The sequence below is a fragment of the Cryptomeria japonica genome, chromosome 7, assembly GCF_030272615.1.
Source record: "Cryptomeria japonica chromosome 7, Sugi_1.0, whole genome shotgun sequence".
In the NCBI taxonomy this organism is placed as follows: Eukaryota; Viridiplantae; Streptophyta; class Pinopsida; order Cupressales; family Cupressaceae; genus Cryptomeria; species Cryptomeria japonica.
The window spans coordinates 738,956,466-739,028,554 of NC_081411.1; the positions used below are offsets into that span (position 1 = coordinate 738,956,466).

The window sequence follows — 72,089 nt, forward strand, 5'->3', positions numbered from 1 at the left end:
CAAGGAAAGAAAGTTGAATCCCATGGCACCATGGAAAGGTCAAAAAAGGTCAAATTCCTTCGCCATATGATTTCCACGCCTAAGTCCAAGCCAGAGCGCTGAATGGAAGGCAGGAAGGGAAAGCAAGAGAAGAAAATTCCTCCATATGGTCATTCCAACACCCAAGATTGGAATTCCAAACAAGGAAGAAATTGAGAGAAGGAAAATTCCCTCAGGGAAGAATTCAAAATTCCCTTCCCAGGCATGGAAATTCACCAAAGAATAAAGAAATTTCAAGACAAGAAGAAAAATTGGCCAAGTGAGAAGTTTTCTCTAACCTGAATCCCGAAACTAAAAATGGAAAAATTCCTAAAAAATAGGAAAGGTGAAAAATTGACTGAGTGTTGGAAATTCCTTCCTTCAGAACAAAATTCTAGGAAAGGTGAAAATTTGGCCGTGATGGAAATTCCTTCCTTCATGACAGAATTCTTGGAAAAGGTGAAAATTTGGCTAAGCGTTGAAAATTCCTTCCTTCAAGGCGGAATTCCAAGCAAGGAAGGAATCAAGGATGAACTGAACAAGACAAACCCCCCCAGGAAAATTTTTGAAAAAAATCCCACTTCGAGCATCCAAATCCATCCGAATTTCAATTTTTTTTTCAGATTTTGCTTAGTGAGAGAATTTTCTCTCTCCTAGACCCAGGAACTCAAATTTCAAAAAATCCCTAAAAAAATTGGAGTTGTGGAAAGTCGATGAAAAAGCTTCCTCGGAACAAGATGAAATCAAAACACACAAGAAATTCTTCCCGGGTAAAGTTTTCTCTCCAGGGGTCTCTCACCAAGTGGCAGCCAGGTCAACGCATGTTGAGTCAATGGTCCATCTTCTTGCATGCAGCCATCACATTTAAGACATTATGGCAGATTCTTTTTGCATGCAGTCATCACATGTGGAGATGATGGTGCATTTATAACATGATGGGGTGATTTTTACATGGAGAAATATTCAATGCACGTTGGGCAAATTTAGTGGAGAGTGGTGCATTTAATGCATTTTGGATACTAATTGTAAGGGGATGGACTTAATTGTATATGGCATAATGGGCATTTATTGTTGATTCCCACCTTGTTGCATCAAGTGTGGGGAATCTTTTAGGGAGAATCCCTAATTAGGGTTTTGCATGTAGCCAAGGCTTGAAGTCTATATAAAGGGGCGACCCCCTCATTTGTAAGGGAGGGAGATATGTATGAAATTGTTGCAATAAGTTTTAGAGATAATAACAATGAAACATTGTTATTTGATGGTGTCCACTTAAGTTATTTTTCAAGACTTGCATGGTTTCACCTTCCTCACTTAGAGTAGAAGTCATATAGTGCTTTGATTTCAATGGAGAATGTAATGGTGTTTGATGAATTTCCATGGTTCATACTTTTTGCATCTTGTTGATTATAAGTTGCAGTGTAAAGTTAACCCGAGCCACCAAATTTGTGCTAAGTTCGATTGTGAATAGTCATTTGGATTGCACTATGTTGGGTATTCAAATGCACTTTCTCAATGTGAAAATCCTTCAACATCCTCAGAAGATTGCACCGGTTCTTGCAGAGTTGTAGTTAAACTTGGCGAAGCAGAGCTTGTTTTATTTGGAATTTGTCCACTAAAGCATTATCTATTGATATCACTGCCCTTAGGAGTAGATTTAGATCCTTCTAACCCTTTCCCCTTTATTTCCAGTTCATCCGAAGGAGAACATCACATTATTGCTATATCCGATGATGAAGTTCCAGCCACAACAAAGAAGTGAAAGAATGATCCAAACATAAGTCCCCTTGGATTACCGGCATATCACATCAAGCCAACTGAGTCACATCCATTGCGGATAGGAACCTTGGAGTTGATCGTTTGAGCTTATTGCAATCTTAGCATACAATCGTACTTTGATCAAGAGAGAGTAAAGTGACCGATGGGCAACTTTATTTGACACTGTCAACAAAAACACGTCAACACTACTTAAGTGCATTTCCATGCTGCAGGATTGTTTTTTGCGAGAAGCACTAAAAAGTGCACAAGGGTGTATTTCCATGGAGTAATATAAAGACTAGAGAATATATATCTTGAGTGTGAGTTGTTATTGTGCTTTGTAAAAAAGCATATCCAATGCTCAGTAGAGGTACATTTTCGATTTTCCCATTATAATGTCAAATTTTATCCTACACTATCTATGAGAGAACTTCCCTGGATTTATTTTAGATTAATACAAAAGAAGCAATTCTAGAAGCAAACCAAGCTAGTATAATTAAACGATTTGTATTGCATATGCAACTCAGCACTCTGATTTGTCAAAGGAGACAACCTATGTCAAATTAGCTTAATCAGCGATATTAGGAGTTTTAGAGATGACTTCTTGGTTTCAGTGCCCTGTACAAGGGGTAGAATCGTACAGTCATTCTGAAAACTCATAACTCCCTGTAATGCTCTTTCTATGTTTCCAGCTCTAAAGGTTCTATGTTTTCACAAAATATTTGAGATAAAGAACACAAACCATAACAGTTGTATAATTTTGAAAGGAGATGCTAACCCACATATAATTCTAAATTTCTAGATGCTGCCCCTAGAGTCCTTTTAGTTTTTACATGGTATGAAACAACTTCAAAGATTCCTAGAGACAGCTATCAAAACCATGAGAATGCAATTGATAAATTAACCATATCAAAACTGGAAATTTTAACCTACAATGTTAATCATAATGAAAAGAAAAAATCAATACAATGTTAAGGACTATACATTTAAAGTCCACTGTGATGACAGGTAATTTTTATAGCGTACAAAAATTATAGGCATGATATAATAATGCCATACTTACACTATTACATTTATATAATTCCAATCTACATTATGTTATTCAAAGAATTATTTCCACACAAATAGGCATCGCTAGAATAAGATATCTTAAAGTTAAAACAGACCTCCATTGGCTTTCTTTTCAGTGGTGGCAGAGGAGACGATGGTGTATTGTTCAGCTCAGTTAAAGGCAAGATCTTCTTGGCGAGAGGCCTATTTGGAGAGAGGCTTATCGTTAGCTTTGAGGAAGACAGTCTTTCATTTGTCTGCTTTAAGACAGTCTTTGGTTTTCCATTTGCTACCTGGGGCCTGCATTAAGCCAAGATTTAAGCTTTACTGAACTATTAAGGCAAGTGTTCTGGTTTAGAGATAACTGCAATGAAAATTAAGATTTTTGGGTGGCACCTGGAAACCTGCAAGGTAGGAAGATTTTTTGAGGGTTTCAAGGGGATCACAACAGATGCCAATTTTGTTGCACTAATTATAGCTTTAGAATTCTCCCCAAGTAAATCCTTTCCAGCTCTAATTTTAGTTTCATTAGTCTTGGCAACTTCAGAAAGGTCTTTCTGAGGAGTATGTTGGGTCTTTGACTGTGCAGCAGAAGAATTTCTTTCTGTTGCCACCTTATCTACATCTTTAGCCAAAGATGTGTTTTGGCATTGTTTTCTCAATCCCTGCAAAAAGTTCTCTCGAGGTCTGTGTACCACAACAGGAGTCAATATTATTCTAAAATTCAAAGAAAACATCAATACATGTTATAAGCTGTCTTTTATCCAACTACCAACACTATAACTAATATTGTTGAAATTCCACTTGCAAAGAAGGAAATTAAGTTGAAAATGACCATGTCCTTTTGTTCAACAATTTAAATCTTGAAATTACTTCAAAGTCTAATAACATAGATTACAACATAATGTGTATTGCTTGTAGTAAAGAAGGTAAACTGCAGCATCAATGCTGTTTTACTACATGCGTCTGACACTCAGTTAAACCAAAATGCTTCACTACATTGTAATACATAAGAAACCACTACCCAATAACAGTTTGGACCAGCAAGTAATTAAATAAACAGTTCATGTGTTGTCTTTTGGTTCCAATTTAGAATTCAACTTGATTGGGTTCAGCAGGAAGCTATGGGATTTTAAAAAACAAAATATTTTATGCAGGAAGCCCAAATGGTCTGAAGATGCAACGTTTTACATGGATTTCTAATCCAAATTACCATAACTGGATGTATTTTTTGACGACTGTTGAAAGCAATCAAGGATGGAATAAAAGCAGCTATGAAGGTATCTCCAAGTCCATTGCCAAGGAAGAAAAAGCTAGATTCTCAATTTATTGCTAAATATAGGGCATAGAATGGATTGCCTTAAATATCCAGCAAACAAAAAATATCCATAAGAGTTGATGCACTCTAAACCACATGAAAAAAGGAAAGTTACCAATAATAGTCATGATACAATTCCCTGCATTAGAAATAATTATATTTGGGTATCCCTTTTGGGTTTGGAATCTCTTCAGCTGACCAATAGAGGTGGGTTCTGGAAAGGTTTAATAAGGAGATACAAAACTAGAATCATAATGGCATTTCTCTACCAAGTAAAATAACAATGTTTGGCAGGATCAAAATAGAAGGGCACAATTGTACTCAACTTGTGTTTACTTCTTCAAGCAAGATTTGTCAAATTTGGAATCATGCTTAGCCTTAGAACCTTCCATTGAGAAAATAAATAGGAACATAAGCGATACGCTTGGATTCATAGAATATGTGTACTTTGCGGCCCAAATCAAAGATAAAGTGAAAGTTGGTATTACTGATATTATAGCTCAAGAGGAAGCCCCATAGCAGATTATTGCCAACATAGACATATAAGGTATAGAAGGCTATGCCAGTGCATGTGTTGTTCTTGGAGGTTCCATTCAAGCTCACTGGATAACTGTACAAAAATATAAGGAAGTTGTGGCACGTGGAACTTAGCTGCAAGAACGATCTATACATCCCCTCACCAAGGCATTAATTGACGTGGATCTCAATCTTGAAAGCAAAGAGAGCATTATGGAAAATGGCCTTCTAATGCAAAGCCCTATAGGACAATATTAAGGAAAAATGTAGGGTTTCAGAAGAAATGCACACAACGTTAATCAGAGAATGATGTAGGGTTTATGTTGCAAACAAGAAGCAAATGATCAAAGAAGGTAGGGCTAATAGTATGAGGAATCAACTTGGAATGACAATAATGACAAAAAGAAATGATGCAAATGAATATAGACGTCCTTTGTGCATGCCAAGGTAAAAGCTCGTTAAATGCAATTTTTGGTAAATTGCAAAACTGTTTTAGGTTTCTACCACATTAACATGTAATTTATAAAGATTGCTCACTTGCAGGATGGTTCCAAGGTTCCCCAGTAAAGTAATGATGGAGAATGGAATGTGGTATGCATTTTGCAAAAATTACTTGGTTGCCAAAGATTTCCAAATCTCCACAGCTATAATATTGCAGAAACAAGCAAGAGAAATTCGAAAAAATTGTTCAGCAGCATAAAATCTTCACGGTTAAAATACACAGAAAGCAGAAGTAAAGAAGCAATTGGCAAAAAAATCTTGATTGCATAGAAACTATGGAGTTCCGCTTTGGACTAGAACACACATTTTTGTACTTAAAGGCTTAATTTTTAGAAAAATTTGACCCATTCCTAACATAACCAAGATGACAACACATATTCCAATTCACAAGAAAGGACAAACATTTGAATGACTTCATACTTGACAAACAATTGAGTCAAAAAAAAAAAAATGAGGCTTCTTGTCAAAAAGTGAGGAGAACACAGCCATCTCTTCAAGGAACTAGTCAAAAACAAATTCAGATGCACAAAATGTCAAAATGTGAATCCCTGTTCTTATTGTGCTTGAGAACCCAATCCGCCCATAGAGTATGAAAATTAGGAGCTATCTATTATGAAACCGGCTTTTGATGTAGAACTAGTTTTAAACAAGAATCAAAGAAGCCCAATTAGCTGCCTTTGAATTAAGCAAACTGAAAACAAAAATAAAGTTTCTATAGACATGTCAACCTAGCTAGATAATTTAGTTATTTTCCAGGATATTTTCTTAAACTAAATCCCCAAAAAATTCAAATCATTTTTACTGGTTGAAGACTAAGCAGTAAATGAAGCATAAATTTTCTTTTCCTGATATCATGCAATTAAAATAAGGTTTTGAATATCTGACCTTGAAGTTGTATAATTATTGTCAATTGTATCCTTTTTCCCTCCAGGAGAAACATCTTTGGATTTCACGGAAATAGAATTTATTACCAATTTATCTATCTCCTGTAAATCTGTACGCAGTTCTATTCCAGGATCCTGACTGCAAAACAGTTACACATGCAGAACAACCCTTAAGAAAAAAAAATATGAACTAGATGGTATGCGTCTTTTAAATTAAATATTACCATTTTATTATGCTATCATGTTGTTCATTTTGTTGAAGTGATAGATTGATATCACTATGCCTCAAAAGCTGCTGAGTGGAAACTGGAGAAGGCTCAGTACAATGGAATAAACAGTTTTTTATAGGAACAGAAGAGCTATTGATCTTTGCATCTCCAGGTAGACAATGCCTTTCTTCTGAATGTTTCCTGTATATGTTAAAAAGATACTACAATCATAATTTTATATGGAATTAAAATAAGCCATATTACAATCTCTTCTACTGTCTTTAAAAAGTTAAACACATAACAAAGAGAGCATCTGTATCTTAAACTAGTAAGTGATGAAATTAAGTGTCTCTCTCTGTGTCTGTTTTGAAGTTAGTGGCACAAATATTCCTTTATATTATAGAAGGATAAAAATGAAAGGAGATTTCTCATAGAATCCGAAAAACATTGCCACATTAGGGTCAAAGAAAAATATATTACTCTGAAAATTAGTAGCAACATAATTTATTCTAATTTTATACTTTTTAGAATGTACATTTTAAATTTCATGCTAAATTGTCATAAAATTTTGTTTTCTGTACTTCAGGTTTTACGTAGGACACAGATGCACTGAGATAGTTTCTTCTCTGGAAACTAATTTAAGGTACCTTTGGGGTTTTGTCTTTTTCTAATCTTTACTTCAGTGTTTCCAAGATGTCAACCTCAAGGAGTTGAGGTTTCCAAGACATCCCCTTCATTTGGAGACGGCTTAGGAACTCCTATGTTTCCTAACCATCCCAAGGACTTCTAAACTTCCCTCACAAAAGAATAAAGGAAAACTTCTTTTTTTTAAAATCAAAAAGTGTTTCAGAATTGTGTGCCCAAACCCTGGCCTTGATGACCCAACCTAAACTCTAAACACTCATAAAAAAAACAATAAATAGGCATCTAAACCTCATTCCAAATCACTTCCAAAGTTCAACAATAAAGTTTAAAGTTGCAACAGCAAGCTGCAAAGGTGAGAAAAAATTCAATTTTATATTTCCTTCATGACTGTTTCTTAAATTCATTGTTAAATTTAGCAACTAATTAGTAAATTACTAATTTTGGTTGACAAATTTGATAGTTAGTTTAGGTGTTTACAGTTTGAATTTACATCGTTACAAATCTCCACTTAAATTTATTATTTTAGTATCACAAATGAATCACTAAATAATTAATTATTTATAATCTTTCTTTTGCAAATTTGCATAATCTTTTTAAGAAAAATTTAACAATTAAAATTTCTTCTTTTGTGTATCATTTGCTTTTGTGCTTTGTATGTCCTAAAGTGAAGACACCCACACTAGAATTAACCTAAATGAAGACAACCACACCTGTGAGATTGAGTGAAAGATGCCAACTGCTGATTGGCACAATCTAACAGATTTGTTTAAATAATATTCTTTGACCAGCGTGTAGATGTTTTAGGTTTTGAAGAGTTTTGAGGTTTGCTTGCGTGTTATTGACTTTTGAATGTTGCACAATAAAAGAAATATGCAAAATACAACTAATCTAATACTGAAAGTTGAATTCAGGCTTCTGATTTCTACAACAACAATGTAATAAATCTAAGTTGCCGGATTCTTCTAGTTTAGCTCGGGTCCTGGTATTGGTACTGTTCGGGTACCGGTATAGTTCGGGTTCTTCCTAGGTACGTCTTGGATTCTTCCTGGGTACTTGGGTTCTCTATGGGTCCTTCTGTGAAGAACCCACAGAGAACCCAGGCATCCAGGAAGTACCAAGGGCTGTACCCAAGCATAGCTTCATAAACTAAAACCCCAGTTTCACTCCCACAACTTTGTGACAGCATTTTTTATCAGAATATGCCAACAGGCAAGCAATTAAATATCATTTCCGTTACTTTTGCGAGCTATACATATGAACACAGGGTTAGTAAACTTTTTCTCAGTAATACTGAGATTGATTTCAATTGATTTACATTATGGATATGTAGCAGCTGTTTGCTTATGTTTTGTTAAATCACTTTCCTTGCGTTGTTAATGATTTGGCGTTCTGTCAAATATTTGAAAAATGAAATTAAACCAGCTTCTACACTTGACACAGCTAGTGTTAGTGGCAATCCAATTGATTGTGGTTCAAATGAAATTGAACCAAATGTTGATATTGACCTTGACTCTTCTGATGAAGAACATGAATATTAAAATCAATTATAATTTAATTTTTCATTGTGTAATGACATTTTGAAACTTGAGTATTTTCATTTTTGCAAATTATGAATGAGATATCAAAATATTCTATTTTTTTATATTTATTGGCAATTATGGATTTATGAGTATCACTCTTCGTGCAGTTATACAATGATATAGTCTATAATGTTTGAACACACACACACACACACACACACACATATATATATATATGTATGCATGTATGTATGTACAGACGTACCCATACCCAAGGGAAAAAAATCGCCGTACCCATGAATCCGTACCTATATCCGTATCCGTACGCGTACCCGAATCGGCAACTTAGTAATAAATCAAGAATAACTTTTATTTCCACTTAATGAGCAAATTTGCATTCCAGGTATTCTGAGCCTGCCTGGTTGAGCCTCCTTATTTGACTGAAATTCAATATATGATGAAATAGAAGCTTCCTAAATGTGCTGACAGCTCCAATTGACTTTATTGACCTTAGAATGAATTACTAAAAAACAATTGGTGAAGAAATATGCAGACCCAAATGGAATTCTAACTCCTTGCCAGGCGAGGCCCTCCAGGAATGAAGAATTTCCCTGTATTATTGAATATGCTGATCACATATGACCTTATTTCTCCAAAATAACTACTTATTTGCTGATCCTAATTGCCAACAATGAATTTTAGTGCAATTGGCTGAGTTAAAACCCTTGTAATTATTTTCTACAAACTCCAGGCAAGAATTCGATGTATGGCTCATCTAGGAATGGTATGATCTGCTGGAATAAAGTCTGAATTGCTGGTAAGATCATCCAAATATGCTCAAACCTGATGTAAAAGCCCTATAATTGCTGTCTAAGCCTGCAAACATCTGATTTTTGGCCCCCAATAGCCTGAAATGAAGTTCTTTGTGTGTCCAAATGCTGAATTAGTGAAAGGGCTACGTCTTGTCACCAAAGCTGAAGGTTTTCATCTCCAATATGCTCTCAGATCTCTATCGACCATGTTGCAGACCTGCTGATGAAAAGTATTCTCCAAAAAATGAATAACAATAATGCCAAAAATCTTCCTATGAAGCCTCTTTTCTTCCCAAATTCCCACACCCAACTTAGGGTTAAAAGATGCTAAGATTCCACAAGGAATATTCCTCCACTTAGGCGTCCACCTTATGGGTCCAATTTGTCATGAGTGGGGCCAATTATATATTAAAGTTTATTTCCCATGTTATCTAGAAAAGGGCGCTCAAGGGGTCAACTTATAATTCTCCATTAACTTTTATTAATCCCCTTTTAATAAAGTTACTTTATAAACATCTTTATAAAGTCACTTTAATGTATTATTACCACTTAAGGTAAAAGTAACTTTACAATATAATATTAGCATTAATTCACCCTCCTCATAAAGTCACTTTATAAAATATTTTCCAATTTTAGGAAAAGTGATTTATAATGTAATATTAAAAAGTTTACAACTTATAAACTTGCCAAGGCCAAATAAATGACAAAGTATAAACCATTCTTGGTTAGCCAGTCATCTCCAAACACTAAACTTCACCTGTGGAGATGGGTGACAAGTGAATCTTTGAGCCTAAGAGTCTAGTGGAAAAATGGGGACATTACATTGAGGTATTGGGTGGAATAATTACTTGTTATTTGTGTAGAAGAGGAGGACATATTAGGATTGTCCTCTAATAAGTAATTGAAGGAACCAAACGATGCTCAAAAACAACATTGAGCCCTCAGCTGATAAAAAAAGCAGTGAGCCATAAAGAACAATCATGTTGGGGATGAAACTCATAATAATACCCAGACTGTTTTGTCAAATAACCGTAGACAAAACAGAACGACTGATGCAAACAAGAATATGAATGATAAATCCCAGTCTGATGCTCATTAAAATACTCTTTACTCTAATAAAGATCCTCTGCATTCTAGAGGAAATGCTCATAATAACAACAACATTATTCACACTAAGATGACCATTGATATAACCTAAAATAAAAGCTCCCTTTTTGAGGAGAAAACTATCTCTAAAGGACCAAACGAGAGTCGAAATACTCTAGAGGATAATACTCCTATCAGCTTTGTGCTTAAAAACAGATTTAATATCTTAAGTGAGGAGTCCAATGAACCTAATAATAAACAGGCTCCTGAGGCCCCTGAGGTTACAATTCCCCATGGGACCATTGTGAATGAACATATTACCCACCCCCTTAATGGTTCTCAGTTCAAGAGAAACACCCAACAAATTGTCTTAGACCAAATCAAAGGAAACATTGCTAATAATAAAAACCAAACTCATGCTAGTGACTTTGGTACTTCTGAAGGAGATGTGTCCAATTTCATTATAAAGGGCTTTAATGATAAATACAGCAATAAAAAAATGAAGGATGGAGAAAAATCTGATAATAACCAAGATAACATCAATATAGGAAATGAGTCAACACTTGACCTGAACAATAAATCTAAGGACAAGCTAAATGGGAACCTACAAATGGAAGTCAGCAATGGCAACAAAAACAGAATCAAGTCTCTTATCTTATCAAGGAGATGGTTTCAGAGATTGAAGTCAAACATCAAATTGTTAGCAATCTTATTGGCAGTATTAGGAATTGTGATCCTCCTCCCCCCAACTTAGAAGATGAAACAAGTGAAGACAACCCAAACTCTAAACAATCATAAAAACTCACTTCCAAAGTTCAACAATAAAGTTAAAAGTCGCAACAGCAAGCTGCAAAGGTGAGAAGAAATTCAATTGAGAGCATTAGGATTGAAAACTAATGAGAGGAAGAGAAAATGTGAAGAGAGACGTCAATCCACCATTGAATCAAAGGATTCAAAATTTCAAAGCATCATTCAAGCTTCAAGGTATATTTCCTTCATGACTGTTTCTTAAATTCATTGTTCAATTTAGCAGCTAATTAGTAAATTACTAATTATAGTTGACAAATTTGATAGTTCATTTAGGTGTTTACAATTTGAATTTACATCGTTATGAATCTACATTTACATTTATTATTTTAGTATCACAAATGAATCACTAAATAATTAATTATTTATAATGTTTATTTTGCAAATTTGCATAATCTTTTTAAGAAAAATTTAACAATTAAAATTTATTCTTATGTGTATCCTTTGCTTCTGTGCTTTGTATGTCCTAAAGTGAGGAGCACAAAAGTGGAAACCTTGTTTGATGAAGGTTGAAGAACAAAGATTCATATTTTTGTGTATCCTCTACTTCTTCACTCATGCAAACTAAAGTAAGAAAACTAAAAAGAAAATCCTTGTATGTTGAGCCTATGCATAATTTATTATTTATTAATTTAATGACATTGTGACATGTATGATAACCATACATTTTGTTTTCTCCACTAGCTTTTCTTCGTTTTGATTACAATCATAGAGTATGATCCGAAACATGCTTTTAACTATCCTTGATGCTAAAAACTACTAAGGTAAACCCAAAAGTGTTCTTGCTACACTATCATGGAATGTGGAAAAACTATTGACTCTCAAGATCGTCTATACCCATTATTTCACAATTCAGAATGATAATGATTCTTTCCCTGATGAATGATTTCTCCCAGAGCAAAATGTAGTTTCTCTAATGCAAGAGTTTCATTGGGTAGAATAAAGAAATTCTTTAAAAATAAGAGTAAAACACAAAGGTACATAGCAGATGTAAAGAAATTGAGCTTCTGAAAGTTTAATCCCTGTTCACTTCAGAGTTGGTTCCTCAGTATGGGCCTTAAGTCCCTGTTTTGGGATTTGACCACCAGTTGTGTCATTATGTTAGAGTCATGTTTTGAAGATGTAACAGGTCTCTGAATTGTAATTTTGCTATGACGCACATACGGTTAAATTGAGCTAAATTTCTGGTATCCTTGACTAGCTTGGAATTCACACAATAGGGGCTATTGCCTCAAAAACTTTTGGTGCTTTGGTTTTATTATAGTTAAACAGACACACAATTGGTGATTTGACCACCAATTGTGTCATTATGTTAGAGTCATGTTTTGAAGATGTAACAGATCTCTGAATTGTAATTTTGCTATGACGCACATACGGTTAAATTGAGCTAAATTTCTGGTATCCTTGACTAGCTTGGAATTCACACAATATGGGCTATTGCCTCAAAAACTTTTGGTGCTTTGGTTTTATTAAAGTTAAACAGACACACAAGCAAATAATTAAACCAAGTAGTCTCACATGCACAACAAATTGTGTACAGATTGCACAATTTTGGAAAAGAAAATTAGAAATAGATAACAAGTAGAAATAAATTAATATTTTCAGAGCATATGCAAATTCTACTTACAGTGAATCTGATTCCTCGGTGGTCATTGCATTAAATTCTTGTTTTCTATTTTGATCGGTAATGCTCTTTGATGTGATAGATCTTTGGCTTGTAATTTCTCTGCTTCATGCAAAATGGGTTAGTACATGGCAACTCCATATGAAAAAACTAACTGAATATATCATAAGAAAATTTACAAAAAAAGGTATGTTCTAGCTTCTTGTTTAATAGTATATGCTAGTTTATGTTATATGTTTCATGTTATCATTATCCTGTCCATTCCTGCTATGCCTAGTATCTGGGTTTTTGATGCAGTTGCCTAATATAACGCCGGTGTTTGTTCCTGTTTGCTAGTGGGGTGGGATCCCATTAATAGAACCCTCATATTACATATAGAAAAGACAATATTGACAAGAAACTATAACTTGATTCCTTAGTCTAACTTGCCTTTGAATTACTGAAAGAGTTCTAGGCAGTCTACTTTTATATTCACCAAAATCTTCTTGATTCTGGCATTGGTTCACTTGTCTTTTAGTGATATCATCAATATCTTTCTGGGGCACAGTTGCTAGCTTTCCTGTGGTTTGCTTCATATCCTTGCTGTCAACAGTGCAAATGCTGGTTGATGTGGAATTGTCAGAAGTGCATTTTGAGTGTTCAATCTTCCTGGGGCTTGAATTCTTGGAGGCTAAATCATAAGCTGCCATCCTTTTGCAGAAACCACCATTTTGAGCTAAGGACTGATCTTGATATCCTTTAAGATCCTTTGAAGGTATGCCCTTAGGCGGTGAGATGATGTGTGACGATAATTTGTGTCCAGAACCCGAGCAAGAAGTTGAACTTGGTGATGAACCCACCTTATCAGAGTGCTGGAATTCAGTACAATGAGATGTCTGTTTCAGTGCATTGGAATCTCCTGCTTTAAGTGCATTTTCAAAGCAGGTGCCCATCGCATCATCTTGTTTTTCTGTAGTAATTTGCTTGCATTGCAAAGCAACATCTTCAATGCTGAACTCGGACAGCTTTAAATTGGAGGGTGGTGCTGTTGTCTGTTTGGGCATTGTTCCATCATTATGGCATTCAGAATTATTATCAATATTTTGATGGGTTACTGTATTTTCACTTCTAGAGAACGTAACCTTATCAGAGTATTTGGATTCAGTCAGGTTAGATGTCTGTTTTGCATTAATTGCGTTAGCTGTTTGAAATTTGTTCCCAAAACAAGTATCTTCTATAACACCCTGCTTGTCTCCATTAGGTTGCTTGCACTGATTGATTTGAACATCCTTAGGGCCACTTGTATGAAGTGATTTTGCCAAGGATTTAGGTGGAGTCTCATATTGAAAATCTACATCTTCCATGCTCGACTCAGATAGCTTTATCGTTGATTGTGCCACTGTTGGTTGCTTTGGTACTACCCTACTATCATGTCTTTCAGACTCATTATCAACATTTTGGGAGACTGCCTTGCTTTTACTTTTAGGAACTGCAACCTTTGCAAAGTACTTGGACTCTGTTAGAATAGATCTTTGTTTCACAGTATTAGAATCTCCTGTTTGTAGTAAGTTTCTAAAGCAACTGTCATCCATAATATTTTGTTCATCTGGATTAGTTTGCATGTGTTGCTTACTACCAAGATCCTGAGAGCCACTTGTGCAAGGTGACTGTGCTGAATATTTAGAAGGAACCCCATGCTTAGAATCCACCTCCTCCGTGCTGAGCTTGGATGGCTTAAAATTTAAGTGTGCCTCTGGCAATTGTCGCCGTACTTTTCCACTATCATGGCTTTCAGAATTGTCATCACAATTTTGGGAAATTGCCTTAATAGTACTTTTAGAGACACTTTCACTCTTTTCACTAGAGCGCATTGATGCATTGTCGTGTACAGCATTTTCCTTTTCTTCCTTCCCCGCAACTGTATTACTCTTGCTTTTGGAGATAGCTTCACTCACTTCACTAGAGGGTCTCAAAGCTTGTTCTTGTACAGGAGTTTTCTTTTCTTCCCTTCCCTTGGGCAGCATACAATCAAGATTGAATCCATCCAACCTGAACAAATCAGTACGGTTTCAAATAACATAAGCTGAAAATGTTTCAAAATTATATTGTTTATACATTCAAGTACATGAGAGTGCCAATTTCTCTAGCAAACATTATTCTAGACAGGTTAAATTGGATTGGAAAAACAATTGTATGTTCTACAAAATTGCACATAAAATGAAACAGCTTTTTGTTACGAGTATTCAATGACTCACTCATTAAAGTTGAAGTCAAATTCAAAACCATCTTTCTTTTCTTGGGAAACTTCTTGAATCTTCGCTTTTGATTTTTGTGTCTTACTTGGGGGAGTTTTAAAATCAAGATCTGGCATGTCAACATCAAATGATAGCTTTCCAAATCCTCCATCAAAGTCAAAATCTACATCACTGCATAAAAAGCAAATGAATTGAAAACAATGTCAGTAGAAAGCTCAGTGAAATGTTCTAAAGGAGATTTCCTTCTGGTAAAAGAAAAAAGAAATCTTTGTAGGATACTCTAATACAACCAGAACCTTTTCTTTCTCTTTTTTACCTTCTATCAAGTTGAAATTATGAGCCAATCAAGGAACCCATAAAAAGCATCCCATTCTAGAACAAACTACTCCAAAGTACAATAAATAAAATTATCTAATGCTTTAAAGTAACTTACAACTTATCCAAGGAGAAACTGGTTCTTTTAGCTTTCGATGGGGCCTCACTGCCAAAATCTAATGCAGCATCTTTTTTCGGTGCACTTGGCTTCCAAGAGCTTAAAAAATCTTCTCCAAAATCATCTTCTGTTTTATATACAGCAGAAAATCATTCATTTCACCCTTTCCTATGGAAACTATATGATATCTTCTGATCCATACATCAACTAGATATATATCATTTTTCTTCATAAGTTACATTCATGATTCATGTGGCAATTTTAACTGTTTTCTCTTCGAATATTTTTATTCTATTAATTCAATCATTTATTTCATAGGACTACACATCAAAATTAATTCACACTATGAAGCTACTGCTAAATCCTCAAAATTTTGAAAAGAAAAGATTCTATCAACAATGGAAAGGTCTGAGTTCTTACAGTTTTGTAAGTACAAATTACAGTTTTGTGGTACCCTTTATATCAAGATATAAGATAAAGGCTGTATATACCATGCCCTTGAAACAGAGACAAAAAAAGGATATTTATCAAAGTTCTTAACTCCAAATGAAAGATTACGGAATATGCGTGACTGAACAACAGTTGGCATCTACACAGAAGCATCGAGACTCGGGAATCAAGGGGGAACCAAAAGTAGAAGCACAAAAGTTTCTAAGCATATAAGAGAATTTTCAAGGGACACAACCTTTCTAATTTTGTAATCTGTGTCAGTGTTTTAATTTGTTCCTTTCAGAACAACATAAAATGGAACAGTGTGTAAGGATATATCTTTCTCCAAATTGTTAGGGGCAGCTCCCTTGAAACAAAAATTAAAATCCTAAATTCAAAACAACAGAACAATCTATCTTTTGGTTCTTGAGTATGTGCACAAGGATTATCAGCACTTATACACAAAACAGGAGAGTTTTTATTCTTCTATCATAAACAACAACCTAAATAACTAGCACTCACTCACTCTTTATAACTAAAGCAGAGAGAGTAGAAAGAAAAATTACAAACAAGAACCTAGATTGAATTTCATACAAACAAAAAATATTATCAGTTGAATGAGAAGCCTTGCACACAAAGCTGAAAAACCAAGTCAATAACTACTACAATACAAAACCTGCAACAACTATCAAGCAATATTCAACACACGCTTCAATAGCAATTCAGCAACAAATAAGCATATATAACTATTAGCTACCATCTAAGTGCACGAAGCACTAATTGATAAGTCTTTACAATCCTTTGCATGCTTACTCAATGCAATTTATTTAAGATAAATAAAAAAATGAATAACTAAACTTCAATGCTCAATATAGCTAGCTTGCAAACCAAGCAAGCCATAAATATTAAAATTTATTAAATAAGTCACAAATAAAACAAAGAAATCTTCTCATATAGACTATGGCTAAATATATCATGTCCCAAAATAAACTTGCTAGAAGACCCTATGAGAATAGCTATCCAATAATAGCAACAGCTAAAAATAGCCAGTCTGATGTCATCAACTCCTCTCAGTGACTCTGATACGCAAGAGTAGCTTCCTGATTAACCTTAGATCATTGCTAATAGCAACAGCTAAAAATAGCCAGTCTGATGTCATCAACTCTTCTCAGTGACTCTGATACGCAAGAGTAGCTTCCTGATTAACCTTAGATCATTGATAAATCATCAAACAATCTTGGTGGTTTGAATCTAATTTCCTACCGAGAGATCACTTACAAACCATTGCCACCTTTGAAAACTTCCAAAACTCAATGTTTTGAGACCTTAGATGTCGTCAAATATGACTATGGAAATCCATCCTTAGCACAACTGTTTACCAAAAACATGATTACTAAACCTTAGGCATCATCAAATCTGCAAATTTATATTGCAGAAGTCTTCAAATATGGACACCTTTACACAATCCCCTTCAATGCAAATCAAACCATCAAACCTTAGGCACTTTCAACAAATAGTGGGAAGATGGTATGAAATGCTATGTGCTTATTGTTTCAAATGATGGAAAACTTGCTGGAACTCCTGTAGATGCTAGCAGTTATGTAAAATTATGGGAAAACTTTTGCAAACCTACAACATTACTTCTAGAACCTGCTGAAGGTGTTTGTATTGGTGGTATGTTGATGTTTATTGCCATTTGACAATTGTGTTGGCCTCTAAATACCTGCCTACTCAGTATTAACCATCATTAATTGTAGAGGCTCCTTAACCTCAAGCATCCTCTCTAAAAAAATGAAATAACTTGCATACCTAGTCTCCACAAGTTTGAAATATTCCGTGTTTGAAAAGTCTTGAAGAGAGCAAATGAAGTGTAATGCTCAGAAGTAAATAATAAATATTTATGTCTCTAGCTTCCGCCACCACTGTCTTTCCTCTATCTATATTCCCAGTGTCTTCCAATGCATTGTTCAATGTGTAAACACAACATGGGGTCTTAAAAAATGTGTTTGTAAGCACTCTCTACCATTATGTCAACTAGTCTACAAACACGTGTTGAGTTTATAAAAGCCTATACAGCATTTGAGGCTCGAACCTCCTCTATGGCCTCCCTCAAAATCTAAAATTGGAAGTCCACATCTTTGTGCTTCTATGAACAATCAATAGCTCCAAGAAAATAAGTCCACATCCTTGAATTATATTTTGAATAAAGTGTTGAAAACACATATTTAAACATTGCATAGGACCTATAATAATATTTAAGTTGCCTCTTTGAAAATAAAATGATTAAGCCCAACTAAAACTATTGTTAACTCTTTTAGTTTTGAAAAGGGGACATGACAGTCACTTCTACAATTGTGTGTGCCAGTCATTATAATATGAACTCTTACAATTCTTAACCTTATGGTTTGAATCCTAAGTAGTTCTTCATAATCTGATTGACCTTCTCTACGAAGGATGTTTGCTGCAAAATTCTTCTTACCCAGAGTTTTGTACATCAAAGTCAAAAGTGTCAAGAAATGCAGACCATCTTGCTAACATTCCCTACTTAACTTTGTTCTTCTGCTTTGAGTTTAGAAAACTTCAAAGATGCTATTAATCTGATCTTAGAACAAATTTATTTCCTTGCAGAAACATCTAAAGTCTCCTAATGGAATTGTATAATGCTAATAACTCATGAGTAAAATGGTAATTTAACTCATGCGTATTAAACTTACCAAATACATACCTAACAATTTCTTCTTTTCCATTAATACACCTACCCACGATTCATTACTTGCATCACTTTCAAGAATCGTAGGGCCACTTCCTAAAAGTCTTAATGGTGGTAAATTAATGTGTTTCTCCTTTATACAAGCAATTTGTTAATTGTGCATCAATCTCCAATTCTAAGCTTTCTTTGTCAATAGCTTATTCAAATCTTTTACATTGTACCAACATTGATTTGAATGCCAATATTAGCAACTGACTCCTTACAAATCATCATCTTCTTTGAGCTGAGAACCAAACCATTCTCCTTATAGAGCATATAGAATAAGCATAGATGATCAATATGGGTCTTAACACGTTTGGAAAATACAAGTATATCATCAATATATGAAATAATACATGAATTATACCCCTTGGAGTTTTTGTTCCACAAATATCTAGGTCTCAAGTAATTTCACCTTGCAATTTGAACTACAATATACATTGTTCTATTTTGTGTTGTCTCACAAAAGCTGCGAGACAAACTAAAACACTAATAATTTAAAGTGTGTCATTGCTTAAAATCAAATCTGCTTTATATTGTGGCCTTGAATAAACTTCAATTGCATAATTCTTCAATTACAGTTACAATTATTTTGAAGAGGAGGTTTTTATCTTCCCATTGCAATATCTATATTGCTTCCTTCTTATCTAAAATTGCAACAATTGCTTTATGATGTGCAAAACTATTCCTATAATCAAAAGCAACTCACCCTAAGCTATAATATTGCTATCAGAATTCTCATGAGATGGGTTCTTGTGAACCACTACTCATGAAACATGAGTCAATGAGTTTGACTCAACAAAAACTACACAGTTGAATCCTTATAGCAATATCATAATTTGACTTGTTGTGGAAAATATCTCCTACTTGTCAATAGATGAGTTAAAGGGACTCTATGATGAATGGTTCATAAGGCACAAAACTTGAAAAAGGTTTTCCAAATGGGGTTGCAAGCTAAGTGGGTCTAACCTTGGAGGAAACTCTGTGGTTAAGCATGCTTGAGTTGGAGTAGTATTGGGATGGGTAACCTCCACAGAAGGCCCAATGCTTCACCTCTATGAGCATCACCTGGATGTAATGAGTGCTAAGTGGACCATTCATTCTCATGAGAGATGGGTTCTTGTGAACCACTCATGAAACATGAGTCAATGAGTTTGACTCAAAAAAAACTACACAGTTGAATCTTGATAACAATATCATAATTTGACTTCTTGTGGAAAATATCTACTACTTATCACCTTAAGCTACCAAAATATCTTCTTGATCTTGTTCAATCAAATTCAAGTTAGATTGAAGTACAGACTGTTTCCACCAAGAGAAGTCATTTGCTTCTATAGATAAACAATTGATTTTCATGTGCCCCATAGTGGGCACAAAGAATTGTTAGCATTTAAATGTCACTTTAGAGACAAAACAAAATAGAAATGCACATAAGGATATAACTTTCTTCAAATTGGAAGGGAAAGCTCCTTTGTAACAAAAATTAAAACCCTAGAACTCTAAACAAAGAAACAACCTATCTTTTTGGTTCTTGGGTATGGTCACAAGCCTTATCTATACTTCTACATAAGACAAAATTTTAAAGTCTTTATCTTAAAGCAAACAAGCTAAAAAATAGTAAATTCTCACTCTTTCTAGCTAAAGCAAAGACTACTAAAAATTAAGTAATCACAAAACTTGGATTGACTTTCACACAAACACAAGATATTATCAATTGAATAAAGGAGAGTTGCATACAAAGTTATAAAAATCAAATGCATAACTACAACAATACAACCAAGAAATTGAACAATAAAAAAGCATAAATTAGTAATTACGCTTAGCCTCCATCTAAGTGCATAAAGCACTTATTTACAAGTGTTTACAATGCTTTGCATCCTCAACCAATACAATCTATTCATGATAAGTATAACAATAAATAACTAAATTTCTACATTCAAAATAGCTTGCTTTTTGTATGCCTATATACCAAAATGCCTTAAATAGGTGAACTAAAACTAGGAAATCTTGAAATAGATTTTGGCTAAATGTATTTCGACCTAGTATAAACCTTCTAAAAAGTCATCTAAAGAATAGATATCCTCCAAAAATAACAATGCCTAAAAATGCTAGTCTAATATCAATTGGCTTCTCTCAATGACTCCAACGCAACAAGAGTGGCTTCTTAGAAACTTGCAAACCCTAGCCATCTCTAAAAACTTGCAAATCTCAATTTTTTGAAACCTTAGACTTTGTCAAAGATAACTATGGAAACTCATATGTAGCCCAACCAGTTACCAAAAACTAGATTACCAGACTTTAGGTGTTGTTATGTAAGACAAATCTACAACTCAATATGTCGAATGTCTTAAAACATTTACAACTTTTACACAACCTCTTATTAAAATCATACCAAACCTTAGGCACTTTGAATAAAGTAGGGAAAGATGATGTGAATTAGTGTCTCAAAGTCAAGGGGAGATAATGAGTCAATCCTTATCCCCATATAAGTATAGAAATGTGATAAATGTATTTGCCTTTGCAAATGATATTGGCAAATACATTTTCAATTATTAGAATATCATTTCCAATGTCAATACTGTTGAAGTGTCTTTGATGTCAATTTCTAGTTTAGCAATATGCACTTTGTGGCAAAGTTCGTATGTTGTTTCTCGATTCTTCCATAAGTGTTATCTGTTGCTTATGCCAGCTGAAAGTGTCATTTTGTCATTGATGCAGATGATTTGTGGCCAAGTGTCCACACAAGACTTTTTCTGCTCATGAGTTCTTTGTTCAACAAGTTTTCATGGTTGTTGTTAGTATTTGGCAGAGCAGTTCTGAATGGTTAGAAGTTTTTTGACAGCGCCACTCTTGAGCTAGTTTGTTCTGAATGTTTCAGGCTGAGAGATGTTTTTGTTTCTGCATAATCTAATGAAGTTTTGGTTGGTACCCTGCATCTGGGTAATGTCCATTTTCTTAACTGTGTCTGTTTGCTGAGAATGCCATGTGCAGATTCTAATTTTTGCCAAGTATCGTTTTCTTTTAAAAAACGATTTTGTATTTTCTTGTCCTTATCATGATTATCTCTGCGATCTTTGGTGAAGGGGAGATTTGGTTTATATAGGCAAAATATTTGGTTTCTTCAATCCGTTAAAAATTTCTTCATGATTATCACCTAGTTGATGGAACTCGAGCTTGCAAGATTATTCTCCTTATCGTAAGTCATTTCAATGTGAAATGTGCCGTTTTTTTTGTGTGTGGCATCATCTAAGATTCTAGCAGCTGTAGCAATCTGTACTCTCTTACAAATTGCAAGTAAAAGAATATGAAAAAAGATGCATCATTTTTTTTTGGTGAATGATTTTTAATATCGCTACGAACGGTCTCAGATGGATCGAAGGAGTAAAATCGCAATTCCTTGGGATCAATTCTGACAACTTGCTTTTTTAAGGAAATTTTGCTTTCTGCTTTTTTCTAAATTTAGAAAGTTTTGTTTTTGGCATTTTGGGGTGATTCTGGGAGACTGCTTTTTCGGCCTGCTTTTTTCTAAAAATAGAAAGTTACTTTTTTCTTTTTTGGGTTTTGGTGGTTCTAGGCTTGAAATTTGTTCTAGAAGATCAATTCCAGAGGTTACATTGAAAATCATGGAGAAAGATGGCTAAGTGTTGGCACAAAATAAAGAAAGAGATTGAAATTTGGTTAAGTATGGAAAAAGCCAAGCATTGGGAATAATTCGCCTAACTTGGAGAAATTCATTTATTTTTGTGAACTTGGCAAGGTTAATAAAGCAAGGTAATTTGCCTAAGAGAAAAATATTATGGAAATTTAAAAAAAATAAAAATTAAAAAAATTAAAACTTAAAAAATAAAAATTTAAAATTAAAAAAAAAGAGGGCACATGTTCAAATTCGCCCAAGGAGGAGGAAGTGAATTAAAACAATTAAAAAAAACAAAAAAGAGATTTGCCTAAGAGAAAAACCTTCTAGAAGAATTGAAAAATATAGGGATTGTGAAATTCAAAAAAAACAAAAAAATTCTTCCAATTCCTATAAGTATAAGCTTTGGCTTTCACTTCTCACACTTCTTTCTTCATCTCTTTGGGAATTCGAACTTTCCTAGCCATCTTTCTATGAGTTTCTAGGCGATTTGGAGAGTTTTATTGCAGATTCTAAAGAAGATTCAAGGGCATCCAAAAGTTAATCATCAATATCTTCTGCGAATTTCTTCTATTTCTTGCATTTCAAGCTGAGTTACCGGGTTCGGCCCCCTAGACCCCTGGTACTGGTCCGGTACGGTCCGGATTCGGGGTTCGGGTCCGATTCGCCTGTGGTTCAGACAGGGTTCGTGGTTCACAGGCCTAGTTTGAACCAGGGCGAACCCAAGAGGACCCAAGTCGAACCTAGGGGTCTGACAACCCAAAAATGGATTTTTTCTTTGCAAAATTTATTTATTTTTGAATTCCACCACATAAAAAATTAAAATGACCCTATGTCTCAAGCCACACACCTATGCATCGTACAACCAAGAGAGAAGCACAAGTCTGTACGAAAGAACAAGTCAGAAAACACAATTCCCGTACGGGAGAATGCACCTTGATCAGAATTTTGACTTCTTTGGCCTTGTTCCTGACGTCTTAAAAAAGCAGAAAATTGATGCACGCCATGGAGTTCTGTGTGGGTTTGAAGGTTGTAATTTGGTGTTGGTGGTGGGGGCGCTGCCCCTCGACCCCGCAAGGGGCTCTGCCCCTTGACCCCGCTAGGGGCGCTGCCCTCAAACCCTGTTGGGGGCGTTGACCCAAACCCCCATTAGAGAATCCATTTGATGATCAAACTTTAAATTGTTGAAAGTTGAAACAATGATACTTGAATATTTTATCAATTTGATATTAAACTTGATGTGTATGCTGTTGTTATGGTATGATCATGATGCTATGATTACAAGTTTATGTTGGTTTTGTTGTTTATATGATGCTATGTGACATGCTAATCTTAATTCATGCTTATAGGCTGCATATATATATAATTTACATGTTTTTGTACTAACGATCCCAAACGAACCCAAACCCATTCTCAAAATTTTGCCGTACTGGCGTACCGGGTTCTTCGAACCCGAACCGGTGCCCGAACCTGAACCGGTAACTTAGATTTCAAGGGCCAAATCTTCAAAAAATTGCTTTCCAAATTCTTTCTCCTGTTTTAATTCTCATAATTCGATCACTGCATTGCTGTAGAATGCTAAATTTTCAAAGTTTATTAGTGTGACAGGTGTTTCAGAGATTTTAATTCAAGGATGGCATAAAATCAAGCTCAATTGTTTCAAGGATGTGATTTATAGGACTAAATTTACTTGCTTAATTTGAATTTCATCTCAGAAAGGGCCCAGATTCAGGCTCTGTGCTTCAAATATCAAAATTTCTGAGTCCGAAAATTCAAGTTCCAGAGTATTCTCAGTCTGATTTTGTGAATTCTGGGGTTTGTATTTGGTCTGATTTTGATTTTCAGACTCCATTTTAGTTGAATTTGCACATTAAAGGCTTCAATCTGACCTTATTCCATGAATTTCAATCATTTTCTGGGTCTGGTTTTAGGTTTCCGGAATATGTATTGAATCTGATTTCAAATTCTGAGAAATTCTGAGATTCTAGTCATGTTTCCAAGATAATGCTGGGGTCTGATTTTGATGACTATGGCCCTCTGTTTATCTGATTTACATTTCCGAAAAGTTCAAATAAGGCTAAAATCAGTGATGTTTGAAATATTTTTTGAGTCTGATTTTAATTTTTCAGAATATTTCCAGGCCTGATTCCTTATTCCAAGTTCAAAATTAAACATAAATCAGACATATTCTCAATCAACACTGGCTCTGATTTTGATATCTCAGACCATAGTCAGACAGATTTTAGCTCTAATTTCAAGAGGATTGATCAAAAATCAGAGTCACAGTTCGAAATTTGTCAAGGCAACATCATGTTGAAGACCTCAAGAAAAGAATGTACAGGATGGATAGAGTTGCAGAAAGAGCTACTACACTTGCTGAAGAGTTGGCACATGTCCACGGACAAGTCTCTTCCTTTCTACTCAGAACCTAGTGCATAGTCGAATTATGGGGAGAATTCCAAACCATTCAAAGGAAAATAATTCCATGTTTGAGGGCATTGAAGGGAGTTCCTAGGCAGAGCCTGCTCTAAGAAAAGTGATGCCGGCACATTTTATGATTTTAGCACATGGTATCATGCCTTGGTAACCAAGGGCAAAGTCTTGCAGAAAATGAAGGAGGATAGCGCCAAGATTGAAGAAATAATGAAGTCAATCCAAATCAAAATCTTCACTATTGTTGCTGATATTTGGAACAGGAAGAAGTCCAATGCAAGGACCTGGAGGTGGAAAATTTGAGTCAAAGTCCAAAAAAACTTTTCCATTTCCTCAAGTTTGATTGAAGAGCAACATTTCAGCAGGGCAGCCTCTTTCTTAGCCATTGAAGGTGGTTTCCGGAAGCTAGAAGCTGATTGGTAACGACCTTTGCCACATGTGATCATGACATGGACTTGATGGAGTATAAACTTGACGTCTTGCCACATGTCCTAATGGAGGAGCTGGGCCCCATCTTGACCAGATTCGTTGAATTTGCTGCTTGAGAAAAGGATAAGGGCAACCCGCTTCTAGAAGAAAGCAGCTTTAATTAAGTGCTCATTTCTTATTGGTCCGAGTTGGATAACTACAACAGCTAGCCCTAATTAAGTTTTCAATTTAATCTTGGCCATTGATCTTAAATCAATCCAGGCCATTGCTTTGTACTAAGGGTGCCTATATAAACCCCCTCCCCATTTCATTTATTTTGATATGAGAGATTTCAAAGATTGTTGTAGTGATGCTCCATAAGTATAAAGACTTGTTTATTGTTCAATTGTTGGTGAATCTAGTCTACTTTGCGAGTTAGCATGGTTTCTTGCTCTCATTTGAATAGGATTTTATTTTCAAGTTATTAGAATGAATGACAGATCTGATAGAAATTGCGTGTTCATACTTTTGATAGTTGGATGATTTTCAATTATCATGCAAAGTCAATCTGAACCAGAATTTAGAAACTTAACTTCTATTATTTCGTTCATTGTTCAGAATGTTGGTGAATGGAAGTAATATGAAAATATTTTGAAATACCACAGAAGATTGCACCGTTCTTGTTTAGTTGTTGAATTTGGTGAAGCTAGAATTCGTTTTAATTTTGCATTTGCAATCTCCGTCTCTTGAGTTCATAGGAATTGTTTAGAATTAGAATTATCTTTCTCAAACCCTCATCTTTTTACCTTTTTTTTTTTCAAAAATCACTTTAGAAGTAGAATTTATTCGAAAATCGTTCCAAAAAAAAAGAAGAGAAAGTTAAGAATCAGCAAAATCTTTAAACTAATCATCTCCCTGGACAATTGTGTAAGTCCCCTTGCAGTTACGAGCATTTTCACAACGAACTAACTGAGACTATCCGCATTGAATCTGGAGCCTTGGAGTCGTCTGTAATATCCCTTGTCCTATAATGACTGAAACAAGGAATATTTTCTACCCAAACTGCATGTTAAGCTGTTCTGAGAACTTACGTGTTATGCTGTTTGCTGTCTCAGAAGTTTTCAGATTGATATAGAGTTCAACAAACAGACATTTATCATGAAAGAACAACTACAAATGACTACCATTGATAGTATGATATCCAAGAATACATATACAATTGATTGATAGTGCTCTTTACCAAATTTGACACACAAATCATGCACCTACAGCAATCTGACATCTAATCAAACAGTTGGCATACATCCTCAGAAAAAATATAGAAATTAGAATGCAGTCTAACTCCTCCTTCATTACCATATATAATGATCTAGTATCTCATCAAATACCTTCACCAATGATTGGACACTTGTTATCTAATACTCAGAATTTTTTGAGGACAAAGGACAACAATGGAGGATCACAACTATTGAAAGAATGTATAGAATGTTGCCGAAAAGGAACCTGGAATAAATCGCCTATCTTGATGTGTGAAGAAGCAAGCAATACCCTGCCATTTTGAAGCCTTTAATCTGCTAAATTAACCTGATCCAAAAATCGCCCCTGCTGCCATTTAGAAGGTCTGATATATTAACTAATGACAGCTGCAAGTCCATCATTCATCTACCAAAATGATCGCCCTTCTTTTACAAGTGCAGCGCTGTCTATATTGTTGAATTTGGATGCCAAAAATGTGAGAGATGAGCAAATTTGAAGGGATAGGTTCCCTGCCACAATTTTTAGTTTTCAGACTGATATGGCATCACTAATCACCTTCAAAATGTCTTAAACAGAATCACCTAACTCCTCCAAGAACATTGCTGGCCTTAGTGTGAATGTTGGATGAGTAAATGATGAAATCTGACTCAAGTCAAGGATTTGGAGACAAAATACGAACTTGACTTCAGACCTGCTACACACCTCAGCAATTCACAAAATCTTTCTTCAAATTACTCTCCAATAGGATCGCCTTTGTCTCCTACATCCAGCGTTGTCCTCCTAACTGAGATACAATGCTGCAGTGATGGAATACGTAGAAAATCGTGGGCTTGTAGCTGAAGGTTCGATTTGATCTCAGATCTGAAAACTTACCAACCTTCACTCAACTCCACCTTCAATCATCTACTAATGGATTTGCCTTCTTGCTTCAAATAAAAAATCAATGCAAATGGGCACTCAGTCTGTAAATCTGAGGATACCATTAATACTTATTCACCATGACAAATGAAGTAACTAAATTAAGTTCAAGTGAAAGGACTGATTTGTCCCTCCCAACCACCATAAACTTGTTATGCACAATGTGGAAAACTGAGTATCTCCCACTCTCAAGAAGAAGAACTAGGGTTTTGTCCAACCCTCCTATCAATCTGCTGAAGGTTTGCGTCCTAAGAGATTCAACTAATGCAAAGCATTAGACAGTTCATCAAATCCAAAATCCATATCTCCTTTGAATCTTCATCTTGATCCCCTTAAATACTATTTAACCCCAACATCCAAAAGCTTCTAGAAGTGACTATATGAAATAATATTTAAATTGTCACTTTATTAAATTAATTAACTATAAAGTCATCTTTAATTTTTAAATTATTAATTAACTTTATAAATAATTAACTTAATATTATTAATTGAAAATAATTAATCAAGCTATCCATAAAATATATCAATAATTTGGACAACCTAATTAATTAAATTAATTAATTAATTTCTCTCCAAAAAATGGGGACATTACATCGTCTTCGTGATCACATAGGCCATCTGTTCAGTACTTAGAGGATTTTGATCAAGAGAGAGTAGGATATCTTAGGGTATTTTATTTTGAGTTGTGTGTGCATAAAAAACACACCAACAGGATGTTAAAGGAGAAGAGATTTGGTAGTGAAATATGACCTCACTTGAAAACGGAACTATATGCACTATCTACCAAAAGTAGCATAGTGGTAATCAATGGTATGCAATGGCATGCACCAGAGATGTACTAAAAATTAGGTTGTGCAATTGAAAGCAAAAAAAAAGAAATCAAGGAGAGGCTTTTTTTGATTGGTCAAGAAGCAATTACTTTCCTCTGGTCTAGGGGTTCACTATAAGGGCATAAAGGAGTAGTTCCTTGAGCCTTGAAATTGATACAAGAACTTCAATGACCCATTAGTTACATTTCGCTACTATAGCCACAAATCCCACCAAAGGCATCTTTATATTTTAATATTTTATGTACCAAAATATACAAGTTTAGTTTTTTATTAGAGTAAAACAAGGTTTACAAGGACCTACAACCTAGACCAAAAAAAAAATCATAATGACAAACCAGACGCCAAGCCACAGTGGGCCAGTAGCAACATAAAAACATAAAATAGGGTCAAGTGACCCAAAAATTACATGATATTGTTCAGCATTTGAACTAACTTAACATTCTTATCAATAACATTCCTATTAATTTCAGCTAAATCCTCCATAATGTTGGCATTCACATGCTTACCTTTGTCCCTACTGCGCGTGCGAGCCAACAATCCCAGAGTAGCCAGAGTATCACCCTCCAAATTAGGCATTTTCTCCTTTCCTTTTCCATAGACCGAAATGGAAGGGGAAGCATGAGTAGCCGAGGGGGAAACATTGAGGGATTGAGCCTTTTCATTGAGTCTCCAAAGACCCTCCGTGTTGTTTGTCATCGTTGTCCTGCTAACAACAATAACCGCTCTTAGCTTTTCATTTATCTTATCCATCGCCATCTCTAGGTTCATGATTTTGTCTATATGGTCAATCTTCATCACTTTCACATCCATAACCAGCTTCTTATTGTGGTCCAGCAAGTTGTTTGTATTTTTCAAGGAGGGGGTGTTCATTGTGCTCTGTCCAGAGGTTAGATCATTGATTCTGCATTTCAACCCTAAAATCTCCACAACCACCCATTTGAAGAATTTTTTTTGTCCATCCATTGCTTCCTTCACCACTTTTTCCCCTTCCCTTGCATCCACCACTGAGGATCCCATGTCCTTACCCACCAGGGTGCTCTTTTCAAATTCAATTGGGATTTCAATTCGGAAATCCATATCTTGTTGTTCATCATCGAAACTTGGTGGGAGAAAATTGTCTTCGTTTCTTCTTCTTGGCAGCCTTGTTTCCTTGAGTGGGCGCTGGAAGGGGGGAGCAAGATTTTCTTTTCCCACCCAAAATAGATTCCTTCTCAATTTTGTTGCTTTGACGTAAGGGGCATGGGGGCACAAGTTCCTTGCCTTTCTTGGCAAAGCTAGGGCTTAAGGATTCGGGGACAAACTCCTTGGATGGAATATAGTTAGATTCCCCCTTGTTTGAGATTTCCTTGTCGGTTTCATACCCCTTTCCCTTAGTAGAGTCCTTGTTAGGTTTTTTATGGGTACCCAGATGGAAAGCTTCTTCATGAAAGGATTCTGACTCCATGGACTCATCAATGCAATGCCAATAAATTTTTTGGGCATAATGGATGTTATTCTTTCTAGAGGTCGAGGGGTGTAGCTTAATCTTGAGAGATTTGGCATGCTCCATAATCAAAAGGATTAGCCCCTCATGAAGATCAGGGGAGCTCTGCTTTTTTCCATAATATACAAGTTTAGTTACATTGTAGAATATTCTCTTGGCTTATCTATTTATAATTCTACTATTTTAGGAGCTACTCCCAAGGAAGGAGAGGTGTAGAAGGTATGTGCAAAAATTAAATTAATAATACCATTACAAGGAAATAAACACAAAAGCAATATACCATACCACAATAATTTACATGGGGAAAACTCTTTCAAGAGAAAAAGCCCCAAAAGCAACTCAATGTACTATTCGATAATCAAAGGTTACCATACACTTGCAAAGTCTAAGCCTTATGAGTATCACCAACTAAAGGACTACAATAATTTTGGCAACATAACAATATCTACAATACTCACTATCAAAACATCCATCTCAAGCACTCAATAAATAGGAGAAGAAACACATAAATTCATCAAATGGTAATTAAAAAATCATGAACTAAAACTAACCAAAATGTGGTGCCTATAACCCAAGTTAAAATTGCAGCACCCAAATCCCAAGATGAGTCCATAAATTTAATCACATATTCCTTCCACCTACCTGTTGACGTGTATTTTGTACACTGCCTAACACAGAATAAAATACCCAAGGGTACCTTATCCTCTCTTGAATAAAGCCTCTGATTGCTGAAGATGTCGCGAAGAAGGATCAATCAGGGTGACTCCAAGGTTCAGTAATGTAGGGTCTCTACGTGTGGATAAGCACCAGTGGTCGTTGTGAATTCTGTTTCATCAAGGGGCCTTACGTTTCCGTATAGGAACAAGATTTCCTAAAACTAACAAGTTCTCAAAAGCATCAAAAGATAAGGTTTGCAAGAGATGAATTCTAATCTAATCCTAGGAATGACTCAATGTAGGCTAGACTTGGTAAGATTCTACCAATTTCAGTATTGCCAAGGAATAACAACTTTACTGAAGTTGATGCGATCTTCTAAGGTGACTAATGATTTTTCAATTCATCAAGAATCATAGACACTACCATGAAGGTACATGTCAATAGTTCAATAATGACTGAAGGTTTAAGCAATCCAGATATCTCTAGTTGACCACACAAGGCGTTCTTACAATCAGTAAGAAGCTAGTGGTTTGGAACGTGAATCTCACCAAAGATCAAGCTCAACACTTAGTCCTTCAAATTCAAATACTACTTCGACCAAGAATGATTCAAGAAAGTAAGCAACCATGAAAGTAGCCACAAGAATTGCAATAAAACACCATAACTTCAATATTTTATTGATCTCAAAGCCAAAAATAGACAACAATTGCTCAAAATTCTTTCTTCAAAACTCAATCTTGCTACAAAATAACTTTCTTCTCTCCAAAAGCTCTAATTCTATTCTGCTCTTCTCTATCTATATTCTAATTTTCTAATTTTTCTAATGACAAAATGAAAATGAATGAGGGTATATATAGCATCCTCAATTACAATGAACGGCCCAGATCAAAAGAAGATCAACGGCTGAGATTCTGACACCTAAACCCTAATTAGGGTTTATTACAAAAAGTTCCCTTTTTATTGAACAATATTAAATGCATAGCCAAATATTTAATTGGCACAAAAATCTAGGAAACATAGACCAATGATAATTAAGGTGCCACATCATCTATAACAACCTCTCTTCTAGAACCTTGTTCCCTTTCCAATGCTCCTTCTTAGCATATGCAGTGAATCTAGACACAATTCCTTCGATCTCAGCAATAGGAATCTCGAGAAGATTCCTCATTCGTTCCTCCAAGTGGATGACCTGATCGAAAGCCTTGAGAAGAACTGCATCCCATCCAGGCTCGAGTTCTTTGATTTTCTCAATCAGGAGCATAGTGGCGAACATTTGATCTCTTTGCTCATCTGTGATAACATTCTCATCATTGCAAAAGATAACCTTGACCTTCTCCTCCAACTCTTGAAGATTCACATCTGTCTCATCTTCAATCCTCCTGCCAAGAATAGAACACAACACCTCAAACACCTTGTCTTGAATTGGATGGATGACCTCCTCAACTTGATTGCATTTGGTACTAATGTCCTCGAAAAGAACTTCCTTCATCTCGAGTAGGGTTGACCACTGGAATAAATTATGAGCTCCTCCATCCATTATCTTTTCTTGTGCTAAGATCTTCCTTGGTGTTTGCCTGATTACTTGCAGAACAAGGAATGATAACATCTCTAGTGTGGGCAAAGGCGGCTACTATTATCATTAGGTTGTGAATGATCTCAAGGACCTGGATAGCTCGATGGGTAGTCTGCATCATTCTTGTTGCGAACTCAATGGCAACGGTATGGGATTTGTCAATCCAAGAGCTCATAAGCTGGACCAAGCTCTTAACTCTTTCTGCCTCGCCAACTGATTCAAGGGGAAGTGCTTGCACAGGAGATACTGCTGGATCCTGACGTCCCAAAGGCTGATTGAGATGGCTAAAGTAGCCTCTCCAAGCACCGACCTCTCGCTCAAGCTTTCTATTCTTTTCCATTTCTTCTTTAAGCTTGTCTTTAAGTGCCTCAAATGAATCAGTGGCCTCATCCAGTGTCTGCTCGGCTGTGAGTGGACCAAGCTCAAATGTTTCTACATCATACTCTTCTGCAAGGATTTCACTTTCATATTTGTCCACTGCTGGTGTAGCTATCTGCAACTTCCTGGACCCTGTCTCATCTCTGATCATCTTGGACATTTTGGTAGCCTTCCTTCTCTCTGTCACTTCCTGAGAATTTCCAACAAGGCTTTCTAAATCAATTACATTATCTTCATCTTCGATCACAATCACCCTGGTTATCCTCTCCTTCAACCAATCTAGAATGGCGGACCTTGTCTCTCTAACTTGTATTTCTTTAGGCACTGATCCCTCTTCTCGGAGAGGAGATGTCACTTCATCATCATTCTTGTCTTCATGTAGCTCATTGACTTGGGGAGATTGACTTGATGAACGTTGAGGTGCTTGCCTTTCTTCATGTTTATCATTCTGGACCATTGATTCCATAGATTCCTCAACTTCAAGTACCCTCTTCTCTTGTCCTTGACTTGTCCTTTTTTCATGTCGGGAAGATGTGCCAGATGAGTGATCTCGATGGGCCTCTTGCTTCTTCTTGGAGGGTTCCCTTTTCTCAGGTCTTTCTTTCCTCTTCGCGCTTCTAGGATGAGGATTGCCTTCACTTACGCATCTAGGGTGAGGATTGCCTTCACTTGTGCTCCTAGGATGAGGATTGCCTTCGCTTGTGCTTTCTCCTCCTTCCCCTGACCTTTCCTCCAAAGTAAAAGTCATCGATGTGTTCTGTTCTCTCAACTTTTGATGTTGTATATCCACCCATCTGCGAGTACATGACAAAACCGGAGCCATCAAAGTTCTCAAGTCTGTAATCTCAGGCTCGTTCCAATCTATCTTCACTGTTTTGTCTTCTCGGTCATAAGATGATTGGAGATGTCTGCCACTGTCCTGGGCTTGATCGGCCACTCTGTAAACTTTGCATTTCCTGATGAGATCTAAAGGCAATCTGGAATGCATCTTTCGTTTCACCTCTAAATCACTTGAGAGATTCATCAAAAAGTCCTCTATCTGAAATTCGTGCTTGTACTTTCTACCAACTGTTTCTTCTATATATCCATAAGGATCAAAATTCTCTCTCAAGGCAAAGAATGAAAATGAATATAAGGCCAACTCTTTCTCTGCATCATCCAAGGCTAAAGCATTAGGACATACCTCAACCGAATTCCCTAGTATGATAGGCACCGGAATTCCATTCCCATGCATGTGTCTGAATGCCTTCGCATAAGCCGCCAACTGCCTAGTCACCTCCAGTAACACTATTCTGTCTGTTGGATATCTTGGCAACATATATGGAGGTGAAGGACACCCATGAACTCTAATATATGTAAACTTCTGGAATTGGATAAACCAAGCACCGTACCTCTTTACAAGCTCTTGTGCATCTTGAGATATCCGATTGTGAATCCCACCTGGCAATGTCCTGGTGATGTTCATCGTGAAGGTATCATTAACTAACTTGTAGTTACTTCCAGGTGGGTGATGCAAATGAACATAAGATTCACAAACTCTGACTTCCCCGGGTCCTCTTCCGATCGCTCCTCTGTGAGGTAGTCCTGCATATTCAAAACTCCTGATCAAGGCATGCATGATGTACGAGCTCATGTGGAAGGACTTGGTAGCCTTCAGTCTTCTCAACTGCACGTCCAAGCAATGGCTAATAATTCTAGCCCAATGAATTGTTCCTTTCCCTTGAACTATCACTTGGATGAAGTAGAACATCCACTTCTCAAAATAGAAGGCTTGAGGAGCCCCTGTAACTCGATTGAGCAAAGTTATCAAGTCTCTGTACTCCTCCTCTGGAAGTCGATCCTATGTGGTGCGTTGGGAATCTTGCTCAGGCGAGGACGACTTTTGAGTAACCAATTCTTATTGATGATGCTCAAGCAAGTGTCTAGATCATCTTCGTACATGGATCTAGCTCCTTCCAAGCTTTTGTAAATCATATCTTTATGTTCTGGTAGATGGAGAGCTTCACTAATAGCCTCATCTGAAAGGTAAGCCAAAGTGTTTCCTTCCTTGGACACGATTGATCTTGATTGTGGGTCATAATGGCGGGCACACTCGATCATCAGCTCATGACACTAGACTGCTGGAGGGAAGTCGGCCGCCTTGATAATGCCACTTTCAATTATTCTCCTTGCGACAGGTGATGGCTTTCCAATATAAGGGACCTCTCGAAACTTCTTCACACTGAAGTTTCCCAAGTTAGTATCTCCAATGTTGCTCCATTTTGACACGATCTTGGTCTCCAATTCTTCATTCCTTTGATCTTCCTTCATGAGAGCTGGACGACTAGTGGATGCTCCTGCCTTCGGGGTCGCCATCTTGACACCTACACAACATTTCATAATGAGTAATATATTTTGCAATTTAAACATATAGAGTAGAAAGGAGTTTCAAAGATTTCAATTAGGAAACTTCATGATAAATCTTTGAATTATCATTTCCTAAATATGACTACGTAATTTGAAATTCAAAATTTCAACATTTGAACAAGGGAGATCTCGCCATACCTCTTCTTGAGAACTAACTCTAAAAAAAACGATGGAAAATAAGGAAATTTGCTTAGGAAAAAAGGTAGATCGAAGTCTTCTAGCAAAATGTGCCTCCCTTTTATCCTCACAAGCCTCAACTCCACCACCTTTAGTCTTCAACGCCTTGAGGAAAATTCGCTCCACCTCTAGCCTCCAACAAAGTTCGCTCCTCTTAAATCAAACTTCGCACTCCTCCTTTCTTCTCCAAATTGCACTTGAATAAATGATTGAATGGTGGATTAACATCGCTCAAAATACCTCTCTTATATAAGCGCTCACCATTGCAATTTCCCATAGGCCGACTTGGAAAATAGGCCAAAAATAAATAAAAATTAATAAAAGGAGAAGGCCGACTTAATTAAAATATTAAAATAATATCCCAAAGCGCTCCATTTTTTAATTTAATTTAATAAAAAATTAATTTTAAATGCCTTTATAATTAAAAATTTTGATTTTTTAAAGGCATAAAATTAATTATTAAATGCTATGCGCTTTTATTAAATGTCAATTTGATTTTAGAATATTTTGGAGTTTTAACGAAATTAGCATTTAATGTGTTTTAGAGGACATTGGCGCCTAGGCATGGTAAAAATATCACTTTGTTAAGAACCTCGCTTTGGTCCCTAGGAGAGGGACATGAGCGCCTTAGCATTTTGGCCTTGTATTTCTTGCTTTTCACGTTCAAAGTCTCTTCCTGGACGTCCAAAATAGCATTTTTATTGGGAACCTTGAGTTTGATTCATTCCTTCTTTGGAAGGAGTGTGCCTTAAAGCACTTTCGCCCTGGTCCCTTGGTGAGGGACAGGAGCGATCTTACCTTTTGTCCTTGGTCCTTGTCTTCCAAATCGCCAATTCCTGTGGTGGGGTAAGCAATGATCCTTATTGTCCCTTTAGTGCATTTTCAACTCGTTTTCTCAAGACAAAATGAGCTCTTCCAAGGATTTTCGCCCTGGTCCTCCAGTGAAGGACAGGAGCAATTTTTGTATTTGAGCCTAGGATTGTTGATTTTTGGGGTCGATTCCTTGTTCATCATCCTTTGAAAGGCATTTCCCATCTTGTATCACCTTGTCTTGGCATGGCTTTGGAGGAAGATTGTTGATTTTATAGAAATCGCCCTGGTCCTCCAGTGAAGGACAGGAGCGATTTTAGTTTATTGCACCATATCAATATCCAATTACCTTCAAGGCATAAAACAATCATTCCTTATTCCATCTTGAGTTTTTGAAACGAAAGTAGCATTCCAAAATGTTAGGCTTTTAGGCGAATTTGAAGATTTCGCTCTGGTCCCTTGGTGAGGGATAGGAGCGCCCTAGCCAATTTTCATCAAATTTCGTGGTCTTTGCAACTTCATTCTTCCTTGAAGCACTTTAAATATCACCCCAATCTTATGTCTTGATCTGGATTCGTCCAAATTTGGGGAGGAAAACTTGATAATGTGTTTTTCGCCCTGGTCCCTTGGAGAGGGACAAGAGCGCCTTGGCCATTATGAGCTCACTTGTGTTTTGCTAACTTTCAAAATTATCTTCAATGGATTGATTACGCCTTCCTTCATTCATCTCAAACTTGAAACTCGCTTTTCCTTTGCCAGAAGTTTGTCTTGTGAAAAAATCGCTCTGGTCCCTTGGAGAGGGACAGGAGCATCCTTTGAAAATCGCTCTGGTCCCTTGGTGAGGGACAAGAGCGCTTTAGTTACTTAGGTTGATTTTCTCCATTGTGGCCCATTCAAGTTATATTCAACGGGCAAAACATACTTCCCTTGTCCTCTTCAAATCGCGAAATCACTTAAATCTTGCAAGGATAATGTAAATTTGGAATTCAAGCTCCGGTCCTTTAGTGAGGGACAGGAGCGATTTTTGTCCTCAAGGCCAAATCATTACAATTTTTATCTCAAATTTCCTTTGTTGGGGAAGATACCATCCTTTTATAATCCATGAACAAGAGCCCAAGTCCAAAAAGGGTCCAAGAAGGTGTGTACAAAGAAAATCGCTCTGGTCCCTGGGAGAGGGACAGGAGCAAATTCATCTTGCTAGACAAAAAGTTCAACCTTTCATTGCTAGCGACTAAGTCTGGGTGTTCTATCATGTTGATTTCATCCATCATTGTATCCTTGGCGCTTCAATTTGACCAATCAAGGCCAAGAATGACCTAAGTAAACCATTTCGCCTTGGTCCTTCAGTAGAGGACAGGAGCGAATTCACCTCAAACCTTCAAAATTTATCATTTTCGAGTCTTCAAAATCTTCAAAATCTTCCATTTACGTCCAATTACCTCCCCTGGAGACCCTGCACAAAACAATGAAAACAAGTCAGTAACCAAGATGCACCAAATATCATTTTCGCCTTGGTCCCTGGGAGAGGGACAGGAGCGATTTTTCCTTTATAAGCCAAAATATCCAAAATTTAGGTTTTCAATCACTTCACAAGGCATAATTAGGTCATCTCCAAGGCCGGGAACCAGTTATCAAGCCTTCAAAATTTGGTCAAAATTTACCCAGACAAAAATGCACAATTCCATCATTAAAATGCTAAAACTTAGACAAAATTTGAATTTGCCCTCAAAAAAATCCTGACTGGACCCATCCTGAGACATACCTGACTTTCTGACAGGCTCGTCCTATTTCAAAATTTGCAATCTTCGGGAGGATGCTTAAACCTTCAAAATTTGACTGGACTTGGCTTGAAAATATCCAAAAGAAACCCCTAAGGCTTAACCCTAGTCCAAACAACTCACTCACTTAATCAAAACCCTCAGATACCGGTTCTCCCCTATTTTGGCTGGGTCCTGGTCCTGGTCCGTGCCCGGTCCTGGTCCTGGTTCGGTTCGCTCTGGGTCCCACCTGGGTCCTGCCCAGGCGGCTGGGTTCCCTGTGGGTCCTGCCATGCAGGACCCACAGGGAACCAGCCGCCTGGGCAGGACCCGGGTGGGACCCAGGGCGAACCCAGGAGGACCCGGGTGAACCCAAGCCCGTGGGTTCCCAAAAACGGGGCCCATGGGTTAGCAAGCATTTAAAAACAATAAAAAAACAATATTTTTAATGATTTATGGATTTATGATTTATTGATTTATGATTTATCTGTTATCATCTATGTATCATTGTATGGGAAAGTTACATTGTATGTTTGATGTTTCATATTTGTATGTTTGAACTGTGAACATATATAATTTTGATGTTTGAAGTTTGAACATATATATATATATATTAAAAAAAATTAAAATATATATATATATGTACGGACGAACCCGTACCCGTACCCAAAAATTTATTTTTTTTGCCGAATCCGCGAACCCGTACCCGAATCCGAACCCGAATCCGAACCGGAACCGGTAACTTAGTCAAAACCCTAAAAGCAGAGAGAAGAACAGGCAAAACAAAAGCAAAAAAAAGAGGGGGTCCCCATTTTAATGGGGCGATGTGTGAAATGGTCACAACACTACCATACGTTTATCATAATCCACTAACTTGGATGCTTCATTTTGGTTCTATTGTTTCTATTAAATGATGCCTTATGATGTATCATAACATGTGTCATATGGTGGTCAACTATTGTAACTCTCTCTTAAAGCAATTTTATGTGGTATAGATATTTTACATTTTCAATGTGGGAGGCCCAACATATAGAAGCCATAAGTTTGTATCTGAAAGGCTATTTGAGAACCCATTTTAAATTGTAGAGGTCGAAGAGATCTATGTGTTAGGCATCCAGCAACCAATGCCAAACACCTTTCCTAAAATCTTTTTAGGTTAACCCCTTGTGCATATTTTCTTTTCCAGCTCATCTTGTTTGTTTTCTACTTTGTCTAGGGCTTCTTTTGCACTAGTCTTTTGCCAATATATCAATTGTACATTCTAGTCCCTTTACTGTACTTTTTGGTCATTCACGGACATCAACATTGTAATGTCCCCACTTTGAAATAGAATTTAATGGTAAATATTAATAATAAAATTAAAATTTAAAAGAACAAAAATAAAATTAAAATGAAAATATAAAAGAATATAATTAAATAAAAAATTTAATTAAGTTAATGAATGGACAAAAGGCATGAAATGATAAGTTGTGACTCTCCCAAATATGAGGTGTAAAAGGGGGAAGAGAACCTCATTTGAGAGGGGATAATTTGGGGAATCAGAAGTGCAGAACTGACTTAAATAAAAAGTGCAGATCTGATTGTGAAAGGTTTTGTCCCTTTCAAAGGGCGGAAATAATGAAGAGTTGCACTCTTTCAAAGAGTGCTAATGGTGAAAGAGTGTGTCTCTTGCCAAAGGGCATACATGATGAAGAGGTGTGACCTCTCCCTCGCATTGAGAGATATAAAGGAAAGGAATCAAATCATCCAGTAACAGCACCATCAATCAGTTCAGATCAGCAGGCAGTAACATCTTTGTTCTTGGTGGTATGCATAGGAATGTGCTTAATATGTATGTTTAATCCTTAATCTTATAATGTTTGTACTGTCATATCCCCCTCCCCCCCAATATTCTGGTTAGAGGAAATTTGAATATATTCACGTTTTATTATGAGCAACCGATGATGATTGCAACTAAGAACAGTCAGATCGAAGAATGATTAGTTAAATTAGTGATAGGATCCTTAAACAAACAACCAGTGATGATTGACACGACTAAACAATAACAATAGAGGAGATTATCAAGGCTGCCAGCAGGGATAGGAAACAGGAGCAAGCAATGACAGATACATATTTGGTACTTTCTGATCTAATATTATAATATGATAAAACATCTTCCATATCATAATCATATTTGTATATCACTGAATCTGAACTGCCGAATGTAATGTTAATTAAATTGATGGCAATAATAACATAAAAATGAAGAAGCAATTTAAAGACAATTTCACATAATATCACTGTTTTAACACAATATATATTTTCATCTCTGTCAATGAACCTAAGGATGAATGAGGCAATCAAATTCAGTTTGCACGATTTGTTATCATATTGTAAGGGAATAATGGCAGATAATGATTAATACAAATTAATACTAATAGGAAGCATTAATGACAATATAATGTAATGGGATTTGTGACAACTACGATTATCATAATAGAATTAAATAATGAATATAATTGGAATAACATAAATGGTTCATTACATATGAGGGACCCTCTCTCAAATACGCCACTCCATAGTGGATGCCTAACCCTTGCCACATGGAGCCAAGGGGGATGTAGCATCTTCTCTTGGGCTTAAGAGACGAGGTGGTTGAGATAAGGGAGAACGGTGATAACACACCTCACTGGGCACACCAATCCATGATGAATGCTTAACACCTACCACATGGAGCCAAGAGGGATGTAGCACCTACTCTTGGTCCTAGGGTGGAGGGCCTCTTGGACACCCTATCCAACCAGCCTACCCTAGTGCACTAAGAAATTGGATAATAAAGAATGGCAACTAACCTACAATCTGATTTTATCTAAAAAATAAGATACTAATGGTAGTTAATACATTAAAAGTTTATATCACTCAATCTAATTCATTAGCATATGTTTCAGTTTATAAGTATTACTTCATATATGTTCTCTAATTTTGTGTTGCAAGAGAACAGTATATAGAGGTACTCCCAAAAAAATTAATTACCTATTTTAGATTTGGGCAAATTTAGGCTAATGTAAAGTATAACTAATTAGGGGACATTACAAACATATGTTTTTTCCTTAATCTTTCTAAGACACAAAAGAACCCCCTAAGGTCACGACTTCCTCAACCTCAAAGAAAGGCCAATTACGCTAAAGGATTATCATTGCCCAATACTAGAGGATCTCCTTGCCCAATACATGTGGAACTCAATGTGAATTTGAATAAAAAATAACATGAAAATTGTGTCAATAGATATTGAAACTGAATGTCTAAGTAGAGTTGTCAATGATTTGCAACTGAATGTCTAAGTAGAGTTGTCAATGATTTGCAGCAACAAATACAACATTACCAACTTCTCCTCCCTACCAACTATAGTGACTACTACTATGCCCATCTGTCTAGAACATAAGTTGTTATGAAACAAGTTGTATATATTTGGACTATCTTTGGTAACTAATTTGGCTATGATTCAAGTGGCACTTTCGAAACTCTCACCTCAAGATGGGACCTTCCTTTTTTATATGAGTACCTATTCGATGTCATGATTTCTTACCAATGCACCAATACTAAGACAATAAGATAATAAAAAAAAATAGAATTTCCTCTATCATCTTCACATTTTGACGTCATAATTTCTGCAAAATGCTCCGAAGAGCCCTAGGTATCAAAACTCCTAAAACATCTGAAAACTAAAATTTATCTTATTTTAAGTTTCATGCCAGATTCTTGTCGCATAACTTTTCAAATTATCGATTAAATCATTTCACTTCTTTTTTAAATTTTTCATTTCCTACTAAAAGTTTTAAAATAGCTATGGAGGAAATGTAATCCAAATGCAAAATCTAGACCATTGTGCCAAAGCAGAGAGAGCCAAGGAATGATGTAGTAGCTTCACGGCTCTTCTCAAAGGCTACTGCATCTTTTGTATTTATAAGAGTGTGAGGTACATCCCTTTATAGAAATTGCTACCTTCTTTCATATGAATTGGTAAGGAAAGGAATATGTTTCTTCTCAAATACAACTCCAGATCCCTCACGTATTAATGATCCCTCACTTTTATTTAGATTTTTTTCTGTTTATGTATGTTTTGATGTATATTGTTTCACTTGAATGCTAGAGTTATTTTTATGCTAGAATTGTTGTAACTAATTGCTTCTGTCTAATAAATCCAAGCTCCAGAAATCTAGTGTTTTGCAAATAAAATTCCCAAGGGAATTTAGGTAAGGTATCAAAGCAAGTTTCCTTCCTCCTAGCAGAGGTATCAAAGTGGAAATTTCAATCATTTTGCAGGAATCTCGAAATAATTGTGGAAGAGCCAAGTTGAAAGATTTTCTAAGAAAACAACTCCAAGATATAGATCCACTTTGAATGAGCCACAATAGCAAAGCTTACTCCTTGAAGTAAACTGGCAAGCAAAAGGATGAGAAGTAGAACAGACATTTAAAAAACAACCTTAGTCCCATCATGAAGTAGATTATAGAAACATTGAAGAAATTTTCCCGATTTAGAAACTGTACTGTTGAAGAATTGGGTCAAGCAAAGGAAAGATGCAACCAACCTATGCATAAGCATAAAAAAGGACTTGCTGACAAATCTAGGTACTTTGTAATGCAATTCAACAAGATATTGTCATACTATAGGATAAAGTTGAAGGCATGAATATTAAATAACCACATCACAAAAAAAAGAAACAAAAATAGAGAAAATGATAGTATGCAAATCCAATTCCTTACAATCTAAATATTCCCCATGCATAATTCACGATTCTGATAACACCTAGAAGGAATTTCACAATCAAGCAATTCAAAAACCTCTGGAGAGAGAGATAATGCCCAAGAATTTGGAATCAAATGCACCATATAATAAACAGTATATGGTGCATAACCTTTAAAATGTTTATTTTCTTCTTTTTATGTTACTATTCTAAGTAAAACTTGAAAATCAACCAGATCATACACTTTAAATTCAAGTGACCATACCAAAAATCTTCTTTGCTTGCACTAGATCATTCTTTTTAGAAGTTTCTTCTTTGGAATGTGACATGATCAAAAATATCTAGGTGAATAAAAAAAAGCATTGGACTTCTGAGAAGCTGCAAAAGGAAGAAACTCGGTGTCAAGCACTCCAACAGGAATAAATTTAATTGTTTCTCTCTAATTTTGAGAAAGGTATTGCACTGATATACATTGAAAATGAACTACAAAATCATCCCAATTAATTAATAAATCCAATAAGATGACTGGAATCCATGTATAATGTGATGCAAGTCCTATAGAAACAAGAATGGAATGTATCAAGCTACGTGTAGATAAGGAATATAACCAGGGACAGGATCAATTAGTGAATTATTTTTATTTTGACATGAAAAATCACCGTTAGAATGAGTGGTTATTGATGGCTCGTTTCCAAAGGCAGTCTATCAATACAACTACTAGATCATTGAAAATGGTGCAATAACAATAAACTTTGTGGAAATAAATTAGAGATGGAACTCAACTAAAAATATAAAACAATAACAAATGTCGTTTTAATGAACTTTAACTGTGTATCTTTTCTCAAGGAAAAAAAATCAATCAATTATGAGTTCACATCAGAAAGACTTCAGATCCTTTATTCAACTTGCAGTAGATATATGAGTAAAATTGATAATTATCGTAATTATCATTAAAAAATTGCAACTAAGATTAATTATTATAGAAAACTAATACACAAGAAAATGAATACATATGACTGCTTTAATTTCATTTCACTTGATCACAGTTAGTGAGCTTACCAAAATTATTGGGAGCAATGGCATGTATGGTTGGATCAGATAAATAAAAACAAGTTGACTATTATAGCATGTATGATTGGGTCAGATAAATATCTAGACAAGTTGACCAAATAGAGACAGCTGATGTAAATCTAATGTGATGAGATTTATGGATATTGACTATATGATCATTTTTATATCAACGTTTTGGATCATATTCTATGATCCATTATCAAAATGTGTTAGAATCAAAGACAAGAATGAATATGATGTATAAATTAAAATAATCCAAAATATTGATGTAAAATTTATGATACAATCAAAATCCAAAAATTTCATCACATTAATATCATGCACTGAAAATTTCAGGTCATTAATTGATGTAAGCTTGCTAAATAGACCTGATATAAATATCTGACCAGACTCAATTTGTCCACCTATTGCAAGTAGGTCAATTAAGTTATGGCATTTGCTATACATAATAAATTTCTACACTTTTCTCTTAAATACAAGCCTTGTAACTATCTATAAATTGAGTCTTTGAGAATTTTAGCTTTTACACTTGATTGGGAGTGACATAATTCCTTTTATCAATTAATCTTTAGTGAAACTAGATGACAACCGTAAGGAAGCTTAAATCGCAACAGACTTTGGCTACTTCATTCGAGTGTGTATGTCAACCCTTCAATGAGAGTAAATCATGCCTCACCAAAAACAGAAGATGACCTACAAATATATCATCATAGACATTCTACACCCAAATTTAGGTTCGGTTCGTACCGTGACAGAGTTAAAAATTACTTACAAATATATTATGATAGACCTGTAGGACTGATCCTACCATAGAAATTAACCAAAATTATACACATGATAATCCTTAAAATATTGCAAACGTGATTGTCAAAAATTGCTAATACAAATTTTATTTCGAAGTATTTGTATATACACGTTCGAAAGTATGTCTATTAGTCATGAAATTGTCTATCCACCTGCTATTTTTCCATATGAAACTACAGGTAAACAAAGAATAAAGATAATCATGTCTGCGAAAAAGCAAGCCTAACATTTTGAAGATATCACGGTAAGGAGCCAAGACCTTGTCTATTAGTCATGAAATTGTCTATCCAGCTGCTATTTTTCCATACGAAACTACAAGTAAGCAAAGAATAAAGATAATCATGTCTGCGAAAAAGCAAGCCTAACAATTTGAAGATATCACGGTAAGGAGCTAAGACCTTGTCTATTAGTCATGATATTGTCTATCCAGCTGCTATTTTTCCATATGAAACTACAGGTAAACAAAGAATAAAGATAATCATGGCTGCGAAAAAGCAAGCCTAACATTTTGAAGATATCACGGTAAGGAGCTAAGACCTCACTGTACCAATTCAAATGGCTAAAAGATCAATTGTAAAACCTACAAATCGAAAATGCAGAAGAAAATTATCAAATACACAATATAAAAATGACGAAACAATACTTGCAAAGCTAAATCGCGTGACAATATTTGAAATTGGACGTCCAATTGGTGCGGTCGCGAGCTCAAAATCCCTGAAGAAAAGAATAAGAATATGCAATTATCTACACAAATCTAGCTTGGTAAATACGCACAGGGTGCCAGAAAGTTGTAAATTCTTTAAAAAATAGTAAAAGCTTACGAAGCTCCTTCATGTGCGAAAATTTAACCTAGAAAATCAGTAAATAGTGAAGAGAATTGCGAATTCTTTGCAAATTGTTATGTACTATGTGTTTGTTCATATAAACTTAAGGAAAAATGCATTCCCTGACTGAGCATTTTTTTTACCTGAAAATTCGATGTGAATCTGGTTAAAAATTTATACAATTGTTCCTCAAATTATGGTAAATCCTGGCTTAAAGGCTTGGACGAGTAGGATTTTCTTTGCGATCTATGCGATTTTAATTTTGCATGTAGTGCGCCATTTTGAAAATGGGCTTGTACAGGCTCTCTAACGGTTCCCTCCAATTTATAGATGCGTTGATTGATGTTTAACGAACAATTAAAGGTTCATAAATAATCAAATACACAATTATAACGAAAAGACCATACGCCGGTCATTCCTTTGCACTTTTCCTCTCTAGCAATTTTGATTAGCTAATCTTGGTTCCAAAAACGTTGATTGTGCTCAGAACTAGCTGCATCTTTTATTTTTAGGGTGTTTGTAGCAGTCAGGTTAGTCCCATTCCTTTCGATTTACTTTAATTTCATTGTTTTCAAATTTTATAATGCAATAATGTACAAGCCAATTCTTATAAGAACTGTTATATAATCTTATTTTTATATGGTCTTTGTCTATCTTCAGGATTTGTTTCAATTTTCAATTTATCTTTTTTAAATTAAATTTAAATCTATAATTTGTATTATCAATTTAAGTTAATTTTGTGTTTTTTCAATTAAATCTAAATTTTTAAATTTCAAATTCAAATTTGATGTCAACCAACTATTCCAACAACTTGATGCATTGACTCAAAGCATAAAAATTTCATTTACTACTTTTGAATTTGTATTTAAGAGTTAAACCTAGTCCATTTCAAAAGGGAGTAATCACCTAAAGATCCAGAATACATTTGAGTATTTGTTCGCATTATCAAAGCATTCTTTTTTCCATTATATATTTGCATCAAAGTCTAGGGCATTCTTTGCATGACTTATTATTTTTATCTTTTCCAAAATCCATTAAATCAATTGTAGTCCAAATTTATTCCTTTGGTCCAAATGTTTTACTAGGAAAGTATATGGGGAAAGATTATTAAAATAATTTTGGCCATATGTTTTTTTGGCAAATTAGAAGTCATCTCTTGCACCAAGTCAAAATGGTTTTAGGTGCCAAGATAGAAGGCAAAAGTGGAAAAGAGTAAATATTATTTAAAGTCCTTTTACATTAGTAATTTTGTTTGAACTATGGATGAAAAATGGGGGACTTTAGGGTTTATGTCATTTTGCTTTAAAGAAGTCTTTGTTTTGTTATGGAAGCAACAACTTTATTTTCTAGTTTTAGCCACATTGAAAGGAAATAAAAGAGTGTTGCACACGTTGCAAGGGTTTGAAAGAATTTTAGGCATGTAGCTTAGCTTGATGCATGGAGGTTGGAGAAGTTCCAAGGACTCTTTCACACCATTCATCATGTGTTCAAAGTTTCCTAAGATGTAGGCTCCAAGTGGTATGCACTTTTCACTTGTGGATCTATCAATCATACAAAGATCTTTTTGAAGCTATCAAGCGGATGAAAAATATAACCAATTTGTATAACCATATAGGGTATTAAGAAAACATTAAATCTCTAATAGAACCTAAGACTTCATGAAAGACAAGAGAAGGTTATGGGAGATAAGAGAACTCATCTTTTAAACCTTCCATTTAAATGCACATTATAGACTTTACTACCAAGTCTTGATGTGTTTTAATAGTGTTGGGTTAGTGTCAAATATGGATTATTGCATAAAGAGCAAGAAAAATATATAAACAACTTATAAATTCATCCCTATAAGGCTAACACAAGGTCATAATATTCTTAAAGAGAAGTTAATAGCAACCAATTCAATAGGAAGGCAGTGATGAAGTCGAAAGTAGAAAAATATCATGTGCTAAATCAAATTGGGTGAAGAGTTTGAGATGACATGTATCAATGACAAGAAGATCTAGAAAAAAATGACATGACATGCAAGAGCAACCCATGGGATACTTCATAGTATACAACCATGTTGTGAAAGAGCGTCAATATTATGTAGTGACAGCTCATAGACAACGACACGAGCCATAAGTATGAATAAATATAACATAGCAGTTTATCTCAGTCATGAAGACAAAGAACAATAATGTTAACACCATACAACTTAGGATAGATAAAAAGCTGTTTCTAATAAAGCATGATAGTCAAAGATAACGGAAAATACTCACCATGAAGAAAGAAGATAGAGAATTGAGCTTGGAAAATATTGTAAAGGTTAAGAAAGCATATTTATTGCTATCTTTGCATGGATGTTAAGCCCTTGTTTTTCTTATTCATGCACAATGTTTGCATGCGAGGTCTCAATCTTCACTCACAAATAGTCACAATAGAAGACAAGAGCTTAAGGGCCAATTTGATAGTCATAAATATTGTCATGTGAAGATAAAGAAGGCATAAATGAAGAAGAACATTGGCAGTTCTTTTAAAGGAAACAATCAAATGAAAGACAACTTATTGGACATCCAAATGCATGATCATACACCTAAAGACATGTAAGCAAAGTACTAAGGGAGAATGATAATCTACTATGAGAAAATAAAAGTGTAACATTCCATGAAAGTAAGAATAACACTTAGTAAAGAGAATTTATGATGACTTTGAGGTGTCTTCAACCTGTATTTAAAGACAACACAAGGATGGAGGCACATGTGGACAATAGTTTGAAGCCTTTATGACTCAGTTTGGGGAAATCGAGAACATCTTTAATGACCATTTTCAATTTTATCCTACAGTGGGAGCATCTTTAAGTGAGTTTCAATTGAACAAAGTCATGAAAAGATTCATATGTCCTATTATTTTGAGAGTTATTTGAGTAGTTAGCTAAGATGGAGCACAAATGTAAGGCAGTTTGGAGAGATTTTGACTTAGTTCCAACATCACCCAAGCATCTAGGAGGTATTTGGCAATAGTTGAACACCATTTCCAAGCATCTAAGGACACCTACAACCAAGAAAGGTTAAAACAATCAATTCCTAAACCAACAACCATCATTGAGAAAGCAGTTGGGTACCCAAATTTGGTGTTGATCAAATCAACTAGGTAATGAAAATGTCTTGCCTCTCTTTATTGAACATGAACATGCAAACATTTAGGAAGCAGTATTTAGCCTAAAAAGGGATGCCTAAGGTTTTTTTTAGTTAGTTCTTGCAAATTTTTGAAAGCATTGTAACCTTTCAAAGTTCTTTTGAGCAAAGAATATTCTGTTGTGACTCAAAATACCAGTCTTGAAGACTGCAACAATGTTGTAACACTTCATTTTTCTAGAAATATCAAAACATCATCTAATGTGTATTATTTTGTTGCACCTTATATATCAATAAAATCTGTATTTTTCCTTCTTTATCTATTGCTTGATGTATGAAAATAGATTCGATTTGATATATTTTTCTAAGATTTGAATGAAAATCCTCTATTATATGTCTCATATTTTAAATATTTACAAGCGGAAAATACTTATATAATGTAGGTTGTAGGTTGTGTTCTCATTTAACCAAGGTACTATATATGATAAAAAGTTGGTTTTCCTTCTAAAAACTCTAAAATTTAGGGCCTCCCTATGAAATAATGATGCATGGTAGGTAAAATACTTCAGTTGTGCAAGCAAAAGTTGATTGTTGAATAGTGTTTGTGAAAACAATAGTAGTGCGGGTCCAAATATCATTTTAGTGCATCACCTTAGTAGTTCTATGTCTCAGTTTAAGTTGTGTCTTTTTCTTTTCCTCATAAAACTTATTAGGTGAGTTAAATTATGTGAGGTATAAAAGGAAACAACCTTCCCTAGAGGTTCATTTTTCATGATAGGTAGCCCACAACTTGAAAATGATCCCATGTTTCACTAGGTTGTTGAATTGAGAGCTCAACTAAGGTGCAAAATTTAGTGATAACATTAATATCTTACGAATTTAATCAAATAGGGAATACCAATTTCTTGCAAGCTCCTCAAAAGGTGTTAGTAAACACTACCAATCAAACAGAATTTAGTATTAGTCATCTATATGCAAACTATAAAGCAAGTATCTAAGTTTAACGAAGATCCTATCCATGTGGGGTTGACCCCGCACCGTGACGGTGGTCACGGGCCCTATTGATAAGGTAGTCCAATGTTTGAGGAGTGTGATGGGCATAGCGCTAGCGACTCCCCCAAGGTTGACTTCGAGGTGTTAATGCATCTTGGTGCAACAGACGTGGCTCCAGGTCTGACAGTGTGTCAGAGATTCAACAACGAGTAATAGGTGGAGACGTTTGACGGAATGGTGCTCGGTGCTAGCAGACGAAGGTGAAGTGGAGAAAAAAGGGGCAACAAATGGAGAAGAAGAGATCGCGTGGATATATAAAGACGAAGGAGATTAACAAAGTGATAAGGGGTCATGCTCGGTATGATGGAGAGATAAGGAGAAATGGAGAGATAAGGGTGGCACGAGAAAACAAGGATGGATAAGGAGAAATCAAGACCAAGAATAACCCGAGACATATGAAGGAGGTGTTAAAATTCTTTATAAAGTTGATGTAACTACGGGGATGGGTTCCCTAGTGTGAGTCCACTGGTTCGTAGCTCCAGTAAAAAGCGAAACAAAAAAGAGATTCATTAATCAATAGAAAAAAAGATCTTATCCATGTAGTAATTTTTTTATTTGTATGCTCAGGTTAGATCTAGATTTCACATAGGTTACTTCCAAAGTCACAAAATTACTACAGTGATATACAATGAACTTGGAGATTACAAAATTTTTGCTTGATCAAATCTAGTTTTCCACATACTCATGAATCACTTACAACCATCTATCATGACACATGTACAACATAATAGAATAGTCAAAAATTGTATAATGGACAATGGAATAGTTATACTAACATTTCTTTCTATGAGAGAGAAAAGCTATAAAAATATAAATGAAACAAAGAAATTATAGACTCGTGATTCTAAGAGGTGAATAAATGTCAAGAGGATAAGATTGCATTAGGAGCTCAACTTGTGACGTTGTAGAAGAATGACTACATGATTAAAAGAGCATAAGTTACAACCTATGCATTAGTGTCATGATGTATGCAAAATAATGTCAAATAAAAGCTAGGTAGTGAGTCTATGTAGAACTAAGGATAGGATGGAGGTGGTAAATCCAACCAATAGGATGTGACCACCAAGTAGTCTGAAAATAGAAAAAGCTCTAGCCTTTAAAGAGGAGGACACCACCTTTTAAGAAAGGCGACACCTCAATATGATATCCTAGTTAAACTCACTTTATGAATTGTAGTATAGTAAATTGTATACCTTTAAAATTTCACAATCATTTTGGACCACTTTGTGTTGAATGTCCGGGCAACTGAGAGTGGGGGAGAATCAGTTGACAACTTAAATAATTTCTTCAATTCTTTCACATATCTAGAATAACCAACATAATTAATTAAAGTGGATATAATATGAAGAACACATACACACAACACATCACACAATGAACACCAAATGTCACATAGAAAACCCGAGAAGGGAAAATCCACAAAGAATGTTAATTCTCAAGATAAAACACTGGTTAAGGTGATTTTTACAAAGGGTGGCTCACTACCAAAATTCTCACTGCAGGAGGGCTCACTGCCTAGAAAAAGGCTCACTGCCAAAGAAAGAAAGGTAATCCACCACGATAATACACACTACAAAAATGAACTACATCTGATGCCTCAACACCAACACACTTCACACAACATCAATAATCAAATCCTTCCTTCACAATCTCGCATATCTTCAATAACAATGTTGCTCTTTTTCATGCTAACACAATCAACTCTCTCTCTCTCTCTCTCTCTCTCTCTCTCTCTCTCTCTCTCTCTCTCTCTCTCTCTCTCTCTGTGTCTATCTATATATATATATATCATAATCTTCCAAGTTAACCAAGAAAGAGATCTAAAAATAGGTCAACACTAAACATTTCAGTGGTGGGAAAGAATGAGAAGTAGACCATACCACAACACACATCATCGGTCAGATCAACACATTACATTCATTTCAAATTTCGGACCCAAATCATGACTCACACACTGCACCATTGCCGCTACACATCATTGAATTCTAAAACTTAATCCGGACCCAAAAAATATTGCCCAATACAACAAAAATAAGAATGAAACCAAGATATACACGAATACAATCAATCAACACCATATCTGATAAACAAAAATATCCGGATGACCATCAATTCAATTAATCTATACTAAAACACATCTTCTGGAGCACCAAAGGTTTTAGGGACACATCTTCAAGATCAACAACACCAAGAACACATGTTGACACCAATGACAACCATTATGTTGACATCAATGACAACCAATCATACTTATCATCAATACATTTAATACACTTTGGTGGTTGTGCGTAATGTTGTTGATTCATGTCTAATTGTGCTTAGTTTTAGGACCATTTTTGGAAGCTTGGTGAAATCCCCTACTCAACAATTTTTTTTTTGGCATGGACTGTTGGTACTAGGGTTCTCAATGCCCCTATCTTAGTTGACAAGGGAACCCAACACCCCTATCCAGATAGTTTGGCCCCAAATTTGAATCTACAACTATCAACTTTGCATGTAATAGGGGAGTGCTCCTCAATGTTGACCTTAACCAAAGATTAAATTTGACAAAGTTGTAAATTACATGTAAATGCAAATCCCTCTCTCATTTGAATTCTAACCTACATGATTTATCTTCTAATTAAGCATTCAATCAAGCATAATCAAGGCAATTGAACGTAATTCTACAATCAAGGATTTAGGCATTCAAGTTCTAGCAATCATGATCAAGTTTTATATGCTCCCATATGATGAAGGCACGTGATAACATCAATCAAGCAACATTAAGCTTTTATCTAAGAATTCAAGGCAAGGGGTGCAGAAGTTGATGATTCAATGTTATAATTCCAATAATTAGTTGCAAGCACACCACCTGTCACAAAGAAAGATCAAGCAAGAATAATATGCTCAATACAACTTGATAATTTTGTATTGATTGCACAAAGATATGATTACAATGAATGAATGAAACCCTATATGCAAAAATCTAAAGAACGATTAACTTAGTTAGTGTCGAGTGACACAAACACAATGAATGAGACAACTTAAGCTATTATTAGTCTAATTAAATAAAAGCAAAAAAGTACCTAATTTTAGCTTAATTGAATAAATTAATTAAAGGATCTAACTAATTAAATAATTAGATAAAGTGTCCTAATTACTCCAACATCCCCACTTAAGATTAACTCAAGGAGTAGCCTAAAGCTAAAGATGATGCAAAATGCAAGCATGAATGGGTCCCAACAACTTAGGTGCCCATGTACAAACCAATGCGACTCTCACAGATAGAGAAAAGGAGGGAAACCCAATGGGAGAAAACTCCTTTCTAAAAAAGAAAAATATTTTAAATAATACAAGTGACTAAGCACAAAGGAGTCCAAATGTCCCCTTGAGTACCAAATCAATCACAAAATTAAAATAAAAAACTCCCCATAGGAGAAAGGAAGAGATAATGTATCCCCCCATAAGAGAAGCTCCAATGTTGAAGACGAAGACCCAAGGATGAATGATGATGAAGATCCAAGAGCGGAAAACCATTTTCCTCCCCTTGGGAAGAAATAAATCCAATAGCCAAGGCATAAGGAACTCTATGAAAGAAGATGGAAAAAATAGTATTATGATGTGTGCCACAAAAGATTGCTTAACTATCCACTTGTTTGAATCAAAAGATGCTAAATTAACTGAAGCAAGATCAAACAACTATGAAGACACCAAATGAACAACATATGAAGGTACTGAAGATGGGATGGTAAGAATGCTCAAACTATTATCAAAGAGGAATACAACATCCTCAATCATGCCCCCAATGTCTAGAGTGTGTGATATATCAAACAAATCTGCAGTATCTGGTAAGTAATCATCCCACAAAGCAAAAGCTAGAAGGGAACAATCAATCTGCTAAACTAAACTAATATCTAAAGAAGCACAAGGTAGAAGAGGAATCTCAACAAATCTCAAGAATTATTGTGGATGAATAAATTACACATAGGTTCAAGTGAACAAACCTCTCCTCAAATACTTGATCCACTCTTCATACATGAGAGTTGGGACCAGTCAATGGAACTACACTCTTAATGTAAGCAAAATTTGAGAATTAATATAACTATGATGCATGATCAACACTATCAACTGCAATAATCTCTATACTATGAAGATATTTGATGAGCATTGAATCAAGGTTAAACTCAATTGTCTTACCTTTCCTATTGTAATTAACGGGGTAGATGAAAAGGAGGTTGGAAGACAGTGAAGGGACACAAAGAACATCATTGAATATGGCATCATCAACCTCAACAGAACCATGCCCAATAACACTCATGCAATGTTTATTACCCATCAAAATGTGAGGAAATGTGTGATTCTAAAAAGAAAAGAACATACCCTCAGATGATGTAAAATAATGTAAAGCTCTTAAATCAATAAGTCACCTGCTAAAATGAAGGTGTATTGATGCAAAGCCAATATGGCTTTTCATCTTGTCTTCACAATATGCCATAGAAGCTAACCTAGAATGTGCAAGTCCTAAAGTGGTGGAAGAAGGTGCACTAGATGAAGGTAGTCGAATATGATTCTTACAAAGAAGATCTTCCATATCATCTATCTTATTTCTATAGCATTGATGCTCATCATGTCCTATCTTGGTAAAATAAGCACACTTAGGGTTGTCTTTCCCCAATGAAGACCTCTTGGAAGATGAGGAACAATCTAAATCCTATACATGAGACTCTAAAGTTAGCTAAGTAGATTGTGAACCTTTGTTCTTTTGCTTCTTCTTCTATTTTCCTATAGATGTTTGAGCAATGAAAGCCTATGATTTGGAACCAAAAACTAAATCAAGTTGTGCTAACTTGGCCTATTCCCATGTTAGATGCTGACAAAACACCCCAAATGAAGGCATAGTGGAGGTGGTACACAAAGCATCCATGATGGAATAAAATGAGGAAGAAAATAATTAAAAGGGTCCTCAAAGCTTCAACAAAATCATAAAATTGCACTCTTTGTCAATCATGTCCTTGTCATAGGTGTGTAAAAGTTATCTAATGGATTTGAATTTCTCTAGAAAGTCCTGAATGGAGGGGAAGGAATCAAGTACCAATAATGTCAAATTTGACTTGAGTTGAAGGGCATAGAACTCATTAATACCCCCATAAATCTCCTCTAATTTGAGCCACATAACTCTAGGAGTGTCGCAAGAATTGATATGGAACAAGAGTCTGTCTAAAACATACAAGCCAACAAATACATAGCCTCATACATCTTATCCTTACATTGAAGGATTTAAAACTAATGGGTCAAATTTGGCTGGGTCTAATCAAATAGGACCATAAACCCCTAGATTGAAGCAATTTGGTCATCTTGGTCTTCTGGCTATGATAGTTATGGTGTGTAAGTTTCTCAATATAGGGTTCCACCATTGGAATTGGTTTTTAGGTCTAGGTAAGGGCTAGGGAAATATGTGAATATGAAATATGATGATTCATACCCCTCCCCACACTAAGAAACACCAACCCTTTTGCAATATTAAGCTAAGAAATGACAAAATCGAGAAATAATTGAATCTAAGATCTCTAAGTAATTGATGCAAATTTTGGAAAAATGGATTGTAGATTTGGGTAGATCACATAACCAAATTTCCAACAACCACTTGTTTGCAAAAAATGAAGACTGGATGTGCAAGATATAGCTCTAGAAGTGTAAAACTAAAAAATTGACTTGATAAGCTTGGCATGAAAAATTACAACAAAATCAACAAACCAAATCAACACCATTGGATCGACACCAAAACTAGTTTTTTGACGATATATTGTTTGCATGATTTTGATCTTTTATGACCAAGTTATGACCAAAAAAATGCAAGTAGGTCAAAATGCAATTTCAAGGACTTGAAGGGGCTGCTAAGGGGTCTAAACTACTCATGTCAGTAGAATAATTATGTGGAATATCCCAATTCACATAAAAAAAGGAAGGTGGCCAATTTTTTTTTTGGTTCGCCAGAAAAATTGAGGAACAAAATATTTCATCGAAGATTCCAATGCCACCAATCAACTGGTTGGCGAGGGAATATTTTGTTGAATATTCCTTATGGATTCTTTGTCATTTTTGATGTGTGCATGTGTAGCTAGTCAACAAATGACATCACTTGCATGAGCAAGTATTTTTTGTGGAGGTGTACAGTCTATAAAAAAACTTTCAACCCCCTCCCCCAAAACTTTTTTTTTAATTTCATAGTTTTTATAAAAAAATTGAAACCTACAATTTTTTTGCATTGACACAAACACTGTAAATAGTATGACTACTTAGGATGACTGTACAACTCTATAAATCTCTATGGTTTGTATGGATATATGTGCCCCCTAAAATATTTTTTCCTATAATTTTCCAACCTCTAATGTTGACGTTTTAATAGGCAATTGTATGTTTTTGGTCTCTCTAAGTGTGATGGTGAGTTCACGATGCCCAAATTTTTTTTGACCCCTAAAATTTGCCTTGATTTTTGTAGCCTCAAAAAAATTGACTAAAAAATTTAACTGCTTGGATTTTGATGAAACGCCAATCAATTTATAGTTTTTGGGATGTTGCAAACAAGATGACAACCTCCATTTGAGCCCAAAGTGTACAAAAATTGTCTCAAGGCTAGATCCCCCAAGAACATGGACATGAGCTTAGCAAATCTTCTCTAATACCCTGTAGAAGTTGATGATTCAACCTCACAATCTCAAGAATCAACTACAAGCACACGACTAGTTACAAAAAAAGTTCAAGCAAAAATAATATGCTCAACAAAAGTTGAGAATTTTATATTTGATTGCACAAAAAGATATGATTATAATGAATGAATCCCTAAGAAGGGATGAATGAAACCTTATATGCAAAAACATAAAGCCAGATTAAGTTAGCTTGCAATCATAATAAGTAAGGCAACTTAAGCTATTATTAGCCTAATTAAATAAAAGTAAAAAAACACCTAAGTTTAGTTTAAGGGAATAAAGTAATTAAAGGACCTAATTACTTAAATAATTAGATGAAGTGTCTTAATTAATCCAATAAGGGTTTCCTATCAAAGGTAACATTTATTATTTCCATCATTTCAATTAAGTTTTTAGCTTTTATCCTTTTAGAGGACAAGCTCTCTTTTCATCAAACATTGCTATAGTGGAGGTGGAAATACCAACACATGGTTTGATATAGGAAAGCCCCTATAGATATAAGAAAACATTTTTACCTCATTTTGTGTATGCAGGTTTACATTTGACTGTAAAGAGTGCTATAGATGCACAAGGTAAACAACAAACGATGATCTTGTACTTTGAGTAGGCATTAACCCCTTGACTATTGTGCCCACCAACTATGTCCAACACTTTTTTGAGTGATTTTTGGAGAGATAAACCTACATAACCTTTTGATCTAAAATTTGGAACTTTTTGTTGACAAAGATACCCTTGAATTGGGGTGCCCTCCAACCCTATCTAGCATATTCTACTCTAGATTGCAGTTATAAGTTCTTCTATGTCTCCTAATTCCTGAAATTGTGATTTTATGTTGATTTCTAGTTCTGTATCTTATGGTTTATGTTGATTTCCATTATTTGATGATGGATTTTGAACAAGGTGTAAAGAGAAAGTAACTGATCTTATTGGTAGATATCAAACTTTGTGTTCACAAATTTATTGTTCTCTTCTTGATGTTGATGTTCAAATAGATTTCCTTGGTAATTTACAACCAAATATTAGAGATAAGATTTTATTTATGAAATATCCATCTTTCACACACTCATGCACAACACTTCATGATTATCAAATTTTGATTAGTCAATATGAAGGCTCTTCATCTATAACTCTGATTGATAAATCTAAAGAGGCTCACCAAATTTACCAAGGATTTAAAAAATAAAATAAGAGCTTTACTAAGATAACACCCATCCCTCTAATAACATTCAAAGTCAAATGCTACAACATCTTCTATTGTAGCTCACTCTTCTTCTAAACTAAAAAATCATCTCTACACAACTTTTTGTGTCCTTATATTCCATTATGTTTAAATTGTTTAAAAATAATATGCTTAAGATTACCCTTAAACATCTCGTAGATACCCCAAAGCCTTTATCTCTTTCATTTAACACAAAGGCATTTTGTCAATATCATTGTACTCCTAGACATGATAAAAAGATATGTATGCATTAAAACTACAATTCGAGACCTAATTGGCTCTAATATCATATAGGTGGATGGTGAAAATGATAAAGGGAATAAATCTATAGCACCACCTAATTGAAATTTGAAAATATTTACCAATCCTTTGCCTTCCCATTTGACAAATTTTATTGACCCTAATAATGATAGTTATATAGTTGTTGATGTCCTATTAAACCAAGTTGACAATCTAGTGAATGTGATAGAATAAGAGAAACCTAAGCCTAATGTGAACCTAATATCACCTTTACCTCAAGTGATATCTTAAATAATGTACATCATGGACAACTATAAATTAGTGCTAGAATTAATAAAAAAACCCATACTTGGGGTGCTTATTGATCCAAATAGGTATGTTTAATATATTTATAGAAGAATATCTTTACATATATGAATTTGTAGTCACATAAATCTATCCATTTAATTAAATAAATATTTGCTATTTATTTGATAAAAAACCCACTAGCCAACAATTAATTAATTCATCTTCAAACATTCTCCTATTAATTAAATAAATTATTCAATTTATTTTAATTAATTAATTCAACCAAATTCACACTAAATTAAATGAATAAATCTTATTTATTCAATTTAATCCTCTTTCCTCTTTTAAATAAATTAAACAAAACATTTATTTAAATCATTTATTCCCCCCCACTTGCATTTTCCTACATCTCCCACTTGCCTCCTAAATCCCTTTCCTAAATTCTTCTAGAACCTATCTAATCCTAATCAATTAACCTAATACATCCCCTAATTATTGTCACATTCCTAAGCAACTTGGAGTCACTTCTCAAAGACTTCAAAGTATTTGAAAAGCATTAAATGCTTGGTGTGTTCAACAAATTAACCTCTAAAGTCTTCCAAACCACTTATGGCTCTTACATGACCATTTATGGTTAACCCCTAACTCAACCCTCATGTGACCCATGTGTCTCCTCAAGCATTTATTGCTTTGATCATGGTTATCCCATTTACCTTTGCACAAGAGTTTATCCATTGGATAAAGGCTTTATTCACTCAACCCAACCTTGACCTTGACTCCCAAGTTAACTCTCAGGTCATGTCAAGCATTTAATGCTTATTCCCTCTCCTCTCAACCTATCTCATATTGACACTTGTCATCCTGGGATTGGGTTGAAAGCCATCACATGGATTGAATATCATTCAATCCTGACCCTTGTTAAGATTACTCAATCTCAACCATCCATTGCTCCATTTTTCCTATAAATAGAGCCCATTTCTTCATAATCCAGATCCTGAAAACTTGTATGCATTTAATCTATAGTGAATTTTAGAGAGAGCATTTAGTATAAATCACATATATTGTCATTTTGGACTAAAATAAATCTTAGTTCATTTCATAATATATCTAATTAGTTTGTTTTACACTTGCATAGCCTAGTTAATCATCTACAATCTTGAACCTCCATAAGCATCCATAGTGCAAAAAGTTACTGAGAGCTACACTAATTTGGAACTTGGAGAGGAGAGGAACAAAGGAGAAGGAGCTAAGAGCATGTTAGAAGGCATTTGGAGATGCCTTGTGATATTTGTTTCCCTAGTTAAATACTTTAGCATGTTTTTAGTGTCTCTTTTGATATGCCTGCTTAGATTAGTTTTTGGTTGATTAATACTAATGTTTGTTTCTTGTTGTTTTTGTGTGTTATACGACTACAGACTTTAATCTAACACTTGTCCATTTCGCAGAGTATCATTTGGTGAACCCGACGTGAATCCAACACCCAACAACATTTTTTGTTACAAAAACTAACTTTTTTGACTGTTTCGCTTAACACACAGGTCGCGCTTTGGCACTTTTGCTCGCGTTTTAGCGCTATTGCAATTTGATATTCTAGCGCTATTGTCTCAAATTTAGTGCTATTGTCCATGATTTAGCGCTTTTGAGTATTAAGTAGTGCTTTTGTCATTGTTTTAGCGCACTTGTTCTAGCAGTTAAATTTTTTAGTTTAGTGCGTTTGTCCACGTTTTAGCGCATTTGTGTTAAGTAGCGCTTCTATTTTCACACAGAGTAGCGCTATTGTAACAGAATGTTGTAAAAAAGACCATGTAATCAAAAAAATAAATTTTCTTAGGCTTGTGGAAGCCCACCTTATGGTCGGATTTTACTAACTTTTTTCTTCATGTGTAGGTTTTAAACTAACCCCGTTTGTTACTTAAAAACTTTCATTTAGTGCTCTAAAACTTAACAAAAACACAAATTTCATTTCTTGCAAGTTAGGATCCATTTTGTTTTGGTGCTCTAAAACTCAACAAAAACACAAATTTCATTTCTTGCAAGTTAGGATCCATTTTGTTTTGGTGCTCTAAAACTCAACAAAAACACAGATTTGCTTTCATTGCAAGTTAGGGATACATTTTATTTTGGTGCTTAAAACAAAACAAGACAAATTTTCTTTCTTGCATCAAACTTAAAAATCACAATCCACACTTCAATTTTTGTGCAAGTAAAAAGAACAATCAACTTGTTTCAATTTTGCAAAATCATTTTACTTCACACAAACGTGTTTTTCATTAAGTTGACTAGGATTTCAAATTCTAGTTTACTCAAACATATTGCCTTTGACGTTAAAAAGAACATCATGGTTGTTGGAGCAACATCTCCAATTAGATAGAAAATCATTGCAATGATAAGTTAAAAAGAACAAGTGTATTTTGTGTTTGGCACACTTGTGCAAAAAGAGTTGGTCGAGTGGTCCTACTTCTAACACACACTATCCTCTCTCTTGGCTTTTGTGGTCCTAGGTGCAAGAGAAAAGTGTTAGTAACACTCAATTTTTATCTTTTTAAGAGAGGCCTGCCAAGAGACACACCACTCTTGGGAACGACCTCGTGTGGTAAATCCTTTGAGCTGCTATAGTAACTAGGTGAGAGAGAAAGCTGTAGCCTTGGGTATAGCTGTTCCTACAGTGTAACTTGCCGAAAGGACAAATGGGCCCCACCACAAGTTACAAGGCTCTTAAGTGAGTCACTGCAGAATGAACTTATATCCAAAGACATAAAAAATTACTAAACACCTTTAAGTAGAAGCCCACCCATTCTATTGATTGAGGATATTTGTGATAAATTCAGTGCAAGAGCATAGATGGTTTTGCTCCCAAGATACTCACCATACATATTTCCTTGAGTAGAAACATAGCTTTTTGAAAAGTCACTCGTGGCTTGATGAAAGTGATGACTCCCCCATCATAGGGATCATCTATTTGTTATGCTCATGCAAGACTTAGTATATCACATCCTTACCTGCCACGGCGGGATTCATAAGGTATGTAGTACCAAAGTCGAAGAAATATCAAGATGTGGGCTGAAATTATTGCAACTGGCCATTTGACCTTAGAGATAAATAGTGTTTGAAGTGTTTTCGTTTTAGTCAAATACCAAGTGCAAATTGAGCCAACTTCAAGCTTTGGAAAAACACTTAAAATACATTTGAAGGAAAGGGTCATAAAAAGTTCAAAGGATTGGGTTGATCTAGACCCACACCTATTTGTGCCTTTTGAGGCAACATTCTTGTGTTTGTGTGCTTGCTTTGTTTTCTTGTCAAAGAAACATCATACACCCAAAATCAAAACAAGTATTCATCCAACACAAAAAATTTCAAAAAGATCTAACACAAAGAGAAACAACAAAAAAAAGTATCAAACCATATGACCATTCTTCACATCTTGAGAAAGAAGAATCTTCATCAAAACATCAACTTGAAGAAAAGACCATTAAGCTCAAAAGCTCTTATCAAAAGAAGGAAATTCTTCTATCTTAATAGACAAATCTTTGTCTCTCATAGAACCTTCCTATGTCGCATGCGTATTTACCTTCAAGGGAAATCAAACGAATTTGATCAAGAGTCATTGAACCGCAGAGCTTTTATGCAATATCGCGCTTTGAGTTATCACAAGAACAAAGGAGGCAAGATCAATCCTGACTTCTTTCCAGATATTTGCATCACATATAACGTAGCTCGAGAAGAACCACCAACTCTCGAAAGAGAAGAAGAAGAATTTGTCCCATATGTGACACAAAGCTTTTATTGACATTAACATTTCATCCATTACCACATTCACATCATTACTCCATTCCAACTCTCAAAACATCAAAAGGTTTTTGTCCTAAGTTCTATTTCGATATTGCTTGAAACAAACACAAACACATCACTTTTTAGAGTGTCTCTACATCTAGGATAAACTCATCATAAGAGACATTTCTACGCAGGTTAAAACTAGTCTATGAGTGAATCCTCTCATTACTAGGTAATTGAGTCTATAACACATCTTAGATCTCTCTAAACCTTATCACATCAAACTTTGTCAATCAAACACAACAAGCAATTCAAGAAAGAAACCATGGTAGCATCTACCTTTAGTGCTAGAGATCCGTATGTGGAACACTTCACCAAACATCAATCTTTCATTCCATCACCAACTCATCATCATTTTCATCAAACTTCAACAAAAACTTGTAAACAAAATGGCTCATACCAGATCAAGATCTAGACAACAAGAAATTGAAGAGGAAGAGGAAGAAAATATCAATGAGTTCCAAGAATCCCTTGGAGGAAATGTAAATGATGAAAATCTAGGCACTCCTACTCTTGCGGCAATAGAAAGGGCACAACACAACCCTCTCTTCAATAGAATTTTTGATGAGATACTCAAGAGTAATGTTGATGCTCACTTTTTAAGACTTGCTCAAGAAGGAGCTAAACTACCCTCTGACTTTGATGTTGCACAACTAAGACAAGCATCAGAACGCCAAAGTCATAATAAGGATGAAAGAGGTCGAGAGCACATTAGATACAACTTTCATCAAGGTGATCCCCTGCCTCCTCCTCCTCCGAATGACATAAAAATATTGCGACAACAAGTTGAGAATCTCGCCCAACAACTTCATAGTGGTGTAAAAACCAATCAATTTTCACTCAATGACATTTGTCCCCATCCCTTTGATAGGAATCTTCATATGCCACCTTTTCTGTGAGGGTTTGAAACACCCAAGTTTAAAAAATATAGAGGAAAAGGAGATCCTCGTGATCATGTTCAATAATTCCATTCAGCTTGCCTCAAAGTGGCATACGAGGATACATACCTAATGGGCCTTTTTCCCCAAAGCTTGGGAGGAACAACCGCATCATGGTTTTCCCGATTACCAGGTGGAATTAGGACATTTGAAGAACTCATCCAGAAATTCTTGGCACATTACTCACACAACATTGAATGAGATATCACAATGGCTGATCTATGTAACACTAAACAAAAACTAGGTGAACTATTTTCAGTCTTTTTGCAACGATTGCATCAAATGTCTAGCAAACATTCTCTTTAGTTAACTGAACAAGAACTAGTGGAAATATTTATTTCCAACATAAACGAAGAAATGGAATTTCACTTAGACGTGAAAGACACAGATTCTTTCAATGACATGATCACAAAAGGCTTGAAATGTGAGCGTGCTCTCATCAAGAAAGGACTTATCAAAATCTACAATGAACCAAAGGATGGCCCTCGTCCATGCTTCAATAGTGACAAGCCTAACTTCTGGAACAAAAGCAAAAATATCGTCAACGATGGGGTTGTGGATGCAAGAACTATCAAAAGTGCACAACCTGTGGTTCGATTTGCAGGACAAAATCCCCCACCCAAGAATAAAACAGTTGCTCCTCCAAGTCAAGGATGCAACACATCTCAAGAGGAACCCAAACAACGTCAACAAAATTTTAAACCAAAACGAACATATACTCCCTTGGGGGAACCCATCAAAACAGTGTTACGACAATTGGTTTCTCAAAATCTGGTTACCTTACCCAAAACATCAAATTATGAACCTCAAGTCATACCTTCATGGTGGAGGGATACTAAACATTGTGACTTCCATCAAGGGAAAGGACATAAAACAAGCAATTGTCACAGATTGAAAGATCTTATTCAGGATCTTATTGACCGAGGTGAAATCGAAATCAAAGGCCATGACCCAAAGACAACAAACAATGATCATCTCATGTTTAAAAATCCACTTCCATCACAAGATCAAAGGGGTCCTTCCACTTCAGGGAGAAACATAGATACCACCAATTATATGCAAGCCGCATACAATTACACTGTGAATCACCTATATGATGCCAGTGAACAGATTGCAACTATAACCATCAAAGATCCTAGCTCCACTTGCAATGTTGTTACACGTCATGGCAAGATTACCATAAAAGCAGCTCCACAAGGCACCCCATCTATCCCAAAGCAGTATAACCTTGTGGAACAGTTAGACAAAATGCCCGCACTGATATCTATCTTAGAGATATTGCGCCTATCTCCATCCCATAAAACAATCTTGGATCAAGCTCTCCAAGAGGCGTCGGTCCCTGCAAACCTAAATACAGATTAGTTCCAAGCCATGGTTGGAAATCTAAGGTCATCACCTTGTCTCACTTTCTGTGAAAGTGACAACTCCTCCTTCCAACAACCTCACAATGCCTCACTCCACATTGAAGGGTTTATCAACCAACATAGGATCAAGCGAGTCTTGATTGATAATGGAGCAGGCCTGAATATCTGTACTCTACAATTAGTCACAACTTTGGGATATGCAATTGAATCAGTGGATCCCTGCAAGAAGATCACAATCAAAGCCTATGATGATGTAGAGCATTCATCCAAAGCAGTTGTGGTGCTACCAATCCGACTGGGCCCTGTGGTGAAACACATCATCTGTCAACTTCTGGACCTTCCTTTTCCATACAATTTATTGTTAGGAAGACCTTGGATACACGCCATGCAAGTCGTCCCATCCACCTACCATCATTGTATCAAGTTCCCGCATAATGGTGTAGAAATCACAATCCTGGGCGATGCAGACCCCTTTGCATATTGTCATAATATCAGTCATCAACCAGAGATTACCATTCCCAACAATAGAGAAGCCATCTCCTCCACATCATACGTAAGTCCAACCTCTCTTTCCAGTTCAAACACTACTATACCCAAGCAAGAGAAGCTCAAGATGAAGATAGTAGAGGAAGGTCCTGGGGAATACAATCTCAGCCAACTCTTTTGTGTTGGACAAATGCCCACTTCTCCTAGAACACATGGTAAACCTCAATGGTTACTTCAAATGCCACTGGACAAGCCAACATGTACTTTGACACCATTCATCCTTGGAAAGAGTCAAGAAGAAGAGACCAGAGATGAGGACTTAGCAGAATGGATCTATAAAGATCCCATCACCACTGATATTCCGCAAGCTAAGCTTCCCATAGATCAGTATGGCAAAGGCCTTCTCATTATGTAAAGAATGGGTTATGATGGCTAGAGTGCTCTATGACCTTGCAAGCAAGGACAACATGAACCACTGCATCTAGAATTAAAGCCCAAGGATAATACAGGCCTAGGCTTTCAAAAGGAGATCTTTCCTAAGCTCAGATTCAAAGGAAAACCTAGCCAACCTCTATATCAGCCTATTAGAAAGAGGTCACCTTTGATTATAAAAGCAGCATCAAACACCATGGCAACTGCCCCATCGAGGCTAAAAATCCTAGCAAAACCATCCACAACACCAATCATCCCACCAAACAATCCAGTAACCCCATCAACAACAACAATAACATGAATAACACCATTAGCAGCAGCAACTGTATCAGAACCCACAACAGTATCAACCACACCGATAGTTCCAGTAGTAGTAGCAGAGTCAACACTACCGATACTCCCTCTATCGGATTCGTTGATCCCCATAATCCTTCCTGAAACACCAATCATTTCATCTACATTGGTACTTCAGCCAATCACACTTGCAGTGTTTAACTCAAAAGATATCCCAGTATGGTACAGTATCCGGCTATTGGAAAGTGACTTAGAGACTGACTCACATGAATGGGAATTTGATTCCATACAGCTTAATACTTTAGATGAGGAAGACACATCACTACCTCCACCCTGCAAAGACATCCCTAGTTACGGAGAAGCACAGATAAAGACCTCTTGGGTTCCTGAGCTGGAAACTTCTTCCACAGACCCTATGTCACATCCTACGCTTGATTCTAACAAGGAGAGTACCATCAATGACCTTCACCACAACATCTTAACCCTCACAGACACATCTAACGAACTTAACCTAATCGATGAGGTAATGCCCATTATCCATCCTGAACTCATTGAATGGAACCAACCTAATCCCCCATGTCTTGAGAATTTCCAAAATGATGAGGCGATCATTGACTTTTTGGAACTACGGGATAACATACCAAGTCGGGATCACAAAGCTGGATTCGCCATAGAACTTAACAGCACAACATACTTTGGGGCGGATGCCAAACCTTTCAACTGCAAAAATATAACAATAAAACATGGATCTTCCAGTGAAAACCACACTGTGGCACTATTCGATCCCACAAAAGTAAAAAGAAAGAGCGTATCCAATGGTGAAAACCTCTCTGAGGCACCTGAGGATGAAAGGTTTGACATTCTCCCTTCTAGTATACAGCAGGAACGATCAACAATTCTCATCGAAGAGACAAAAGAATACAACGTGGGGACTCCTGAAACTCCTCACCACATACATCTGGCATCTCTTTTAACTCCAGAAGAACAACCTAAGTTTGTAGAGTTCTTCCAGAAGCGTCAAATCAACTTTGCATGGTCATATGCAGACATGCTTGGGCTTGATCCTGATTTAGTCATGCATCACCTCACCATAGCAGAAGGAGCCAAACCTGTCAAGCAGAAAATTCACAAGATGCATCCTCAGATTGCGATATTAGTCAAAGCAGAACTCAAGAAACTCCTAGATGTTGGTTTTATTAGACCAATTAATTATGCAGATTGGATATCCAATATTGTGCTTTTTGGCAAACCAAATGGGGGCATCTGTATCTGTACTGACTTCAGAGATCTGAACAAAGCATGTCCTAAAGATGACTTCCATCTACCAAACATTGACATAATAGTGGACCTAACAACAAGACATGCCATGCTTTCACTCATGGATGACTTTTCGGGATACAATCAGATAAAGATCGCACCAGAGGATCAACATAAGATGGCCTTCACATGTCCATGGGGAACATACTGCTGGAATGTAATGCCTTTTGGTCTAAAGAATGTAGGAGCGACCTATCAACGAGCAATGACCATCATCTTCCATGACATGATGCATACCATAATGGAAGATTATGTTGATGACTTATTGGTGAAATCACTCACAAGAGAAGGTCATCTGGAAATATTAGAGAAAATCTTTGACAGATTGGAACAATATCATATGCTCATATGCGACTCAACCCAAAGAAATGTGTCTTTGGAGTAACCTCAGGGAAACTTCTAGGATACATTGTCTCAAGCAAAGGTATTGAGGTTGACCCAGCAAAAGTCAAGGCAATCATGGACATGCCACCACCAAAGAACATTAGCCAACTAAGGACACTACAAGGATAGCTACAATTCATCTGAAGATTCATTGCACAACTGGCAGATAAGTGTCACCCATTTACACACCTATTACACAAGAACATCCACTTTCAATGGGATAGCAGATGCTAGCAAGCATTCTAGATGCTTAAAGATTATCTCATGAATACGCCATTATTGATCCCACCAGATCCAAGTAGGCCTTTGTTACTCTATATATCAACAACAAGTACAAAATTGGGTGTACTATTGGCACAACATAATGCAGAAGGGAAAGAGTGTGTTGTTTACTACATCTCTCACACACTGGTTGGCTATGAACTCAATTACACACCTATTGAGCGAGCTTGCCTAGCAGTAATCTTGGCAGCTACTAAACTGAGGCACTATCTGTTGACACATAAAGTACAACTCATTGCAAAGATTGATCCACTCAAGTACTTACTCAGCAAAGCAACATTGAAAGGTCGCTTGGCCAAATGGGTGATGATCCTCAGTGAATTTGACATCGAGTATGTGGACTGTAAGGCTATCAAGGGTCAATTTATCGCAGATCAGTTGGTCGATGCTCCCCTCATAGATGATCATCCTCTCATTTCCAATTTTCTAGATGATGAGATATTCATGATCGCAGTAGCACAACCATGGAAACTATACTTTGATGGTTCATACATTGGGCATGGCTCGGGGGCAGGCATTCTATTTATCACACCTCAAGGTGATAGCATCCTGAAATCTTATAGGCTCACATTTCCATGCACCGACAACATAGCTGCATATGAGGCCTTGATCACAGGACTCGGGCTAGCCATACAATGGAAGTTACAAGAACTGCAGGTATATGGAGACTCCCAATGGGTCATTCGATAAGCAACTGATGAATATCAGACTAAAGATGTCAAACTCATGCCCTACAAACAAATGGTGGATAGTCTAAAGGCATCATTTACTACTATCACCTTTGAGCAGATACCAAGAGATCAGAATCGGGCTGTTGATGCTATGGCTACTATTGAATCTCTTCTAGATCTTCCGCAGAATTCAACACGCTACGAGTTCTTGGTCGAACAACTTTGGATTCCCACTTATGATATCCCTGAATCCGAGATGATATGTCACCTTGTCAGTTTTGAATCCCCATGGCACGGTGAGTTTTATACCTACCTCCACGATCACACACTTCCTCCTAACCAATCGAATAACCAACATAAAACCTTCATTCGCCAAACCGCTTGATATACCATTATTATTGAAACCCTATACCGACGTAGTCTTGATGGTACTCTCCTTCGATGTCTGGAACAGGATGAGATAACAAAGGCCTTGGAAGAGGTACATGAAGGAATTTGTGGAACTCATGCAAGCGGTCTGTCACTAGCCAAGAAACTCCTGCGCACTGGATACTATTGGCCATCCATGGAAAAAGACTCCTACTACTTTGTCAGAAAGTGCAAAAAATGACAAGTTCATGGAGGCCTGATACATGCACCAACACAAGAATTGCAACCAATCACAACACCATGTCCTTTTTGTCAATGGGGACTTGACCTTGTGGGTAAAATCCATCCATCTTAATCCAACGGCCACAAATTCATTATAACTGCCACCGAATACTTCACAAAGTGGATCGAAGTTGTTCCACTTACCCAAGTCACCGACAAATAGATCACCTCATTCATCCTTAATTACATCATCTGTCGGTATGGTGTACCCATGTCCATCATCACAGATAACAGACTTCCTTTCAAGAATCAGGATGTTCGTGAGCTCTGTGAGAAGTTTCACATCCAACACTGCTTTTCCACTCCTTATTACCCACAAGGCAATGGTCAGGCCGAAGCATCAAACAAGAACATATTAAGAATCCTCAAGAAGACAATTAATGATGTCGGTCGTGATTGGCATGTTCAATTGAATCCAGCACTATGGGCATACCACACTAGCATTCGAACCCCTACAGGCACAACTCCCTACTCACTGGTCTATAGAGTAGAAGCTATCTTACCTATCAAAGTTGAAATACCATCACTATAGGTTTCCTTGCATAATCTCATTGATGATGAAGCATACAAAGTATCACGTCTCCAAGATTTAGAGCTACTTGATGAGAAATGACAAGCTGCATACAATCACCTCAATGCCTATCAGCAGCGCATGAGCAGAAGCTATAATCATCAGGTTAGACTTCGTACATTCGAGGTAGGTGATCTTGTTCTTCGAGAGAATCCTCATAACCAACCAAACCGAGAACATCAAGGAAAGTTTGAATTAAACTAGCTGGGTCCATATGTTATCACTGCTGTATTTGGGTCCGGGGCATATCAGTTGGCTACTTCAGAAGGCGAACCACTAGCAAATCCGATCAATAGCATGCACCTCAAAAGGTTTTATACATAAGCTTCCTAGAGCATTAGGTTCTCATGCATACCGGAAAAACACCAAAAAAAAACATTTAGATAAATTAACTGAAGAAAATACAAAAACATCAAAATAGTAAAGAAAAAAATCATGCCTCCAAACGGTGAACAACCACTCCAGTGGCACCTTAGGTAAGTGCGATGGTGAAAACCTGGCAAATAGGCGCCACTCGTAAAGGCTATGGCTCCATTGTCTTTCAGACTTGTTGCGATCACATTCATTGCATCCACTCATCCATCCGTTCAAACCATGGCTGGTTATTGATCTGCAATTAAGGATAGTACTTCATGCGTCTTGCATCCCTCTTTTTCAGAGTCATGCCTAAGACTGGGGGCAATACCCTTAACCTATTTGATGGAAGTGGATTCTGCATTACTTTTGATTCATTGAATCTTCATTCAAAACTATCTCATAAAATCCAAAAACATTGGAAAAACTATCTCACAAAAAACCAAAAACATTTAAAATTATCTCACAAAATCCAAAAACATTATAAAACATCAAAAATCAACCAAAAACATGGCCACACCTTGTACATACATTTTTCAAAGCAGATACCAAGCAAACATTGTGAAATACTCCAACGATGACCACTTATCACATCGACCAAACAATCAACATCAAACACGCAAATTGTCTTAAACAAGGATGCATCCTTCCTTACCAAAACAAAGACAAAATGACATTTTCTTTGACAAGAAAATTTTGTTTAAGCTATCAAATACTTGGTTGATTTGTAGGTTATTCATTCATTTATTTATTCATATCAGGTTCCTACAACATTGTTTGTGTATCTTCTACGAATTATTCCGATGAAGTACTAGGGCATGTACTAATGGTGTCTACGTGGGAAGTTCACTAAGCTACATGATCTTATGCGAAATCCAATCATAGATCACTACGGCTTGCTGACTACAGTGTATACCTTGACCATATAAGCATGAACCATTATCGAGGGTCCATATTCTTTATTCATTATATATGTTGTTTGCTTACAGGTACGATGCTCTATCCTTGGTTCCTACTGCCTCATCCAAACTCGATAATGGATTATCTCTGATTACAATATGAACTTGTCTTAGGATATGGTCGGCACAAGATCAAGGAGGGCGTTCCAAGTCATGCATGAAAGGAGATAATCCTTGTCTGTTCCGCAAGCAATACTTAGGTCAACTTGATCCATTATATCAAGTTGCTTGTATTAACTTGCTATATCAAAATTCATGTAAGAACTACTCAGGTCATCTTGAATCATTATGTCAAGTTGCTTGTATTTTCTTACAACATTTTAAAGCTCAATGATGAAAATAAAGCACTATGGATTGTCATTTCATCTCATCTGTTTATATGGCATTTCGTTGCATATCGCCCATCCATTTACTCATCCATATTCATATACATAGTTTTGTGTGCAAGTGTGAACAAAATTAATGTGAACAACTATGTGAAAATTGAGTTGGTCTTGGATACAATTGCGACAAATTACTCTGATACATCATCAGTGCATCATGCAAAGTCTAAAACAAACTAGCATTCATCTATCATGATTATATCATCATCATTACATTTAGTTGCATTTGCATCGAGTGCATTTTATATCATTTAGTTGCATACAATTACATATAGTTCATTATCATTTATTGACATTAGTCTTATTATATCATTTCATCATTGCATAAATCATAACATTTAGATTCATTCATATAATAAATTGTCCTTGATTGTATTAGCCATTACTATGCATTCATTTAGTGTCAGTTACCAATCATCGTTTATCATCATTTATCATCATTTATCGTTGCATACATCTATTTATCTATCCATTATTTAAGTGAATTCATTCATTTATCCATTTAGTATATTTTCATACTCATTCAATTCATTTCATTTAGGATTCATTACCAACATGCATTCATTCTACTTTTTAATTGCATTAAGGTGCATTTACCCATGAGTTGCATTATCATTTCACATCATATTTTTCACCATTTAGACTCATAAACAAAACCATTTGTTTCCACATAGGTTCATATACATTATCCATATACGTTCATTTAGAAATCATCATTTCAACATTTTGTACTTTACATTTGTTACATTCGTCTAAACCAACATCTAGATGCATTTACATATATAAATCATTCATTTACCGCATTAAATCCTAAAACCATTACATATCATGATCTCATTGTCTCATCAAAATCCAAACAACCATCATAATCATCATTTTATTATACATACATAATCATCATGGCATTACATACATAAGGCATTACATGACCAACACATCATGCACACATATATAAACCTGCATATACATCATTAGCATCACATTCATAAAACATGCATATAGAAATCGTGTAGGCATAAATCATCATCCAAACATACGTATATGACTCATCTCATAAACACATACATAAAGCAAGTACAACTATTCCATCTAAGCATAAAATCATAAAATCATCATCCTGCATAAGCATCCATACATGTCATCAAAATGCACATCAACACAAAATATGGGATCTCCTCATATATCATATCGCCTCAAATATACATGTATCAGAGTACAATGATGTCCAAAATATCGGCTACCAAGAGCCATCCAAGACATAAGTCCAAAATAACAATGATAAAATACATGCATACAAAATGCTCTCTCAGATGCCACTCTGACCAGATGCTGCACCACCATCACCACCTGCTCCCCCACTAGTCCCCGCCCCACCTGATCTATCTCTCTGTGGAGGACCCATCACACCACCACTTCTCTACATCCTCTAAGACCGCTCTGATCTCGCCTGCTGCATCTGTGAATAGCTAAGTACTCGTTGACTAGCTGGCACTGTCTGCTCATATAACCCCCACCAATAATCTATCTCCTCTTGTGCTCATTGTATCTCCCTCATCGCATCCCCAGTAGGATCCTGTGCTCCTACTCCTGCTCCCACCCGTACTCTCTCCTGCAAAGCCGCAAATCTCTCCATGGCCTCATCCCTCTCCTACAGCACCACAGTAAGCTCTGACTCTCGCGCAAATAGCTGCACATCTCTAGCTGCCACCTCTACCTCCAAATCCTCTACGCGAGTATGGAAATATCCTATCATATGATCCTACAGTTCTCCACTTGTAGCTCCCTCCCCCATATCCATAGGTGCCTCCCCAATGGCTCCCTCTTCCGTGGCTCCCTCCTC

The 72,089-nt window shown here is 35.9% G+C and overlaps 1 protein-coding gene across 1 annotated transcript; it reads right to left on the bottom strand.

Annotated features, from left to right (window-relative positions):
* Positions 1-2,788: 2,788 nt before the first annotated feature.
* Positions 2,789-44,902, bottom strand: LOC131071930 (uncharacterized). Its single transcript, XM_058007904.2, has 10 exons — positions 44,880-44,902; positions 44,556-44,626; positions 15,413-15,539; positions 14,980-15,150; positions 13,175-14,773; positions 12,749-12,847; positions 6,267-6,452; positions 6,044-6,181; positions 3,220-3,510; positions 2,789-3,123 (listed from the first exon to the last, which is right to left on the bottom strand). Exons 4-10 carry the CDS (start codon positions 15,093-15,095, stop codon positions 2,862-2,864), a joined length of 2,691 nt encoding a protein of 896 aa, XP_057863887.2. The 5' UTR covers positions 15,096-15,150; positions 15,413-15,539; positions 44,556-44,626; positions 44,880-44,902; the 3' UTR covers positions 2,789-2,861.
* Positions 44,903-72,089: the final 27,187 nt, after the last annotated feature.

Bases quoted from the DNA above. Each gene is read 5' to 3' on its own strand.
- LOC131071930 (XM_058007904.2), bottom strand. From the start codon at position 15,095: ATGCCAGATCTTGATTTTAAAACTCCCCCAAGTAAGACACAAAAATCA. The intron at 6,453-12,748 runs GTAAGTAGAATT...TAACATATACAG, and splicing joins ACCGAGGAATCAGATTCACT to GAAACATTCAGAAGAAAGGC. The intron at 3,124-3,219 runs GTGCCACCCAAA...GGCTTAATGCAG, and splicing joins CCTACCTTGCAGGTTTCCAG to GCCCCAGGTAGCAAATGGAA.